Below are 72,089 nucleotides of genomic sequence, written 5' to 3'. Positions count from 1 at the left end.
TTTTGTATAAGTTACTCTGCTTTTCTTTATGATATAGGAATTGATTTGAGATATAGAAATAGAGTTTTCATATCAGCCACAGACAAACATCAAATAGGTGTGTGTATGTGTGCATGCGTGTGTGAGTATGTGATTAACCCTCTAATAAATTATAGATGGAAACATAAAGCAGAGGTTCTTACCTAATCTGATTCAGTGGTCAGAAAGGCTTGAGTTCTCAAAGATGAATAGAAAATAAGTAAATAGAAAAATATTTAGCAAAAGCATATTGGCAGGATAGTGTGTCCCCACAATTGATATTTAGAGTAGCTGGAGAAAGATTAGTGTGCTAAACCCAAAGAATGAATTTACTAGTAAGAAGCCTGAACTGCAGCCAGAGTGATGGGCAAATTCTCCAATATTTCTAACCCAGATGAATCATTTGGTCTGATTCTATGTTCAGAGGATTTCAAAAAGAGAGTGATATAATGAGATTGATAACATCACAGATGAAAGGTGATCAGGAAGAACTCTGTCCACAGTAATGATGACAAAGACACAGTTTGAGCCAAATGATAACTTTGATAATGAAGAAACTGGCAGGCTTCAGAGATTCATGCACTTCATGGCTGAATACAGAGAGATGAGAGTGAGTATGGTCCAGGTTTTATAGGACCTGAAACATGAAATTTGGGAGCTCTGTCAGAAACGGTTTTTGTACTCAGTAAGGTTCCTAGATGTCTGTCAAAGTCCTTGACATCCCATATAGACACAGGGTGATGGATATGAGGAAGAAGCAGTGTTTTCCTGTCTGTATCTGTCTATGAATAAGCAGCATCTCTCCCAAGTATAAGAAATTTGGTAAACATCAACTTTGTTGGTTCCCACTGCGGGGTGTCTTTTGGAGAAGATGGACCTTCCCAGAACCCCTGGGAGGATCTTGCCATGTTCAGAAGCATCCCCAACTGCACTATTTTCTATCCAAGCAATGCCATCTCTACAGAACACGCCATTTATCTAGCAGCCAACACCAAGGAGATGTGTTTCATTCATACCACCCGACCCAAAACAGCAGTTATTTACACATCCGAAGAGAACTTTGTGATTGGACAGGCCAAAGTGATCCACCACAGTGCAGTCGACAAGGTGACAGTTATTAGAGCAGGGGTTACTCTGCATGAAGTCTTAGTAGTGGCTGATGAGCTTTCTCAACAAGGGATTTCTATCCGTGCCATTGACCCGTTCACTATCAAACCTCTGGATGCTGCTACCATCATCCAAAGTGCCAAAGCCACAGGTTGCCAGATCATTACCATGGAAGATCACTACCGAGATGGTGGCATTGGGGAAGTTGTCTGTGCAGCCATCTCCAGAGAACCTACGTCGTCGTTCAGCAGCTTGCAGTAAGAGACATACCTCGAAGTAGGAAACCTAGCAAACTACTGGATATGTCTGGAATCAGTGCCAGACACATTATAGCTGCTGTGAAAAATGCCTTAATGAAATGAAATAGGCCACTTCTTCATGCGTCAAGGTTATTGACTTTGGTCTTAAACTCTGATAACTTTGTGTTATCATTTATGCTTGTTGTTATTATAAAAACCTCATATTAAAAAAACAGAAATTTGGTATAAAAATAGGCAATTCTTTCTAATTCTGAGTCTCAATGTTTGTAGTATTGACAAAATATTTCAAGAAATGCTTCATTATCTGCAAGACAAGAAAGCCTCTAATACTTGTTAACAGAACATAATTTTTGTCAGACCAGATACATATGAAATCATAATTATGCTAATATAATAACAATAAATCAAAAATCTCCAAAACAAATCAGTATAATACCTACTCTACAATGAATATGTGATCGGGTAGGCACTATATCTGTCTCTCTCTGACACACACACTCTTCTGAGTTCTCTCCCCTCAGAAAGTAGGTTCCTCTCTCTTTCTCACTCCTGGTGGAGCTCTGAGTCATGTTCCTTATTGATCACAGTTGGCACCTGCTTTCTGTCAGCTGGTGCTGCATCATTTCCTACTGAGGCAAGGGAATGGCATGGGCTGTAATAGCCCAAAAATGATCAGGCATGTAATGACTGTAAACCTTACTCACTCTTTAGAACGTAAACTCAAGCTTGGGAGTTATTATCTGAACATGGTTGGCTGGAAGATAATGTCTCAGATTGAGAGAATTCTAGCAGATGCTCCAAGAAAACTAATTTTGTTAGAGACTTGATGAGAAAGGCAGTTGCATCTTAAATATTCATAGTGAACACAGTTTATGAAATGGACTTCCGAGAACTCCTGCAATGAAATCAAAATAAACAAGCATAAGACATAAAACAACAATAACGACAAACCCAGCAACAACAAAAACAAAAACAAAACAAAGATATTTTCCCCCACAGGACAGTACCATAAAATGTTTTATAAGCTTAAGGAATCAGTATGACCTGGCAATCCTGTGTGTGAACTGCACCCAAACTGAAACAGAGTTAAGTTGTTCTGTGTGGGGAGCCGAATGCGAACACAATTACAAGATGGCGCTGGCTCCCTCACGGTTTTAGGTAAACAACTCCATATATAGTAATGCTCTTGTCAGCTAAGGCACTGCACCCTGCGCATGCGCAGTACATAACCTATCTCCGGCCAATCCCGAGGCCTCTGGTGTCAGCAGATTGGTGACAACCAATCATGGCAAGCCCTGTATGCGCTTCTCCCTATATAAGCGGACAGCTAGGGTAGTTCGGGGCCTTTTGCTTCCTGCTCTCTCCTTCAATCAAGAGGCTCCCATAAAGCATGATCTGAGAAGAATCATCTGGTGGTGGTCGTCTTTCCTCAATGGTCGAGGAGCGCACCGTAGTTCTGGTTGTTTTTGTTTTGTTTTGTTTTGTTTTTTTTTTTTTTTTTTTTGTTGCTATGACAAGCATTATGACCAAAAGCAACTTGGTAAGAAAAATATTTAGTTCAGCTTACATGTAATTATAGTCCATCACTAAGTGATATCAAGGCAGGATCACAAGGCCAGAGTTTGAAGCAGAAGCCAAGAGAAAACACAACTTACTGAATCATGACCACTAGTTTGCTCAGCAGCTTTTTATACATTCTAGGCACACCTGCCTAGAGATGTACTGTCCACAATGGGCTGAGTCCTCCTTTGCCAATTAGCAATTGAGAAAATGCTACAGAGGCCATTCTGATGGAGGTAACAGGACATTTGATTCTTTTTAATTTTACTAAAATTTATAACTTTTAAATTAATGAAACAAGATATGGTCTACATAGTTGTTTTTAAAATTGTGAAGTTATTTACTGAGACAAAAAAAGAGAAGTAAGTCTCAAAAGTAAAAGCACAGTCAGGGAGATCAGTTTAAATGTATCTGCTTAGCTGTATGCTAAGTGACTTAATCTTTCTCAGTTTCTGTATTTCAAAAACACTTGCAAGATAATACAAATGTTTCAAACACTATAACTTATTCTCAGGAAGTGATATGCAATCATTGTGAAAATGTGGAATTTGCATGCTTAGAACATGACAAATAGGTGGTTTAACTATTAGTTTCTACCACTTGAAATCATAATAAATTAGCTTTTACTATAGACTGATAATAACTTGACTCTCATCATATGAATATCTTCTAAAATACACATGTCCTCTGTGTCTTGCTATTGTGAGGCATATCCTGGGATTAGAACTACTGCAGATTAAAATCACAATTTAGCATCTGTGTGATCTTGTACCAGAATACCACCCCATAACTCACTTTTATAGTGTATAAACCAGAAATGATACTATATGTTTCATACTTGTCTTATGATTGTTTTGAGAATTCAATTAAATAATACGTTGTACTAAGAATGAAGTTAAGAACTCATTGCTTTCTATGATTATTAATTATTTGTGTTTTTTTATGTTTGAAATTGGCACCGTGACTCTATCAAAGAAGTTACTGAGCATAATACAAAATGATTATTTTCTTTCTTTATTATGTTATTTCTCCTCACTCAATGCCTCTGGCTCTCCTTAGTCTTAGGAAAGTATTTCTACATCCTACTCCCTGTCACTGAAATACAACTTACATTTACCTGTGATTAAACAGTTTTCAGAAATGACAATTTTCAATACAATATCATAGCTAGAGATATTTAACAGTATTTATATTTTTACATTGATTCTGACATTTTATACTTTGTTTAATTTAGAGAATAAAATTAGATAAACAAACAAAACAAAACATCTGTGAAAATTCCACAACAAATCTTATGTATTTGTGTGTTAACAACAACTACTAAAACAGGGAGCATTTTAAGCTTTTATTGATCAGTTTATTTTAATCCTCTGAACCCAGTTAGTGCTCCATACATGGACATGGGTTTGAGGTCATTGATGGGGCATAGGAGAATCTACCAGCAGTCTTAATACTAAATAAAAGTAACTGTCCCTTCCCGTCATTACCATAGCTCTTCATGCTTGGAGAGTTTAGAGCCCTGCCCTAATCCATGATGGAAGTTTTAACTGGCTTGATATTTTACTGATATTGTTTCAGAATGCTATCTGCTGGTTCATCTTTGCCACCCAACTTACATGATATTTTCTGAGTCTTCAGAAGAGGGAGTTGACATAGCTGTTCCATCCATGGATAAGCACTCACAGGCAAATCTTTTCAGCACTTTAGACATATCTCAATATTTTCATTATATACTATGATTAATCACTTCTCTGAGTGATGTTAGTAGGAGCACAAATTTATGCATATAATCATAACATGTAGAAGGCAGCTTGACAATATGATCATTTAGAAAAACAAAATCAATAATTACTGCCTTAACGTCTATGGCTTCCCTAGCTATGTGTTTTGACTATATTTGTAGTATGAGAAATGAATTACCCAGTGGAGTAGGCCTTAAAGCCAATCAAGAGAATAGTTGGCTACCCTATAAAGAGTTTTGCTGCATTTTTGCTGGCAGGTCATTATTGTATCATTCTGAGTCAAGTACTTGATATCTTTTCTTACTTAGTAGCCTACATAGTACCCCCCTAGCACTTGAAAAAGTAGAAATGAGGGGACTTTCCTGGTCAGTTCAACATAATATTTCTGTGACCTGTACTCAAAATATGTCGTGTCTTCAGAAGTAGAGTCTTCCCTTCTAGTTACAGTACAGAATGAAGAGCAAATGCAATAGCTTATATTGCTTCAGCCACCTCTGGGGACTCTCAGAAAAAGATCTCAAAGTAGGTGATCCAAGTCATACACTTAGATGTTTGTTTGATAACCCATGTTTTTTGAAGTAGCATGGTTCGACCATATGTTTTCTATGGTATCATCAGAACCTAATAGTCTCTCTTCTTTCTCTTGTATTATGTTGGGGATGCCTGTGTCTATGATTCCTGATTGCTTTCCTAGGTTTTATTTTTTCTTTTTTTAATTGAAGAACTTTATTTTAAAAAACAAAGATAAATGTACAGATTTTAAGCATTTTTGCATAAAAGTATACAAATACATTTTTGTCAGTACCTGGTTTTTTTGAAGGTTTGATAGTGTGCATTAAGATTCCACTAGTTACAATGAACCTAAAGTACATGTAAAACAAGAAGCAACCTAGAATTAGTCAAAGTTTTCTTGGTGTGTAAAGATTAAGCATAATGGTTTTTCACTTTCTTTTTTCTTTTTGGCCTTTGTTTTTTTCTTGAACTTCATATAGTCTGTGAGTTGTTTCTGGGGTGACTGAGCTTTCTGGGGTTAGTATCCAATTATCAGTGACTGCATATTATGTCTGTTCTTTTGTGACTGGGTTATCTCACTCAGGATGATATTCTCTAGATGCATCCATTTTCTTAAGAATTTCATAAAGTCATTGCTTCTGATAGCTGAGTAGTACTCCATGTGTAAATATACCACAATTTTTGTATCCATTCATCTTCTGAAAGACATCTGGGTTCTTTCCAGCTTCTGGCTATTATAAATAGGGCTTTGATGAACATTGTTGTGCATGTGTCTTTGTTGTATGTTGGAGCTTCCCTGGGGTATATGCCCAGAAGTAGAATAACTGGATCTTCAGGTAATACTATGTACAATTTTCTGAGGAATTGCCAGACTGATTTCCAGAGTGGTTCTACCAGTTTACAACCCAACCAACAGTGGAGAAGTATTCCTCATTTTCTTCATCCTTGCTAGCATCTGCTGTCATCTGAAAATTTGACCTTAGCCATTCTGACTGGTGTGAGCTGGAATCTCAGAGTTGTTTTGATTTGCATTTCCCTGATGGCCAATGATGTTGAGCACTTTCTTCGATGCTTCTCAGGCATTCAATATTCCTCAATTGAGAACTTTTTGCTTAGATCTGTACATCTTCTTGAGTTCTTTGTATACCTGAAATATTAGGCCTCTATCTGATCTGGGGTTGGTAAAGATTTTTTCCAATCAGTTGGCTGCCATTTTGTTTTCTTGACAGTGTCCTTAGCCTTACAGAAACATTGCAATCTCATTAATCCCATTTGTCCTTATTTGACCTTAGAGCACAAGCCATTGGTGTTCTGTTCAGGAAATTTTCTCCTGTGCCAATGTGCTCTAAGGTTTTCCCTAATTTCTCTTCTAATAATTTCAGTGTACCAGGTTTAATGTGGAGATCTTTGATCCACTTGCACTTGAGCTTTATACAAGGAGATAAGAAAGGATCTATTTTCATTCTTCTGCATGCTGAGTGCCAGTTGGACCAACAACATTTGTTGAATAGGCTATCCTTTTTCCATTGAATGTTTATAGCTCCTTTGTCAAAAATCAAGTCACCATATATGAGGGCTCATTTCTGGATCTTCTATTCTATTGATCCACACACCTATCTCTGCACCAGTACCATGCAGTTTTAAGCACAATTGTCTTGTGATATAGCTTGAGCACAGGGATAGTGATTCCTGCAGATGTTTTTTGTTGTTGAGGATGGATTTCGCTATTCTAGGTCTTTCGTTATTCCATATGAAATTGCACATTGCTCTTTCAAACTTTATGAAGAATTAGGTTGGAATTTTGATGGGGATTGAATTGAATCTGTAGATTGCTTTTGGTAGATGGCAGTTTTTACAATGTTGATCCTTCCAATACATGAGCATGGGCGATCTTTCCATTTACTGAGATTTTCCTCGATTTCCTTATTTAGAGATTTGAAGTTCTTGTCATACAGGTTCTTTGATTGCTTAATTAGAGTCACACCAAGGTATTTAATATTTTTGTGACTATTGTGAAGGGTATCTTTTCACTAATTTCTTTCTCTGCATGTTTGTCCTTTGAGTAGAAGAAGGCTACTGAATTGTTTGAGTTAATTTTATATCCAGCTACTTTGCTGAACTTGTTTATCAGCTGTAGAAGTTTTCTGGTGGAATTTTTGGGGTCACTTTCTTACATTATCATGTCATCTGAAAAGAGTGATGTTTTTACTTTTTCCTTTCTAATTTGTATTCCTTTGATTTCCTTTTTGCTGTCTAATTGCTCTGGCCAGGACTTCCAGTACTATGTTGAATAGGTAGGAGCAGAGTGGGCAGCCTTGTCTAGTCCCTAATTTTAGTGTAATTGCTTCAAGTTTTCCACCATTAAGTTTGTTGTTGGATACTGCCTGGCTGTATATTGGTTTTAGTATGTTTAGGTATGAGCCTTGGATTCCTGTTTTTTCCAAGACTTTTAACATGAAGGGGTGTTGAGTTTTGTCAAATGCTTTCTCAGCATCTAGTGAGATGACCATGTGGATTTTTTCTTTGAGTTTGTTTATGTGGTGGATTACATTGATGGATTTCCTTATATTAAACCATCCTTGCATCTCAGGGATGAAGCCTTCTTGATCATGGTTAATAATCTTTTTGATGTGTTCTTGGATTCGGTTTGCAAGAATTTTGTTGAGTATTTTTGCATCAATGTTCATAGTGAGATTGGTCTGAAGTTTTCTTTCCTTGTAGGGTCTTTGTGTGCTTTAGGAACAAGGGTTATTGTAGCCTCGAAAAATGAGTTAGGAAGTGTTCTATTTGATTCTATTTTGTGGAATAGTTTGGAGAATATTGGTATTATGTCGTCAGTAAATGTCTGATAAAATACTGCACTAAACCCATCTGGACCTGGGCTTTTTTGGTTGGGAGGCTTTTGATGACTGCTTGTATTTTTTTAGGTATTATGGGATTGTTTAGATGGTTACCTGGTCCTGGTTTAACTTTAGTATCAGGTATCTGTCTAGGAATTCATCCATTTCTTTGAGATTTTCCAGCTTTGTTGAGTATAGGCTTTTATAGTAGGATCTGATGATTTCTTTAATTTTCTCAGTTTCAGTTATTATGTCTCCACTTTTATTTCTGATTTTGTTTATTTGGATACTCTCTTCTTGCTCTCTAGTTAGTGTGGCTAAGGGTTTATCAATCTTGTTAATTTTCTCAAAGAACAAGCAGTTGGTTTTGTTGATTCTTTGGATGGTTCTTTTTGTTTCTATTTGATCAATTTTTGCCCTAGGTTTGACTAATTCCTCCCATCTACTCCTGTTTGGTGTATTTGCTTCATTTTGTTCTAGAGCTTTCATCTGTGCTGTCAAGTACGTTCTCTCCAGTTTCTTTTTGGAAGCACTCAATGCTATTTGTTTTCCTCTCAGTGCTGCTTTCACTGGATCCCAAAGGTTTAGGTATGTTGTGTTTGGTTTTCATTAAATTCTAGAAAATTCTTAATTTCTTTCTTTATTTCTCCTTTGATCATGCTATGATTTAATAAAGCATTGTTTAGTTTCCATGTGTTTATGGGCTTTTTGTTGTGTTCGTTGTTATTACAAACCAGCTTTAGACCATGGTGATCTGATAGGATGCATGGGAGTATTTCAATCTTCTTATATCTATTGAAGTTTGTGTTGTGGTCTCTTATATTGTCAATTTTGGACAAAGTGCCATGAGGTGCTGAGAAGATCTTGTATCCTTTTGTTTTAGGATGATATATTCTGTAGATATCTATTAATTCCAATTGGTTTATAACCTCTGCTAGTTTTACTGTGTCCCTGTACAGTCTGTTTCCATGATCTGTCCATTATGAGAGTGGGGTGTTGACGTCTCCCACTATTATTGTTTAGGGTGCAATGTATGTTTTGAGTTTTAGTTGGGTTTCTTTTATGAATAAGGGTGCTCTTGTATTTGGAGCTTATATGTTAAGGATTGAGAGTTCCTCCTGACAGATTTCCCTGTTATGACTAAAATGTGTTCTTCCTTATCTTTTTTGATAACTTTTGGTTGAAAATCTACTTCATTTGATATTAGAATGGCCATTCCAGCTTGCTTCTTGGGGCTGTTTTCTTGGAGGTTTTTTCCCAACCTTTTTACTCTGCGATAGTGTTCTTTGTCACTGAGATGGGTTTCCTGTATGCATCAAAATGCTGGATTTTGTTTACGTATCCAGTTTGATGATAGCCTATATCTTTTTATTGGGGAATTGAGTCCATTTATCTTAACAGATATTAAGGAATAGTGGTTTCTGTTTCCTGCTATTTTTGCTTTTGGAGGTAGAATTGTGTTTGTGTGTCTTTTTGTTTTTATTGCTTAGGTATTTTCTTGTTATTACTAGAATGTAGTTTCCCTCTTTGTATTGGGTTTTCCACCTATAATCCATTGTTGTGCTGGATTTTGGGTCAGACCCTGTGTAAATTTAGTTTTGTCTTGGAATATCTTAGTCTCTCCATCTATTGTGATTTAGTTTTGCTGGGTATCGCAGCCTGGGCTGGCACTTGTGCTCTCTTAGGGTCTGCATGATGTCTGTCCAGGCTCTTCTAACTTTCATAGTCTCTGTTGAGAAATCAGGTGTGATTCTGATTGGTCTGCTTTTGTATGTTACATGACCTTTTTCCCTTACTGCTTTTAGTATTCTTATTTATTTATTTATTTATTTTTGGGGCACCTGGAGTTTTGACTATTATGTGTCGGGAGGAATTTCTTTTCTGGTCCACTCTATTTGGAGTTCTGTCGGCTTCTTTTATGCTCATGGTCATCTCATTCTTAAGGGTAGGGAAGTTTTCTTCTACAATTTTGTTGAAGATATTTACTGTGCCTTTTAATTGATATTCTTTGCCCTCTTCTATTCCTATTATCTATAGGTTTGGTCTTCTCATTGTGTCCTGGATCTCCTGTACATTTTGGATTAGGAGCTTTTTGGTTTTTGCATTTTCTCTGACTGTTTTGTCTATGTTTTCAATGTTGTCTTTGGCCCCTGAGATTCTCTTTTCTGTCTCTTGTAGAATGTTGGAGATGCTTGTGTCTGTGACTCCTGATTTTTTTTTTTTAGGTCTTCAACCTCTTGGGTTGTCTCTTTTAGTGTTTTCTTTATTGTTTCCATTTTAAATTCCTTCTTCCTTTCCTTCTCTTGTTGTTTCTGTTTTTCTCTTGTTCTTTGATTTCTTTGAGTGTTTTTCTTGTTTCTTCTTTAAAAGCTTCTATTTCTTTATGCTTTTCCTCCTGTTCTTGTTTAAGGATCTCTATCATCATCTTGAGGTATAATTTTGTGTCTGAGTCTTCTTTATCTGGAGTATTTGGAATTCCGCCATTTGCTTTGATGGTATAGCTGGGTTCTGGTGTTGCCAGGTTGTTTTGGTTTTCCTATGGTACCTTTCTTTGCTTTCTTCTTGCCATCTTTTTGTCTGTGATTATACGTTGTCTTATTGTCAGTGATTGGTTCTTGTCTCTCCTGTCTACCTGGCCTGTGTCCCTGGATCTCTGCTGTTCCTGGTAGCAGATAGCCTGAGCGCCTGTTCTGTATGCAAGGGTCGCTGGGTCAAAACAGAGACCCCAACACAGGGTTCCTGCTCCCCTTAAGCAATGGGAGGGGGCGCAATTTTTGAGTGCTCATCACAGATCTCTCTTCTCCCTGACTATCAGAGTGCAGTCTCACCAGACCTGTGTCCCTGGATTGCCTTTCCTACGTTTTCTATTTTCAGGGTTGTTTTTCTTTGTGATTTCTTTATTTCTATTACAATTTTAGATCTTGGATGGTTTTGTTCGATTCCTTCACCTGTTTGGTTAATTTTCATGTTTCCTTTTTAAGGGCTTCTACCTGTTTACCTGTGTTCTCCTGTATTTCTTTAAGGGAGTTATTCATGTCCTTCTTAAGGTACTCTATCATCCTCATGAGGTATGAATTTAAGTCCATATTTTGCTTTCCTGGTATGTTGTGATATCCAGTACTTGCTGTGGTGGGAGAGCTTGGTTCTGATGATGCCAGGTTGCATTTGTTTCTGTTTCTTAGGTTTTTATGCTTTCCTCTGCCATCTTATTATCTATGCTGTTAGTTGGCCTTGCTGTCTCTGACTGAAGCTTGATTCTCTGGTGGGCCTGTGAGCTGTTGGCTTAGGGGTAAGAGTGCTCCTCAGACATCAGCTCTCTGCTGGCAGGCTTTTTGCTCTAATAGCAGTGGGACTAACCCTGTTCTGGGAGCATATGGCGACAGGAAAGTTTCAGTCCCAGGCAGTCGCAGAATTCGTGTGCTCTGTGTGCTCCTGGCACGTCTCTCTTTGGACAGTCAGTGTAGAGAAAAAGGGGTCTCACTTGTGGGCTTTGGAAAGAGAGCACTCCTGGGAGATCAGCTCTCTCTTGGTAGTTTTTGCATCCCGGTGGCAGTGGAGTGGTTCCTGCTCTTGGCACAGATGAAGACTAGAAGGGTCCAGAAAACTTTATACTTTTAATTACTTTACAAATTGGTGGAGTTTTATAAGGCTTCTTCAGACATCATTAGTTTTGGTTAACTCATGCCTTATCCTTTTCATCCCCATCCTCTGTCCCCGTCACTGCTTTCATTTATCCTCAGTATTCTTCCGTGTTTTTCTATATCAATCTCTTCTACTCTCCATTTTATTGTATTTTTAAACTGGCTTATAAGAGCATGGTCCCCAGTATCTTCTCCACATACACTTCATTTATCTAAAGATTTGTTTATGCTTTTTTAACTCTCTGTGTATCCACACATGTGTATATAGGTGTCCTGTGAGTTCATAAGGGATATCGGATTTCTTAGAGATTTGTGAGCTACCTGATATAGGTGCTGGGTCAAATTCTGGTCCTCCTATACAACAGTAAAAACTCTTAAATGCTGAGTACTCTCTTCACATCCATACTTCATTCTTTTAAGCCTTCACCTAACCCCTCAGTTTCTCATCACTGTTACTACTCTGTTAGACCCCCCCTTGCCCATATTTCCAGTCTCTAGTTTCATTTCACTTATATTTTACATATAATACAAAGCCTATTTGATTTCACTCAGTATAATTTTTCTACTTCTATCTCTATCCACATGAAAATTTTATGACTTCAGCTTTCAAGCTGATCAATATCCTATTGTTTATAAATATTTTCACTATCCATTTATCAGTTGATAGGCCTCTGAGTTAATGGGTAATACATATCTAAAGAGTAAGGAGCATGTTTACATTCCTTATTACATTTATACACAGAATTTTGTACACTGCAATTTTATTGTATTACTTACCACAAGGAAATATTATTTAAAGTACTAGCTATAGCTGGAAAGTGTCTTGAACAGTTGGGTGGCTGTTATCTGTCAAAGAACTGTCAGTTTTTATTTTGCATACTTTCATATTTTAAATTTTATATGACAATGATGTATTCATTCATTATTTGTTTAGCTTTATACAATTAAATCATTATATAAAATCACAAAATATCCTCTTGGGCATAAAAGTGGCATAAGTATTGTAGGTATAACTAAGCACTTTAAGATAGATTAAGCCTGCCTCATTGAAAATATATTTATTTGGTACTACAGATATGGTTAAAAAAAACCCAAGGTTGGGAGCCACAAATGAAGTGCCTATATCATACCCCTCTCCATAAGATTTAGAGCCATTATGGAAAATGGGGTAGAAAGATTGTAAGAGTCAGATGTTCTGAGGAACTAGAGTAAAACACTGTCTTTTAGAGATGACAGTAACATTGCACTTATAAACTCACAGCTTTATGGGTAAACTTATTACTATTGTTTTGCTAAATAGACATAGTTGTATAAAACTCCCTTTAAATTAATATTCCCATGCCCATATGTAGTACAACACTTAGACCTCATTAGAGAAGTGTCTTTGTGTAGTAGATGGTGGTTAACACAGAAACTCACAACTGACTGAGATGCAGAGAGTAAGTGCTGTGGAGTGCTTGATCATAAATGGAACATCTATGCCACAACTTTTTTCTTCAAGGGTTAGGAACAATAAATAAAAAGGTTGTAATAAGTAAAAGTTAGACAAGACTGTTGTGAAACAGTGTCTCCTAGACATGAGGGGCCTGAGCAACTATGGTGGCCTGCTCAGGACCTGCACAAATTGAAGATAGCATTATGGCATGGAAGAAGAAGAAATAGAAGAAAAGGAGAGGAGGAGGAGGAAGGGAAGGAGAGGGAGGGGAAGGGGAGGAGAAGGGAAAAAGAATAGAAGAAGAAGAAGAAGAAGAAGAAGAAGAAGAAGAAGAAGAAGAAGAAGAAGAAGAAGAAGAAGAAGAAGAAGAAGAAGAAGGAAGAAGAAGAAGAAGAAGAAGAAGAAAGAATCCTTATTACTACTTAAGGAACTATAGCTTCAGGGGGAGTCCATTTTCTTTTTCCTTTTTTTTTTGCACAACTTTATTTTAAAAAACAAAAAACAAAGGTAAATGTACAAATGTTAAGCATTTTTGCATAAAAGTATACGAATATATTTTTGTCAGTGATTGACTTTTTAAAAAAAAAAATGTTTGATAGTGTGCACTAAGATCTTACTAGGTCCAATGAGCATAAAGTACTTGTAAAACAGGATGTAACCCGGAATTAGTCAAAGTTTTCTTGGTGTGTAAGGATTAAGAATGATAGTTTTTTCTTTACTTTTTTTTTTCTTGAACTTCACACAGTCTGTGAGTTGTTTCTGGGGTCTTTGGAGCTTGCTGAGGTTAGTATCCAATTATCAGTACTGCATATTATGTCTGTTCTTTTGTGACTGGGTTATCTCACTCAGGATGATATATTCTAGATGCATCCATTCTCTTAAGAATTTAATAAGGTCATTTTTTTTTTTTCTGATAGCTGAGTAGTACTCCATGTGTAAATGTACCATAATTTTTGTATCCATTTATCTACTGAAGGACATCTGGGTTCTTTCCAGCTTCTGGATATTATATATAGAGCTGCCATGAACATTGTAGCGCATGTGTCTTTGTTATATATTGGAGCATCTCTGGGGTATACGCCCAGAAGTAGAATAACTGGATCTTCAGGTAGTACTGGGTCCAATTTTCTGAGGAACTGCCCGACTGACTTCCAGAGTGGTAATACCAGTTTACAACCCCACCAACAGTGGAGAAGTGTTCCTCTTTCTCCACATCCTTGCCAGCATCTGCTGTCATCTGAATTTTTGGTCTTGGCCAATCTGGCTGGTGTGAAGGGGAATCTCCAGGTTGTTTGGATTTGCATTTCCCTGATGGCTAATGATGTTGAGCACTTCCTTAGATGCTTCTCAGCTATTCTATGTTCCTCAATTGAGAAATTTTTGTTTAGTTCTGTACCCCATTTTAATAGGGTTGTTTGATTCTCTGGTGTCTCACTTTTTGAGTTCTTTGTATACCTTGGATATTAGGCCTCTATTTAATGGGGGCTTGGTAAAGATATTTTCCCACTCTGTTTCCTGCCATTTTGTTTTCTTGACAGTGTCCTTAGCCTTACAAAAACTTTACAATCTCATTAAGTCCCATTTGTCAATCTTTGTCCTTAGAGCATGAGCCATTGGTGTTCTGTTCAGGAAATTTTCTCCTATGCCTATGTGTTCTAAGGTTTTCCCTGCTTTCTCATCTAATAGTTTCAGTGTAGGTTTAATGTGGAGACCTTTGATCCACTTGCACTGGAACTTTTTACAAGGAGATAAGAGAGGGTCTATTTTCATTCTTCTGCATGCAGAGTGACAGTTGGACCAACACCATTTGTTGAATAGGCTGTCCTTGTTCCATTGAATGTTTACAGCTCCTTTGTCAAAAATCAGGTGACTATATATGTGAGGGCTCATTTCTGGATATTCTATTCTATTCCATTGACTCATGCGCCTATTTCTGTACCCGTACCACGGAGTTTTTAGTACAGTTTTCTTGTAATATAGCTTGAGGTCAGGGATAGTGATTACTTCAGATGTTTTCTTGTTGTTGAGGATGAATTTTGCTATTCAGGTCTTTTGTTATGAAATTGCACATTGCTCTTTCAAACTCTATGAAGAATTTGGTTGGTATTTTGATAGGGATTGTGTTGAGTCTGTAGATTGCTTTTGGAAAGATGGCCATTTTTACAACGTTGATCCTTCCAATCCATGAGCATGGGAGATCTTTCCATTTTCTGAGATCTTTCCTGATTTCCTTCTTTAGAGGTTTGAAGTTCTTGTCATACAGATCCTTTACTTGCTTAGTTAGAGTCCCAACAAGGTATTTCATTTTTTTTTTTTTGTGACCATTGATAAGGGTATCTTTTCCCTAATTTCTTTCTCCACATGTTTGTCCTTTGAGTAGAAGAAGGCTATTGATTTGTTTGAGTTAATTTTATATCCAGTCACTTTTCTGAACTTTTTTATGAGCTCTAGGTGTTCTCTGGTGAAATTTGTGGGTTCACTTAAGTACACTATCATGTCATCTTCAAAGAGTGATGTTTTTACCTCCTCCTTTCCGATTTGTATCCCCTTGATCTCCTTTTGCTGTCTAATTGCTCCAGCCAGGACTTCCAGTACTATGTTGAATAGGTAGGGGGAGAGTGGGCAGCCTTGTCGAGTCCCTGATTTTAGTGGGATTGCTTCAAGTTTCCCACCGTTAAGTTTGATGTTGGCTGTTGGTTTGCTGTATATTGCTTTCATTATGTTTAGGTATGGACCTTGGATTCCTGTACTTTCCAGGACTTTTAACATGAAGGGGTGTTGAATTTTGTCAAATGCTTTCTCAGCATCTAGTGAGATGACCATGTGATTTTGTTCTTTGAGTTTGTTTATATGGTGGATTACATTGATGGATTTTCAAATAGTAAACCATCCCTTCATCCCCGGGATGAAGCCTACTTGATCATGGTTAATAATCTTTTTGATGTGTTCTTGGATTCGGTTTGCAAGGATTTTGTTGAGTACTTTTGCATCAGTGTTCATAAGTGAGATTGGTCTGAAGTTCTCTTTCCTTGTAGGGTCTTTGTGTGGTTTAGGAAGGAGTGTTATTGTAGCCTCATAAAATTAGGTAGTGTTCTATCTGATTCTATTTTGTGGAATAGTTTGGAGAGTATAGGTATTAGGTTGTCAGTAAATGTCTGATAAAAGTCTGCAATGAACCCAGCTGGACCTGGCCTTTTTTGGTTGGGAGGCTTTTGATGACTGCTTGTATTTCTTTAGGTGTTATGAGATTGTTTAGATGGTTTACCTGGTCCTGGTTTAACTTTAGTATCAGGTATCTGTCTAGGAATTCATCCATTTCTTTGAGATTTTCCAGCTTTGTTGAGTATAGGCTTTTATAATAGGATCTGATGATTTCTTGAATTTCCTCAGTTTCAGTTATTATATCTCCACTTTCATTTCTGATTTTGTTAATTTGGATACTCTCTCCTTACCCTCTAGTTAGTGTAGCTAAGGGTTTATCAATCTTGTTAATTTTCTCAAAGAACAAGCTGTTGGTTTTGTTGATTTTTGAATCGTTCTTTTTGTTTCTATTTGATATATTTCTGCCCTAAGTTTGATTAATTCTTACCCTCTACTCCTTTTTGGTGTATCTGCTTCCTTTTTTTCTAGAGCTTTCATCTGTGCTGTCAAGTTGCTGATGTATGCTCTCTCCAGTTTCTTTTTGGAAGCACTCAGAGCTATGAGTTTTCCTCTCAGCACTGCTTTCATTGCATCCCATATTATTGGGAATCCATTTTCTATGAAGGTGTGACTCCTAGGTCAATCCCACTTCAGTGGATGTCTCTACACTAAGAAGTTTGTGAACAATACAAACTGAAGTTAATGAATTATTATATTAAAAATGATGATGGTGCAAAGTTTTGGGATTAGAGGTAGAATAATTAATAAAAATATTTTAAAATATATTAAGTGTACCTAAGTGAACTTACTACTTTTATTTAGTGAAATTGGCATAATGTCAAACTGTCTTTCTAAGTATCTAAATTTATACCCATAAATAAATACTACTATCAGCCTTAATGAGAAGCTTCTTCTTCTTCTTCTTCTTCTTCTTCTTCTTCTTCTTCTTTTTTGCAGTGAACTGTAGTGAATACAACTCAATCCTTGTGCTGAGAATAACTGACAGTTCTTAGTCACAAGTAAGAAATCTGTACCACCCAATCTAAGGCTTAGGTAGTAATAAATAATGCATGAGCTTAAAAATAGGGAGAAAGGCTAAGAAATGTCAACCCTCAGACATAGGCATTGAGATCTTGAGATTCTATTGTTACATGCATTGTGTCTGCGCAATACTGGCCCTACCAGCAATCAGTTATTGGCTAATGAGGTCCTATTCTTCTGTGATAGTGTGCAAATACGCAGCCAAATGAGTGGCACTATTAAAAGGTGTGTCCCTGTTTGAGAATGTGTGGCCTTTTTGGATTAGGCATTTTATTGTTGGTATGGGCTTTAAGAATCTCACCCTAGGTGTCTTATAGCCAGTATTCTGCTAGCAGCCTTCAAATGATGATTAAGAACTCAACTCTTCCTCCACCATGCCTGGCTGGAAGCTGCCATGCTCCCACCCTTGATGATAATGGACTGAAACTCTGAACCTGTAAGTGAGCCTCAATTAAATGTCCTTATAAGAGTTGACTTTGTCATGGTATCTGGTCACAGCAGTAAAACCCTAACTAAGACATCATCCCTGGTGAATTACTGGCTACTAAAAAATCTCTAGAGAAGGGAAGTCATTACCTTCACCATGTTCCAATGGATAATTTCAAACAAATGATCACCAACCAGAGAGCTCTGGTTAAATTCAGTAGATCATGAAACAAAACAAAAATTTATGAATGTCAAAACTGTAGAAAGAGTAGGGGGACTACGATAGGAATGAGAAGTAAATATCAAATAAATAATTCAATCAATAAAATAAAACCCAAAAATTACTTTCTAGACATCATTTGTTTTCAGGTACTTTATCACTAGGGATACACAACTGAGCATGTGAGGGCAAACAAAACGTTTTGTGTTTTCAAGGTATTGTCTGGGAGTTATATACATGGTAGAGAAACCAGGAATGGAGTCTCTCTTTGTCTGGAAAATGGTATGGACAAGTGATGCACATAAAATGTCAATAGTTATTTCCTTGTCTATGCAATGTTCAAGAGTAATGCTTGCAAAATGAGTTTATATAACAACATATAGGAAATATGCACAAATTTCAGTTAAAAGCTCAAGGTGAACTCAAATTACTTGATTTTTTTCCACACCAGAATTTTTCCTTTGATCATGGTTTCCTTTCTTGTAAATGTTGAAAACTTAGTTGCTGTCAATCACTTTTATCCCTCTTCCCTAAGAGTATAGTAAAGTTCTGACAGAAACTAATGGAAAGGCCAACATGGGGATATTGGTTTAGTGAATCTGTTTTGAATTTGGCCAATGCCAACATCAGCTGAGATATCTGTTTTAGTCTTCTGTAAGTTTTATGTGTTTACATGCCTATTAATCACATTACTGCATTACTTTGAAGTATGTGTGAGTCACTTTTACTATGTGATATTACATTATAAGTAATATATGCCATTGCCTGAGATTCTATTTCAAGAAAAATTTAGCTTGAGTCTTTCTTTTTCTAATGAAAAACTTAAAGTAATCTTGAAGTCTATGATTAGCCATGATATTAGCATGGAAGGACAGGCCTTTTCATATCTTGGGGGTATAGATTCAGCTTGACATAGCTGCAGCCTTCTGTTTGCCAATAATTGTGCCAGAGGAAGTTTGGCCTGTTTTCTCAAATTATAAATATCTGAAGCCACTAAAATAATATGTTCACTTTAGGGATGTGCTTTCATATTGATCTAAGATAAATTAGGTATATTCCAGCTATGGCAAAGCCACATTTCTCTTAACCTCAACAATCTTTACAAGGTTAATCCAATGTTTATAAAATGAACATTCAAAAAGAAACAAATATCATTAAGATGAATAGATAAAAATAACAGTATATAAGTTACATATTATATATATAATATTGTGGTATACCAATGTAATTATGTATATATTTAAAATGAAATATTATGGAAAGACAAAAATGAAATATTAAAGACATTAATGCCTGTAAAAGCAGTATGTAGGAGGCTAAGGCAACAGGATTATGATTTTCAGGCCAGAATGAAGTATGTAAAAAGTATGTCCCTCTGGAGAAAGAGACAGGGTAACTTGATATTTGAAACAACATATTTCTAAATAAAGAACATTACAGTAAGTGAAACAACTGAAACAGAAATTTGTGCAATGACCTCATCTGTAAGGACAATGTTTACAAAGAGTGGAACAACAGCAGTTATAGAGAAGAAGGGAAATTTGAAATAGGGAGATGGAAATAGGAGATGAAACTATAGAACTGTAGCCATGTATGATAAACAAGGGAACCATGGTAGTTGTGTAATGTCTGGTGTGAGAGCTACAGCCAGTTCCATCTTATTGCCTAAAGTTAAATTAATCCTGTAATAAATCAAGAGAGGGTGATGAATAACTGATGGGGCTGAGACTTAATTTACTTCACCTTAGTAATAATTTTGTCTCTATTATATACATTAGAACATTATGTTACTATCACATACAGGCTTCTGGCCCATACTAATGGGATGAATTTGAGTATGTCGAAAATGAGAGGACAAAACCCAATTAGAAAATCTCTGGAATACTTAGATTATTATTTTAGTTTACATGAATGACCTCTCATAAGAAAATTGGCTGTCAGGGAAAACCCACTCTCAGGGACATTGGAATCGGTTTCTAAACTGGTAGTAGGTAGCTTGTGTGGTAGTAAAGTATCCTGAGGACGGAAACTGGAAGTTCAATAAAGGGATGACATAGAAGGGGTCACAGCTTTCTGCTGTACATTGGCTATAGACTGAACTGTTATAAATAATTTCTCTGAGACAGTGAGTCCTTTTCATTTTTTTTTCTGTCTTTTCATCTCCTCCACACCTCAGTTAAGGCACAGTCAGATAGTTTCTTTGTGTTGTCATGACCATGAAAGCCTGGATTGGATGGTCAAATAAAACATGCCTGTTTAAGTAGGTACTTAATTTGCCTCTAGAAAAGCTTGGCTTTCTGAAAATGAGTTACTCAACATTTTAACATAAACATTCTGCTTTTAGAAAGTCGATTGGAAAACGTGTTGGTTGGAAACATGAGGTTTTTCTTTTTGACTTAGTGAGGAACCATTTATTCTTCTGATTTATTTACATATTCTAGTTAATACATCAAGTGTGTAGGAGTTTCATTAAGAATTCTAAGACCATGTTAAACTCAGTTGTGTTTGGATATTATATAAACATAACTTTTAGCATATATATATATATATATATATATATATATATATATATATATATATATATATATATGAAACTTTTTTCAGTCACGGGGGACATGCCTAGGAAAACTATTTTATTGGATGAAACATTATTATTCTGATGAAAGCTTTTGGCTCTTTAATATAATTTATTATGCCTTTTAAATTTCCGTTTGATAAAAGCATTGGTACATTATAAATACCTGTAAAGAAAATATAGCTTAAAATTTCAAGGGAAATATTATATAATTATCATTTTTTAACATTTTCACAAAAATCCACATAGGCACTAAGAAAACTGACAAAAATATTTTTTATGTCTAGATAATATATACTCCAGGTTGGAAACATTCAAGCATGGCATTATTTATATATTAAAGCTTGTCCAAGTGAACCTTTGGCTATAGCCCATGAGCTGGTTGGGGTTCTTAGAGGGGACATATACTATTAGAAAGTGCTGAAGAAATCTCCATAATTTATTATAAGGACCAGGAAAGAATGGGATTAACCTCTAACTCTTTCATTTTTTTAAAATCACATATTAATTGTCAGTGATATCATTCTTTAGGCCTTTTCTAAGTAGCTGAGATTTAATGGTATAACTCTTAAGTCCTTTTCAGTTGTAATGTGCTATAATGGTAAACATTTAATTTAAACCTTATAGTAAACACAATGCAAGACCTTCAAGGACTGGGGATAAAAGGCAAGGCTCTGGAGAGGGCATTGTTATGTACAAATGCAAGCAATGAAACAGGAGGTGAACATTTGTGCTACTATCACTGTCAAAGCAAAGGCAAATGAGCTGTCTTTCTGAGCTAGTTCAATGTTAGGAGTGGATGTAGACTTTGTAGGAAAATTTGCAAACAGAAACTCAGTTGGAGAACACAGGCATAGAGTCAACTAGAGTGTATTTTGGCATATTAAGAGAAGGAAGGTGTACTAAGAGAAGAGGTCTCTTGTTAATGAATAGTACAAATGAACATCCAAGTGAGATAAGATCAAGTGTTCATATTAAAGGAGACTTCAGAGGTATTTTTTACGGTCTGAAGTACTCTTTTTACTTCTAAATGCAACAATTTAATTAGTTCATATCAAACTCAATTATTAATAGCAAAGACTGCTTGGAAATAATTGCAGGAAATATTTTTCCTAATGTATTTACACCATATATAGAGTCACTTAGTATACAAGTGGGCAAAGTTACATGCATTGAAAGACAAACATCACATTTTCTCTTATATATGGAATCGGGACTAGACAAAGACATGGAGATGGAAATGGGAATATTTATGAAGAGCAAGAGGACTAGCCAGGAGAGACAGAAGAGATGGTAATGCGAGATGGACATTGTACAAGTACATGAAACACGTGTATGAGAATGTCAAAATGAAATCATCCTGCAACTAACATGATAATTAAAAAGGGATAAATGGCTATTGGATGCTGAGTAGTAACAAATAAAGTAGCTATTGTAAAACAAAAAGTGGGCCAGGGAAGGGAACTTTGAATCTTACTTGGATGTTGTTACCTCTAGATAGCTATTGCTGTGATGAAAGATGGATCTGAGAATTGGGTTTTCTATGAGATCTCACACTTTCTTCAGTCCTTCAAACTTCTGAAATATTCTGCATAACTTACAAAAAGTAAAAATAAGACCTAAGTGTTGCCCATTTGTTTTCTGATTTGAAACATGAAAGCAGTTTGGTAAGAATTTGAATACTGTCCTCTGAGACTAGAAAAGAACCTGTTGTGTCTAGAAATGACCACTCATATAGAGAAGCAGAAGAACCTGTCCTAGGAACACAGCTTGCAAAAGGCATCTTGTTGCTTCTCTGCGTTATGAACATTTCCCCTGTTATTATATTGGTTCTTTGTATTTTTGAGTGGCTCTTTGTTATTAAGCAAAACTTTGACTAGGGATTTACCAAAGTTGAAGCATATTTTTGTTCTGAGAAAATGGTAAGAATTAGTTCTTTGAGTTTATAATTTGTCGCTCAAAAAGGAAGCATGTAAGGCACAATGGGGAAAGTAAAAGGCCAGGTCTCACATAGTATGGGTCACAGCCACTTTTCAACCCACAGAGACCTTACATGGTACACCAATCAAGAGGAACATTGCATGACTATTCTAGCATTATATTATAACTATTATAAATGTTAAAATCTGTTTCTGAATTTAAATAATACATTTTATTCCAACTCCTCCAAAATGGTCAGGTTATCAGCTTCAGCATAAGTAATACATGTTGTAGAAAGACTTAGGGTCTGAACCTACTACTAAACTTTCTCATTAGATACTTTATAAATTCTTGCTTGTTGTCAAATTTCAAAGAAACCTATTGCAAAAATAGGGAACAAGATAAACTGTAGCCCCCAAACTACCTTTGTCAATTAGTTTTCTAAATTAAAATAGATCTCCCACTCTTTTTCTATTCTTGTGAGATATAAAATGGGGAGGCTTTAGGAACCGTTCTACTGCAGCAAAGGGCTGTGTTCCAACAGTGACTTTAGAAAGAAGTTGCTTCACTTGTTTAGACAGGGAAGACATTCTTAAACACTGAACCAAATGATGAAGTTGGCTTTCATTTTCAAACCCACTCAAAAGTGCAGTTTGAGGAGAAAAAGTAAAATTACAACGAAGGACATTATAAGCATAGGAACCAGGGACACAACAACTCCAGACCCAGTAACATCTAAGGGAAAGAAGGGTGCATGAAGATTTCCAACTCAGGCCATATACTTATTTTAATTCTCCTCATTCAGAATGTCCATGAGAGCTTGCAGCAGTCTGTCATCTCTATGCTTATAAGGTTTTGAGTTATAGAAAACATCAACATAGTCACTATAGAGATTGTCTTCAGAGTCTTCAAGCTGGGGGGGCTTGTTGAGCTTTTCCAGGGCTTCATAGAGACTCTCATAAGGTATGCTGAGCTTTTCACTTGGAGACTTCTTTGGTGATTGCTTTGAAGATGGGTTCTTATTAAAAGCACTTTGTAGAAGCCATAGCATGGCCTTTGAAGGAGTTCCTTGTACCTGCTCATCCCTTCTGCCCTCCACACTGCTGTTGCTGGAGCTTTTGGGCACCAGGAGACTGCTATTCGGGCTCTTGCGTGTGGGCTGCTCCTGAAATACAAAATGCCATCAACAAAGGCAAAAATCTCATTGTTTACAGCTAGAAAAGCTAGCAGTAGCCCTAACACAATTCCACTACATGTCCCTTGAGAGGTAATTTGGAGAGTGGAGAAAAAGCAAAGCCTAGAGTTATATTGGTTTGTATTTCAACATTTATTTTTCTACTTCTGGATTCAGTTTTGGCATCTTATTTGGTCTCCTAGAATTCTAGCTATAAAGTAGAAACCAGAACACTTTCATTTCTGATGTTTTTAAAGATTGTTATGCAGCTGTATATTCAGTGTATTGTTTTCCTTCATTTTTAAGCCTACCATAATAGAATCCATTTAGAAAAATGTCATTAAATATTAACCACTTAATTGTAAGGTACCAGTTGGTTGTTGTATATAAAAAGCAGCTGACTAGAAAACTCTTGCCCTTGCTCTTGTTAGAATCTTTTGAATTCTGAAAATCTCCTAGAGGAGAGAGGTCATGGGGAAGGAACTGGGAGATCTGAGAAGTAGCTATTTGTCAACCATTATGGAAATACAGCTGTACTCTATGACTTTCCATGATACTAAAATCTATGGATGTTCAAGCCATTTGCATAGATTGGAAGATATTGTTAAATGATCTATACATATCCTCCAATATATAGTATCATCTCTAAGACATCTGTTAATACTTAACACAATATAAATACTACATATTTAAGGGAAATAATATATTTATATATTAATTACAGAAAATACATTCTAGATACAGGGAAGTCTATACATGTTCAGGCAGTTGTTTCAAATACTTTTGACCCATACTTGACTTGGTGGACTGCAAGGATTTAGAACCTATCATATGAAGAGATAATGATATTTTAATACTTAAACAAGAGAAAGTCCTATTAATACTTAGACAGGAAGCTTGAAGAAACACAATGTGAAATTTCCTCAAGCACTATGGAGAAACTGCACCTGTATTCTGCCTAGTATAATACAAATAGTACCTAAACCCTAGCTGAATCTTTCTCAGATCTAGTTTATACATCCTTCATGTAGATGTCTTGTCTTGAAACCTCCTCAGATATCTAGTTTAGAGATCTCCCGTTTAGGACAGATCATTCCAGAGATCCTATAATCCTTCCTACAATAGAAGCACTGTGGTAAATGCTTGTGTGTGGGGAGACAGATGCTGCTGTTTCTTTATGGCCCCTGAGAAGGACAAAGACAGTAGTTCCTGAGCCCAGGAACACAATTGGTCTATGTTGACTACCCTCTGAAATTTTCCAAGAGAAAAATGGCAAGGCATGTCAGCTAAGTGGCAATTACTAAGCAGAAATTAGTAATTAGTAATAATCTTACATGATGTGACTCTAACCTTAGTTTCTTTATTTTATATGTCCCTTCTGTCTTAGTGACAAAGATTACAGTTAAAACAAGCTAAGATTGAACATTCTTAAATTGCACTGCATTATAATAACACACAATATATTATAAAAGGTATATATGGCCATCTAAATAACAGCTTGATTTGCAATATGCTGTCATACACAGATATAATTCAAGTTAGGGAATTTATCCACTATAGTTGATAAACTCAAGATTTAAATATGAAAGAAAAAGCAATGACTCATTCAATTCGATACTAACAGTTTTTCTTTTCTAATGCTTTTCTCTTTATATGCATATGTGAATTATTCCTTCCTAAAAATTAGATGCATCTCTCCTCACTTATTGCCCACTAGTATCTAAAAAAGAACATGCTACACAGACCTCCACAACATTCACCATCTTTTCCACTCCTCTCCTGTCATTCTGGACAGTATTGTAGGACGTGTACACACGAGGCTGCTTCATGTGCTCTGGCTGAGAAGATGTTCCATGCAAAATCAACTTCCAGTTCACAATCCTTCCTTCATTTTGCATTCTTCCAGACTGGTTAAAACAAGCATACATGTATTTACTTTAGTTTGTATTTCAAACATAAAATTCTCATTCACATTGACAAAACAATCTCATAGTTAAAATTTTGTCCAGGCTGCAGCAGGGTTTCCATGGAGACCACACTTCTCATCTGAGCTGTGGTTAGTACAGTTGTGTTGAGGTGGTCTGGGGGAAGATCTCAGTTCCCACAGCTCTACCCTGCTGCCAAGTGGTACTTGTGTAGTGGTGACCTGGTTAGTGTGACAGTCCCACTGTCTCCAAGACACACTGCCAACTGTGTGCAGGCCCCGGTTTATCCTGTGAGCCTGCTGCATTTCTGCGCTGCACACCCTCACCAAACATGCCTAGGCCACTGAGTTCCCAGTATGTAAGTCTACTAGGCATATCTTGTGCATACATGTTCGACAGGATATTTTGTGTATTATGTGTATGTAGTATACATTGCAACATTATATGAAATGTAAGATCTGCATATGGATGATGTAACCAACCACTCAAGTGTCATGCCAATGAGAACACCAAATAAACCTTGAACAGTGAAAAAAAAATTTAATTTTAAGGCATTGTGTATTCCATTTTCAAAGATTTATTTAAAAAAAAAACAACTGTATAGATCCACTCTTTTCATAAAAACCAATACTATATAAGTCAAACAATTTTTAAAAACTGATTTATTACCTCACAGCCAAGAATCTAGTTTTTAAAAAGCAGAGTTTTCTATGTAAATCTATTTTGTCACATTGAGTCTGTTCTTGTAAAGCTGATTGTCTCTTAAACATCTATAAGTCAAAGTTCTATAGGAGTAGAGTCAAATTTGTAGATTTGATATGAAGTGGCTCTGTTTTGGCAAGTAGAATTATTTAGATTATTGCAGCTGAAATTGAGCTAAAAAGTTAAGGAGAGTCTGGGGAGGTGGCTCAGTGGTTAACAGTGATGGCTACCCCTGGAGAGGATCCCAGTTCAATTCCCAACAGTTAAAACCCTCTGTAACTTCATTTCCAGAGGATCCAGTGTCCTCTCTGGACTCCTTTGGGTACCAGCACAAATGTGGTATACATACATACATGCATGCATGCATATATACATACAGGCAGAACACCCAACTACAAGCAATATCTATTTTTTTATGAACTAAGGAAAGTTCAAGAATAGCACCAATAAGTAACAATACTCTCTTCTTGTAACGGCACTTGCTTCAGTCTTCATTTTCTAATAAGTTCATTCCAAGGATGAAAGGTCATATTGTTGGCTGCATTTAGACTTGCGAATTTTATTAGTGTATTATTTCTTCTCCCTTACAGTATGACTGAGTTTAGTAGTCTCTTAAAATTATTGCCTATATAACCAAGTGTCTGGATAATAATACTCTTTTATCGTCTGCTAAAAAATGATCAGGTCAGATTCATTAGGATCTAACTTGTGATGCCATCCACATTTTAAAGTACTTTAAAGTGTTTGAAAATGATCTTTGGTTTTTTTTTTTTTTTTTTTTTTTGTCTTTTTATTTATGCTTACCATGTCTGTAATTTTCAATGTCCAGGTGCCCACAGGATTCTCTCCCCATGTATGAACAGACATGAAGTCCCAATTCTTAAAGCCATTGGGTGATGTATCCCTTTCCCTTTCAGCCAACAGCACAGTGCTGGTTCCTATTTTCATACAACAAATATAAGTTAGTGATTATCTTAACATGACAATCTGGTCATTGGATTTACTCTAATATCTAATAACTGGGAATGAAAGGTGAAATTAAGTCTGTCAATGTGAGGGGGTGAAAAATCTCAGGAGTATTTCATAAAAACTCTAGGGCATCTAGAAAGTATAACTCTGTAATCAGTAGAGCGTACTCTAAAACTTCAAGATTTCATATGCTAAATAGATATCATAAAGATAGACAGCCCATCTTTTCCTGTCTATTATCTATAGAAACTTAAATTACTCTACTTAGCCACTAAAATATTTCATAAAAAGTTTTAAACTATATTTTTATTTATTCATTTATATGTGCTCACACTCTCATATGCAAGCATATGTGTGTCCCATGGCACATATGTGGAGTTAAGAGGATAACTTGTGGAAGTCAGTTATTTCCTTCTGTCACTTGGTCATGGATAAGGAACCCAGGCCATTAGGCTTAGTAGCAGGTGTCTTTATCTGTTGCTTATCTTACTGGACCATTAACATATTTACATATAGTATGACAACTTCTGATTGGGCTTTAGTTTATGGCTCAATATTCCTTAACTCATCTTACTAGAAATCAGGAAAATGGCAAAATCTATATTATCATATATCCTTATTCATATGGCTGTGAAGATTTAGTCACTATTCTCTGCTTTATGGATCACAATTCCTAACTTTTCTATTGATTTCTTCAGTGTTCCAGACATATCTATAAGTTTTGAGAATTATTCAAAAGATTTTTACAGTCACTAAAGAGAAGAAAATGTTTAGCCTTTTATCTTGGGAAATGAACAAAGGTTGAAAATATGTGATTTTAGAAAAGCCTATTAATTAGCATCATTTAAGCAAAGACCCCTTTGACTAAGAGATAAGTAGGAATGAACAGAAAGAAGAAATATACCATCAACAAAAGGATCATGTTTTAAATACATGTAAATGCCTATGAGGATACTTAATTCTATGATCACTGAGTAGTTGCTAAAGTTTACCAGCAGCAGAAGTGAGTGTGACATGAAGGTCTCCTCTACGAGAATATTCTATTGTTGCTTCAAATTGCACATGTTCCAGGGACTTGATAGAATTTTCTTGTCCTTCACAAGCTCTTGTTGGGATTTCAACAATCACTTCTCCATTAGCTTTCAGGGCTCTACATACATTAAAGAAGCAGAATTTTTAAAAGGGAATTTCTTCTGCCATCCTTTTGTTTGTAACAGTTGAATATGGATGTCTTGGCCAGATAATCAGAAAGGCTTGGTATCAGTAGAGTTCAATTCATAATTATTTATAGATGAATTTAATTCATAAGAAATTAAAAATAAGAAACACAAAGAAACATGAATATATAAGTATGATGCTATTTTCTGTAGAATCAGATTCAGACATCTTTGTCTTCAATCCAACAAAAGTGGTTCATGACAAAGATATCAATAAGATGCTCATGAAAAAATTAATTTTGTGTATAAGGCCTTCCTGAGGCATGTTCCTGGGCTTTCCTGGGTTGTATGGGAGTGTGTTTTTATCATCATTATGGTTGCCTTGATAGAAACTATATAATAGTTATAGCAGATTCTGCTTCTGTGACTAACTATGATGAGCCAGAAGTAATCCATTAAGAGTCCTACTTAAAAGAAAATTCATCCTGACTACCTACAGAGAGATAGCCACAGAGAAGTGTTAAACTCTGTACTCATCTATCTTCAGAAAAGCAGCTATATGAGAAAAATATGGGTGACATCACTTTAGTAGTGCTTTGGGCATAAAGTGGTTTAAAAATCTGGGAGATACTTACCTAGGCTCAAAGTTATTATCTTTTACAACACATTCTTTCTTTTCAGGCACATTCTTCCAGGTTCTAGGATCAGCCAAATCCACCAGAGCTTTGGCATTTAGTAAGCCAAATCCAAATCGGCTGTTCACCATCAAGCCTGCCCCATTCTTTTTCCAACCTGGGTTATTGGCCAATGGGTCGTACTCAGAGGTCCAGACAACCAGATGCTGCATATCTCGCCAAGTGAGATTTGGACTAGAGGGAAAGTGACCCAAAGTATCTTTTAGGAACAAAATGAAGTATTCTTGTAAAATCAAGTGAAAAAGCATCTTCTTTCAGGAGTGATTAAGTGCATTTTGTAATATATACTCTATTGCTTAATGTTATGTTCTTTTATTTCGAACTCACAATACAATATTCAAATTTCTCACCTATATCATGTAAGTTAAACTCTCATTATCAGTAATATCCAACCTCAGCACTGTTGTGTGAAATTTTGTCAGTGACTCTAATTATTTATATTTTCCTAAAGCCAGTTTTTTAAAACATAGTAACACTTCTTTTGTGTCTCTAGTTCTGCTCATAGAATGCTTTAGCATCTTTTATAAAGCTTCACTGAAGCCTTGCTTTTATCATAGGAAGTATCAGATATGAAAGACAAGGGTTTGCAACCTACTCAACACATCTTACCTCTTTTTAAAAATGTAGTAAGAGCTCTATATTCATAGGTTTCACATACTTAGGATTTAACCAAATACAAATAAAAAATATTTGAAAAGAAAAATTGGCATCTGTACTAGTGTGCATATACTTTTTCTTGTTACCATTTTTTAAACAGTAAAATGTAACAAAATTTACATTGCATTAGGCATTTTAAGTAATTTGTAAATTACTACACCATTTCAGAACCTGGTTCTAGACCTGAAATTGGCAGATATTGAGAAATGACAATAAAACCAAAACTCTCAAGAAATTCTTGGCTTTTTGGAATTACTCTTGAAAGACACTATGCTAAATATTATTAGAATATTCAAGGAGGTGGTTCTGGTTCTTAAGGAACTATTTTTATATAAAAGTTATATAAAAAAACTTTTATATAACTATGTATGCTGAGTGTTGCATTTATAACTTATATACCATGGAAGTTTTTACTGGGAATATCTTTACTGGGAAGATATATATGAGGTAAAATTTGAAGGGTTAATAGAACTTCTAAAAGGAAGTACATAGCAACTAGAGCAGCAGAAGCATGGTGTGGAAGAACAGTTGGGAATACTTTATGTTATGCTAGGGCAGGAAAGAGACAATGAACAGAACTGAGCTATAAATCTGAGGTTGCTGAATGTCACAAAGTGAGCTTGACCTGAACCATTTGGGCAGTAGAAATTTTTCTGGATTTTTGAACCAGAAAAAGGCCTGAACCAGTTTTTCCCAACATGCTTCTGAGCTTACATCCTGCTTTGATGATTCTATTTTCTCCACCTTATTAAATAACAGACAGTGTGTGTGTGTTCAGGTGTGCATGTGTGTGTGCTACTGTTTGCTTCTTAAGCTAGAATTCAGCTACAAGGAGTGAAAACTTATCTTATTTCCTGATGCTTAGCAAATATACAAAAGTGTGCCAGGCACAAAATTATACAAGTAAGGGCACCTTACATCAAGCCTGATGATCTGACTGCTATCTACAGCATCTACTTGGTAGAAGGAGAGAACCGACTTTTGAAAGGTGTCCTCTAACATCTACATGTGCACCCTCTGTGACACAACACGTACATACACACACAAATGCCTTTTAAATGAGTATAATATAAATATTGCCCAAGTATACCCATAAAGTCTCACCAACATGACTACCTACGCCTGAGTTGGACAAGGACAATAGACATGTGAAAGTGGTCCAAAGAAAGTTTCTAAGGCTTCAGGCCTGTATGAAGAATGGCAGGCAACTAAGGAATATTGAAAGTGGGAGAAATAGTCTTCCCCAGGAAAGAGGACACCAATTAGTTATGTAATAGTAAATTGTCAACCTTAAAAACATGTACAAGTAACATTATACAGACTGAACAGCTTATATTTAGGAAAGGTACATGTAAATAATTCTGATAAATGGTTGAAGATGCCTATGTTAAATATTCTGATATTTTGAAGCATACTATTACTAGTCACTAGATTAATAATCAATTAAGTAAATTTGTGATCCACTAATTTGTATAAACAAATCATTAAATTTATAACAAAGACCTTAAACTTTTTATTGCTTTTTGTGATCTTCATTATTTTCCTCTAGTCAAATCAAGAATTACTTAATAAACAATGCATATTTCTCAAATTTTCTACCTTACAATAAGGCTGCAGAACCATGGAAATATGGCTTAATTTGGTGCCATCTCCCCAGAGCCCAAAATATATCAGCCAATCAATTCCTTAAGCACTTGTTAAAGACCTGTGTGACATTTTTGGCATAACCACAAAGGTTTCCATTGATGAGACTTCTGCTAATTGTGTTTGAATCAGCTCTGATACAGCTGCAGTCAAGTCTTCAGCACCCTCAGCCCCTCCCACACTTTTCATTTGTACATTCCTAGCCCCTGAAGGCAAGTGCTTTTACTCCCAAGTTTCTCTGTTGGAAACCTTGTTCAGAAGTTTTTTTCAGGCACTTCTGGCAAGATTTCCTCTGGAAGAAGCAAGTAGAAAAGCCTGAAGGTACTGTCCTCATTTTATTTTTATCAAGCTCCCAGTATACATCTGTAACTGCAAGGTTCATAAAATTGCTGGGTCTTATTGTTTGAGCCTTCCCAGAAATGTTACAAGCCCATTTCTCTGCTGGTCCACCTGACTGCTGAAGTTCAAAAAACACAAACATTAAAAACACATTAGAGGCATAACGCTTCTTTTTGACTTGTTGCTATAATGGACTACTCCAAGAACACCTAAAAGTTTCGTTTACTATCACTCTGCTTGCCTGAGTTCTTGCCAGATGTACTATTAAACACCAGAGTGACTGATGAAGGCTTAAACAGAAGTCTAGTCTAGTGACTCCCAGTGGATCCAGGACTAGGTGCATTATAATCACTCACTAAACTTATAAATAATGATTTCTGAGAAATATCCAACTCTGCCAATATAAGTAGGGCAAGATATTTATATTTTTAAGTTTATCCAGTTTCCTATTTTACCAAAATAACAGGAACTGGTAGGAAGTTTATAAGCATATGTACAGTTAAGCCAATTATAAGACACTTTGTAACATGGCATCAAAGAGGGATCAATAGAAAACACATTATATACTTTTATGTTCCAGTAAATGTTTGACCTACTTGACTACTTTCTTTCTTTGAGGCCTGAATTGTCTTATGTGTCAAATGAGAATGTTGCATGTGGCAATTTCCAGAATGCCTTGCTACTCAGATCTTTTGTCAGTTTAACATTAAAAATGGCTCTTTGTGCCTTTTGTCTTTTGTTTGTTTTTGTGGCCATCACGTATTCAGGAATCATTAGCCACTTGAACAAAATTGAGTGTATTCTCAAGGACAAACTTCTTCTTTCCTTAAAGCTTATTATTAAAATATCTGCTTCATTCTGGTCTTCAAAATAAAGTATCTTAAAGTAAAGACCTCCTATCAACGTGGCCAAGGGACAATGGACAAATTTTCTGTTTGGGTGATCAGTGTTTGAAGCTGTGAGTAAGGGAGATGTAAACAGAGTGTAAGGTGCATAAAGAATGATGGTCTGGTGGTCACATTCAAAATATACATTGTTTACATTTATTTTAAATATAATTGTAGTGTTGTCTGTGTTTTCAAATTTATATATAATGTTTAGGAAATATTTAAAGAGTTTCATAGTTAAGCAAATAAGAAAATTAAGTCTTGATTTTTAACAATTATTCCTTGGTTGTGTGCTCATATTTTATAAATGAAAAGGAGCTGCTAACTATAAAACTAGTTCTGGATACCCTTCCTTTTTCCCTTCCTTTATTAATTAGTGCACAGCAGCATCTGCACTAATTTAAAATATTAAACTTCATTGTGTTACTAACCAGAGATATGGTGTTGAAAATAAGAGCTACAGAACTAATCATTGAAATTAAGCATTATTTAATTAGAAAAGATAAAAAAGTCTGGGTACAAAATTATATAATGAAAAATTTTGGAGTCTAAATGGTTTAGTTTCTAACTGTATCTATTTGAATTTACATGTTGAAAAGTTTCTAATTTACAAAAAATTTACAAAAAATTTTTTTCTAAGAATCTTGTGGGGGATTGTTCCCCTGAAGACTTGCTGGTTTATCTGCACTTTATTATTATTTATTAGAAAGCCCAAGGTTCATCTGTTTGTTGAATATGTCCACAGGTGTGATTGCATCTAATGCTTCACTTCAGAATTTTTCTTATATTTTTATAACAACTTTATTTTTAAAAAAACAAAGATAAATGTAAAAATTTTAAGCATTTTTGCATAAAAGTATACAAATGCATTTTTGTCAGTGCTTGGTTTTTTTTTTTTTTAAAGGTTTGATAGTGTGCATTAAGATCTTACTAGTTACAATGAGCATAAAGTACATGTAAAACAAGATGTGACCTGGAATTAGTCAAAGTTTTCTTGGTGTGTAAGGATTAAGCATAATGGTTTTTTCTTGAACAGAACACCAATGGCTTGTGCTCTAAGGTCAAAGATTGACAAATGGGACTTAATGAGATTGCAAAGTTTCTGTAAGGCTAAGGACACTGTCAAGAAAACAAAATGGCAGCCAACAGAATGGGAGAAGATCTTTACAAACCCAATATCAGATAGAGGCCTAATGTCCAAGATATACAAAGAACTCAAGAAGCTAGACACCAGAGAATCAAACAACCCTATTAAAAATGGGGTACAGAGCTAAACAAAAAGTTCTTAATTGAGGAATATCGGATAGCTGAGAAACATCTAAGGAAGTGCTCAACATCATTCCCCATCAGGGAAATGCAAATCAAATCAACCCTGAGATTCCACCTCACACCAGCCAGATTGGCCAAGACCAAAAATTCAGATGACAGCAGATGCTGGTGAGGATGTGGAGAAGAAGAACATGTCTCCACTGTTGGTGGGGTTGTAAACTGGTACAAGCACTCTGGAAATCAGTCTGGTAATTCTTTGAGTTCTTTGAGTGTTTTTCTTGTTTCCTCTTTAAAAGCTTCTGAATCTTTTTGCTTTTCCTCCTGTTCTTGTTCAAGTATCTCTATCAGCATCTTGAGGTATGATTTCAGGTCTGTGTCTTTTTTTTCTGGAGTGTTTGGCATTCTAATGTTTGCTGTTATGGGAGAGCTGGGTTCTGGTGTTGCCAGGTTGTCTTGTTTTCCTTGGGATATACTCTTTCCCTTTCCTCTTGCCATTTTGTTGTCAGTGATATGTTCTTGCCTTTCCCTTGTATCTGGTCTGTGTCCCTGGATCTCCACTGGTCTAGGTGGCAGATGGGCCGAGCCCTGTTCTACGCCTCAGAGTTGCCGGGTGGGAACAGAAGTTCTAAAGTTGTGTTCCTGGTCCCTGGATCAGGCAGGGCAGGGCAGGGGGTGTGCTTTCTGTGTGCACTCTGCAGAGATCTCTCTGCTCCCTGGCTGCCTAGATCTCCTACTCACCAGTTTTTCAACCTTCAGGAGCTGCCAGTCCGGGTGGCAGATGGGCCGAGCTCTGTTCTGCGCCCTGAAGTCCTACATCCTGTTTTACATGTACTTTTTGCTTATTGTAACTAGTAAGACCTTAATGCAGAGTATCAAACCTTAAAAAAAAAATTAAAAAAATAAATAAAAAAAGCCAAGCACTGACAAAAATGTATTTGTATACATTTATGCAAAAATGTTTAGTTTTTTCTTTTATCTTTGTTTTTTTAAAATAAAGTTAAAAAAAAGAATATGGGGACTTTGGAAGATGGACAAAATGTACTTTTTATTATGCTATGGATAGAAATAACCCCCATAGACTCATGTGTTTGAACAAACCTATGGGGGTCAGGGAGTGGAATGTGATGGTTTTTATATGCTTGGCCCAGGGTGTGGCACTATTAGGAGGTATGGCTTTGTTAAAATAGGTGTGTCATTGTGGTCATGGGCTTAAAACCTTCTATAAGGATTAGAATTAATGTTGTATGTGAACATTTAGTACACTGTCTGGTCCACAGTAAGAACATAACACTGACACAGTAAGATTTATAAGACACTGAATGTCATTCTTGACAACTTTAGTAAAAAATCCTTCAGTTTTCATAGTTCTTCCTTAGAGAGGAGTGAATGATTCATTCTGGAGTGACTAGGAATGTGGCTTGGGCTCAGGAAGAATTTGTGCATTTGATTGCTAGCACCCTGATCAGGCAGTTCATAATTGACAATAACTCTAGTTCCAGGGGATTTGAAGTTCTTCTGGCCCTTGGAAGCATTGCAGGCATGGAATGTACATACAACCAGGTACACATGAATACATATAAATAAAAATAAAAATTTCAGTTCTTAGATAACATTAGCATTATAAGTACTCATCTTAGTGGATACCTCTGATGTATTTGGTCACCAAACCAAATTGGCCTTGGCATGATTTCTTATGTTTATATGCATCTGACAAATATTGAGAAGAGGAAAAAATAAGCCCAACTTATTCAAACGTCTCTCTAGTTTTTCTCAATATGTAGACACTAGGTGAGAGCCTGGACAGGGGTTTTGCAGGTTCTCATTACTGATTCTCAAAAATTTTACCCACCATCTTTTCAGGGTGTGCTTGGAATCCTAGAACTTCACTGGACAAAGAGGTTTAGCTTCCCAGGACTTTTCCATATGGGACAAAGAACAACATGTTCTGTTCTATTCTGTTCTTTTCTGGTTTGTTCTGTTCTGTTCCAGTGAGTCTAGTCTGCCATATATTTGGGAGGCCCTTATGCTGTCTTCTAGCTAGGTTAGACTCTTGTCAGCAAACATCAAAAGATAGGCATAAAGAAAAGGGAGCTATAAAAGCAGATGTGGGTGGGTTACATGTTTTTATTTTCCTTCTGTGTTGAGTGTTAAAATGTTTAACAACTATTATGAAGTAAAAATGTTGCTAAATCCATTTTTTAACACCATACACTAAAATAAAGGCCAAAGGTATTCAGTACTTAAGCATAGTAAAGAAGCTACAGAAAAAACAAGCAAACAAAACAAAACAGAACCCCTCAAAATTTAATCAAAATTGGTTTGAGAGTATTTTAAAGAAAGAAACTCTAGAGAAACAGAGTGGTAAACATTGTTATATACTTATTAGCTTCATTATACTAAAGTTACCTGTGAATAAAACTAAAGGTAGTCAAACTGATCAAGCAATAATGGATCTTTGAAGTCAAAATTATAAAACAAAACCAGGACCATAAAGTTAGCATATCAGAGGGCAGCTTGCAAAAGGACATACATTCTGAGCTTCACCAGTAATGATCCCAAGTATTAACAAGATGCCATTTCTTTCACACAGCAAAGGTAAACAGTGTCAGTACTTATTTTAGAAACTGGAGCTTTCACACTTATACTCCTGGTGAGAATATAACTTGATGTGGCCTTCAAGAAAACAACTTGTCAATATGCATCAAAATCACTAAAACACACCTTCTTTTTGACCCAATTCTGCGTGTTTATCCTGTGAAAGATGTAAGAGATGTCGATATTTATAAACAACATGATTAAATGACTTTTTCAAAATTTGGATTTATAATTTGAAATTATGTGAAAAGATAAAACTTCTGTTTTCAATGATTATGTCTTGTCTAGTTATATTAGCTCCAGAATGAAGTTTTTATTTTTTGAAGAAAGCCCATTTGTTCTCAGAATCACTCTAATGAAATGATTTAGATAGAATTCTGGCTGATGGGGCAGATGGTACCCAGGAAGAGGACTAGGGAAGAACATGAAGTTAGAAAGCCAAGAAGCATTTACTGAGATGTGAGACAGTAGTTTTAATATATTCAAAGATATTAGAAAATAATGTGCAATAAGATCTGTTTCTTAAATCTACATTGAGGCATCAAAAATAATAATTTCAGAGTGGCAGGATTTATTTAAATTGTGTTGGTTTTGTTCTTATTTTTGAAGTTGTTTAAAATTTCTCCTAAAATCACATATTTAGACAACAATGTGTGGTGCTGTCTCAGTCAAGCTGACAGATATTTTAGGCCTTACTTTGCTTCCAAGGCCAGAGCGAAGATACCAGCAGCCAGGGGCGCGGAGGCTGAGGTGCCTGTGTGGGTCTCTGTGCAGTCATTGTGCAGGTCAGCACTTGTCTGAAACAAAGGAGAGAAAGGTAGGGACATAAGGAACATGGTAGGGGTAACCAGACCAAAGTCTGCATCTGTTATTACCAGGAAGCACAAGATTTGATTTTCTACTTCCTTTTCTCAAGCACCGACAAGCGGATATTTGCCATCTGCTGATACTTTAGTTTGCTCTCCTCTATGTGCAACTTGTCTATAATTCTGGCATCAAGCTGCCTTTTCTGGGGATGAAGTACTCCCACTATGAATATTTTCTCTTCTGAGATTCCCAAATGAAATGTGTCTATAAAAAAAGGAACTGTTTCTAAGTCACTGTGAATCATGCCAGCCCATTAATCATCAGGTCCATTGTGCATGGTTGAGCATATTTAGAAATTCTAACTCAAAAAGCATTCCCTTTGGTCTTCAGATTGATGTCTGTCTGCCTTTGTAATAGGGGAATATGGTGACATCTTGATCAGAGACATTTGAACAAAACTTAGAATAGATTTCATTTTAACTGTTGACTTGATTGAAAAGCTACAAGTTTATGTCTTCTGCCCTTAGATGAGATTGTTCAGGTTTAAAAAATTAACCCACACTTAGTTCTGGGTTCAGATTATAAAACTACTGTGTATTAGATGTGACCCATGGTCACATTATGTAGTCTTCACATTAGCAGAATGGGATTTATATTTTCTGATTGATTTCAGGCATAAGTGAGAGCCTGCCTTGTGAAAGTAGTTGTGCATAGTATTAGTGCATGCAAGGAACTATGTAGGCTACCTTTAGCATAAAGAGGCTATGAAGATAACTCATATGTAGATATGCAATATGCAGAAATACCATAAAGACTTCCAGTCAGCCCACAGGCTGAATAAGCAGCAGGGCCAAAGATTTCTAACCATACGCCCACCCAGGCTGCAGTGCCTCAGTTTTAGCTGGAGATTTCAATGTGTGGGAGAGAGGTGTAAAAAAATAATTTGTTCTATTATCACCTCCTTTGGTTTCCCACTTAGTGTCCTTGAATTTCTCAAGTTATGGGTAGCTCTGCTTCTCAGAGTGCTGTGCAAGTCAAGCTGCCCTTTATACCCTTTGACGCAAATAAGCCTCTAGAGATGACTATGTTAAGGAAAAGGTTTACGTAAGAAAAAGCATGTCATTGCAACTGTCTCAAATAGAATTCACCAGCTGTCTCTCCCAGGACTACTTTACTTAAGGATGAATCTCTACAAAGGTGAAAAATCTCTTCCCTACTTTATTTCAAGGGGTTCCAGATTAGGGGGAGTCTATGCAGTAGCCATGTTAAAATGCTTAACACCTAAAGAAATGCTGAACATCCCTAGTCATTAGGGAAATGCAAATCAAAATAACCCTAAGATTCTACCTCACACTAGTCAGAATGGCTAAGATTAAAAACTCACATGACAGGGGATGCTGGTGAGGATGTAGAGAAAGAAGAACACTCCTCCACGGTTGGTAAGGTTGTAAACTGGTACAACCACTCTGGAAATCAGTCTGGCAGTTTCTCAGAATATTGGACATGGTACTACCTGAGGACCCAGCTATACCACTCCTGGGAAAATACCCAAAAGAAGCTCCAACATCTAACAAGGACATATGCTCCACTATGTTCACAGCAGCTTATTTACAATAACCAGAAGCTGGAAAGAACTCAGATGTCTTTTAACAGAAGAATAGATACAGAAATTGTGGTACATTTATACAATGGAGTACTATTCAGCTATTAAAAACAATGAGTTCATAAAATTCCTAGGGAAATGGATGGAACTTGAAGCTATCATTCTGAGTGAGGCAACCCAGTCACAAAAGCTGGGTTATGTACTCACTGATAGGCAGATACTAGCCCCAAAACCTCGGAATACCCAAGAAACAATTCACAGAAATTATGAAGCTCAAAGAACAGAAAGGACAAAAGGTGGATGCCTCAGTCCTTCTTAAAAAGGAGAACAAAACACTCATGGGAGGAAATAAAGGGACAAATAGAGGAGCAAGGATTGGAGAAAAGATCATTTACAGACTGCCTCACCTGGGGATTGATTCCATATGCAGCCACTAAACCCACATACCATTGCTGATGCCAAGTCGGGCTTACTGGCTAGAACCTGAAATGGATGCCTCCTCTACCAGAGCTATATTTATACAAAGGAAGATGTTTGTAGCTAATCATCGAGCTGAACACAGGGACCCCAATGAAGGAGCTAGAGAAAGGACTGAAAGAGCTGAAAGGGTCTGCAACCCCATGGGAAGAACAAAATTATCAACTAATCAAACCCACCGCAGCTCCCAGGGACTAAATCACCAACCAATGAGTTTTCATGAAGAGGCTCATGGCTCCAGAAGCCTTTTCAGCAGAGGACAGCATTTTCTGGCGTCAATGGGAGGAGAAGCCTTTGGTCCAGCAAAGGCTCTTTTTCCCATTGTAGGGGAATGCCAAAGGGCTGAGGTAGAGAGTGTGGTTTGGAGAGGGAGCACCTTCATGGAGGCAATGGGAGGGGGAGGGGAGTTGGGAAGTTAGGAAAGGAGATAACATCTGAAATGTAAATACAGAGAATATCTAACAAATAAAATAAAATGCTTAACAGGTCATTTTATAAAGTCAGCTCTGGATGCCACAGGAATAGAAATAGCCAGGAGCTCTGACACCCATGTAGAGATGCTGCTGTGTTTCTTTCTAAAGCTATAGTGTGCCTAATAAAAAGAACCCTTGACTAGAATGCCACAGACTGTTATTCAAGTAACTTAACATATGGCATGAGAGGGAGGCTGACACCTTCCAGTGGAAACTACACAGTTCTGCTGTCTAAAGAAAGTAGAAAAGGAACTATAAGCACTGATACTGTGCAAAGCACATATTGGTGCTGCTTAGTTTTTAGGGTTGTTAGTAAGAATTATGCCTATATTCCAGAACCCACATTCCCAGAAGAAAAGATGATGATGAAGCCCTTTCTCACCACAAAATGAAAAAAAAAACAAACAAAAAAAAAAACAAAATGTTTAACATTCTATCATAATCTATTGGGGTTACTGGCAACCCCCAAAGCCTGGTAATTATTAACTGTGTCACAGCTACTATTTGAGATTAGGATATACATAGATTCTATGAACAGAGTTAAATTTGCGACTTTAAAAGTTTGAAAGTACCCATCTCTGTTCTCTAAGCCTCCAAACAATTTTTCATTATGCCCTTGAAGGGAAATCCAATAATTGTTCATGACTCATGGAAGTGAAGGCACAGGCAGGCGTGGGTTGGAGGAGATCGGAGCATATAACTCTTTGAGCTGCTTTCCCCAGAGGCTGAGGAGTTCACCCCAGGCAAAATTGAGACTGTTATTTTTTTATGTAGGTTATCTGTTCTTAGGAGATATTACTGGTGTAGAGTCTATACTTTTATTATTTGCTAATGGTTGAGTCAGACTACATCCCTGTTATTAGAGGATCAGTAAGCACAGGGTGATGAAGCCCTATGACCCTGAAATCTCCTTCCAGGCAGTTTCCACGGAGGCATGAGACAAGCAGAAAAGGCATTTGGAGTGTTTGCTGCATTTAATGACAGGTTTTGTGGCTTCTCAGAGCTGAGTTAAAAAAATGACAGGGAAGATCATCCTGGCAGAAGTGCCATCATCCTGAGAGAAACTTTCCAATATATGCCAGTCATTTAAGAGACTAAGCAGGAGACTCTCGAACTGATACATCAAGCTAAAACACATCACTTTCCCCAAAGGTCATGGAAGCTGATCATTCTGAAAGTGTGCCTTGCTCTTCTCTCCCTCAGCAGAGACACAGAAACAAAGAAACCTACTATTCGCTGGTCTGTGTAATCACCACTGCTGTAGGAGGTGGCCAGGGTGGAGGAACACTTCTCTGCATACCAGGGTGACAGGCCCTGCTGAGATGCACTGCTGATAGAGATGGTGTAAATGCTGTCTGTGTAGCCATCACAGTCACAGTTATCTCCCTGACGACCCCCATTCCCTGAAGCCCAGACAAAGATGGAGCCTTTCCCTTGTCTCCCCTGAAAGACAGAATGTATAATAATCAATTGCAGTTACCAGCAAGCCCCCACCCCCAAACTATCAAAAAATATATGCACAGTATTCTCAAAGACAATCCTTTGGAATTTCTTTAAGTTCAAGGTTTCAAATGTTGTCAGATTGTATATCACAGACCAGAAGCAGAATATCCCTGCCTGCCTTCTGTTTTCCGGGCCCTCTCCGCAGCAGGGTTCAGCTAGGTTTTTTCTTTCTTCTTTATTCCTAGGTTCATAATCCAGCCTTTAGCACATGAATTATAATTTTTCACTCTTCTCTTCATTATGTCACTAGACTTGAATCTTTGAACTTCCTCTGTTTCTGCTTGAATCATCTGGCTGACTGATAGAATGACAAAATCAGGCATTATTCAGATCTGCCTTGCAGCTGCATAAAAAAGACTCTTGGTTTGAATGGAATACCTCAAGGTCACTCTTTCTGTGATATTTCAATTGGTGCTTTCCAAAGTGTCTACTTTTGTCTCATCCAGCATAGTTCAAGGTCTTAGAATCTGTCCAACAACGCAGTTAGCTCAAGGGAAAGAACAACATATGAGGGTGAAAGAATTCAAGGTACTCATGTAATGTAGAGGGCAGGGTGTGGCTATATTCAAGAATGAACTCTCACAGCAAATGGTAGAAGGCTATGTGGTAGATTACTTACTAAAAAACTCAGAAGAAAAACTATAAATATGTCCAAAAGCAGTGTGTGTGTATGTGTGTGTGTTGTGTGTGTTGTATGTGTTGTGTCTGTGTTCATCTGCATGTTTCCATGTTTGCATGTGTGTGTACATGTGTGTGTATACATGCTTAGATACATGTATGTGCAAGTGTATATATATATATATATATATATATATATATATATATATATATATATATATATGTTTGTGTGTGTGTGTGTAGTCTTGAGGTCAGCCTTGACTGTCATTCCTGAGGCACTATGTACTTAGTCTTTTAAAAAATCTATCTTGTTTATTTGAGGCTAAGTCTCTCATCAAAGGCTAGTTAGCCAGAGAACTTCAGGGATCTTTGTCTGCTTCTACTGCCCTAGCACTGGGAATGTAAACATTTTCATTCCTGGTTTTATACTAAGATGCTGAGGCTCAAACTCAAGTTTTCATGATATGCAACCAGGACATTTCAACTGAGCTATCTCCTTAGCCTCAAGAAAGATATTAAATATAACTATTCTAAAAGTAGTGAATCTTAGCACTATGCTTGACCCATATATGGAAATGTTCTTAATTTTAAATATTTATTTCTCTGAAGAATAATTTAGTTGTTTAAGTGCATTAAAGTTCTGAATGGCATTTCCACAGCTAATCATATTTTTTTCCTGTACCCTAAGTGTTCTCCCCTCCTCACTGTTTCATGTGAATCTGTGTTAAGCATCTCACCTGTTTGACACCATATTCAAATGCCTTCTGAGCTAATCTTCCAGGCCCCTCCACAGTTTTCCCATCATCATTAGGGCCCCAGCTTGCACTGTAAATATCCACATGGCCAGGGTTGAATCCAATTGAACTAGCCTCAATGGCATCAGTTACAATGCCGTCTAGCATTCTTATGCCTAAGCAAAACAAAGAAACAACACAACGAGAATATAACAGGAATGTCAGTTTGTCAGAGAAAAATAAAATACTCTTACCAATCACAGTCTTAACAGATTTTCTGAAACAACAAAACAAAACAACGACAACAGCAATACCCAAAGTAGTCATCAGATGTTTACCACTTGTCTTTAAGTGGTTCCTAATAGCACCAAAAGAATAAAAATCCTGTCTCTGAATTTTTTCTGCCTGAATTTTAGAGCTAATATTATGTACTATAAAGCAGCTGTAATTTGTTGATATTTGGAAGCTGTTGCTGTTGGGATTCTGTAAACCCGACCCTTCAATTACCTGGCAGTAGCCAGGTATGCTCCGCCCCAGTGACCTGACACTATAACAGGGGCTGCTTGCCCCCCCCACCCCTCTTGACCTCTCTTGCCTCCTGGCTCTCTTGCTTTCCCACTCCTATTCCTCCTCTTCCCTTCCCCTCTTTCACTCCACATGCTCATGGCCAGCCTCTCTCTACTTCTCTCTCTCTCTCTCTCTCTCTCTCTCTCTCTCTCTCTCTCTCTCTCTCTCTCTCTCTCTTGGATTGGATTCCAAACATGGACCCTCCAGAGGCATCTCCCTTGCCCCCAGGCCTCACTGCACCTCCATGGGCCACATACCCTCCACTTTCTTCATTCTTCCCCTAACACTGGTGTTGGAACCTGCAACGTCATCTTTTCACAACATTGGTGCCCTGTGACTTTTCCTATCAGTTGCCAGTTGAGATCCAAAGTGATATACCACCAGAGGAAATGCCAGAACTTCTATTATAATTATAATATATACTATAATATTATGAATGTTATAGTAGTTCTATAACATTAGAATTGTCTCCTTTCTTTCTATCGTCTGAACAAAGTGACAGATGATAAGCTTTTAGAAGGAAAAATAAAACCAAAAAGACCCCTGTCAACACACCTGCTCCTGGCTGTGCCACGATGTTTGTGACCCAACCTGTCATAGAGGAACCCTGATCAGAAATTGTATTCCTGATCAGGAAAGATCCATCTACAGTAGAAAACCAACAAAGAGGAGAAATTATGGTTTCTATGCTTGGATTAAATGTAACTCAGGCTATTTCTTATATGCTTGCTGAGAAATATTTTCAAGGAACATGCTTTCTTTTCTTCTAAATAATCTCAAGGATGAAATCTTTACTACAGATTTCCCTGCTCAGGAGATCCTTTTTCACCAAGAGAGAGCTCTCTGTTCCTTTCAACACCCTGTCACTCATCATCAGACTCATAAGTCTAAGAGCCAAAAAGGAAAAAGCAATTTGAACAAGACAGACAGATACTTGGTTATTCCCAGGTTTGGGTTAATAATCAATGGTTAATAATTCAGTGAGTTAATAATGCAGCTTTATGATTTCACTCTATTATTTACTAGGAAACAGAGGGGGGTGAATACATAATTTATATGATCAGAGAAAGTCATGTAGGTTTTTTGAGAACTGCTTTGCTAAATGAAGTAGTATCTACAAGCCCAGCAGCTAGATGGTGAGGCAAGCAGGAATCCAGAATCCAAGATCTCTCTTAGCTACACAGTGAGTTCAAGGACAGCCTGGACTACATACTCTGTTTGAAAACAACCAAAACAACAAAACTAAAATCATTTGAAGTGTGTTTAGAAGAAAACCTTTCCGGTTTCCTTTTTATAACTGTATTGACACTGAAGTAACTATGTCATTCCTCCAAACCTCATTTTCATCAACTATAAAATGGAGGTGATGATAACAGCACACTTGAATTATATGTAGTCATTATTCCATATATATTACACACAGAAACATATCTCTTCATAACTACTATTTCAGATGGGTGCTGTAATTCTTATATTTTATAGGTGGACAGCTATAATGCCTGAGAAACATAGTAGTTTGTTTAAGACCACACAGCTTGAAAGCAGGAAGCCAGGATTTAAACTCCACAATTATAGCACCCAAATCTACCTTGCCTACTGCAGGGATATATTCTATTATATACTGTATGATATTTGATTGGTTTACAGTGGATACTTAATACATTAAATTGTTCTTCAAATGGGGTCTGGACCACCAAAGGCTGGAGTGATGCATCATAAGTTTTATATTTTAGTTTGATGTTGCCACTGCCTGCCATTGTTTACCTTAAGAACCTGATTTTAATTCTTCTCCAAAACATGAAGATCAAATCAGTTCTTCACAATCTATAGCTGTTTGGTTTACAGCAGGCACTTAAAAAGTAAATTCTGTTCTTCTTCTCTTTTTTTTTTTAGTTGATTACATCTGAACCTGCATTTATTTCTTTAAATTAGGATAACATGATAGTAGCAAACAAAGAAAAAATCAGGCGCGATGCATGAAAATCTGAGTGTCTTCTATTGGTGAGAAATGAACACATATCCATGTCCCAATGTGTATTTACTTGGTTTCTAAGACGAAATCCACAGCCAAATTTAAACTGTAACCATTTAGAGTATTGTAATGGCATGGTATACAAATATTCTTTTTGTTTAAAACCAAATTAAGCTCAACATTTACTACATAGCTATGAAAGCCCAAGGTAGGGAGTGTAATGAAGGAGACAATATTTGGTTTTCTTTCTACATCGTAACAGATCTGCTCTCCACTGGTCTTCATTGAAACATAAATCTGCTTGTGGGCTCTCTTGCCTTCCCTGTGACTTCTGTTTAATGCAGCCTCAGTAGGAAGGTGGTCATGGAAGCTGAGTTAAGTGCTTAAAGTGCTATTCATTCTCCCCCCTCACCTCAATTCTACTTGTGACTCCTTTCACACTTGTGAAGCCAGAGCTCCTGCCCAGGAATTCTCTCTGTTTATGGATTCCTCTCTTTACTTTCTACTGACCTCTCTTTTCCTTTGCTACTTTGAATCTAGAGGTGGTAACCTGTTTATTCTAATTACCCCCTATTTGTTACTTCTAATTTATATACTGGCCTTTTTATTAAAATGTCCTCTACCCTACACCAAACAAAGCAACTAATGATTCTCTTTTTTTTGTCATTTAAGGTAGCATTGCCTACTTTATATAACAAGAACATGTTTTTTTAATCATTTTAAAAACTATCCTTTGCTTATAAGCAAAGCATAGCTATAGAATGAGAAGCAGAGAAAGTCTGCTAAATTTGTCTATTTCTTCTTAGCAAAAGCTTAAGAGCATCCCTTCTAAAGCAGAGCACAGGGAATATTAGATTTCATTCAAGTGCCATTCACCATTTCCATTACTTTTCCTGCAAGGATGTCTAGATTATATTCAGCTATCCATTTTCAAGGAATCCAGGCCCACTGGTTCACTTGCAAGTCACACTCAAGTTCTGCAGCAAATTTGGTAAGGAACTCATTTTCTCCTTGGTTGGAGAAAGTCCCCTCCCCCCATTTTATAGCAGGGAACACAAGCCTCCAATTAAAGTGCTAAAATTACAGAAAAAGACTGCCTTACCTCCGACTTTGGAATTGTATGCAACCCCAACTCCACACTTGTGATTATTTGCTTGCATGGCAATTTCTCCTGCACATCTTGTTCCATGTCTAAAGATTAAAGGAGCAAAGCTTATAAAACAGAAATAAAGATTTGTGTTTTCACATAATGTCATGGTATTAATTTTTTATTAGCTTTCTTTCTTATAGCCACTAAGCCAATGTAACTTCTGATGTTATTGTGAGTATGTCAACACCCAAGGACAGTGTCACTAATATATCTTCTGATCCTTATATACTGACCATGAAATTGTTCTTTACTTTCTGTTCTCAGAATGGCCTTGGATTAAGTTTTCGTCAGCTCTCATAAGTAAAGTAGACTAGAGTTCCTTGTTAACTCTTCTCTGTTCTTATTACCATGTGCCACACTATGATAGCCAAAGACTTCTTGTTACTAAGAGTGTATGATTTTCTGGGGATACTACTGACCAACTGAGATATGAGATGTTCTCATAACCTGGTTGAGGCCTGAACAAGACTGCTTTCCAATCAGCCAAAGAGAGGAATTGATTATATCAGAGTACTTGATGGGATTGATCCACCCTTGAGCACACTAATTTCTCCACTGAAAAACAAATTCTAAAATTCTGGAGGAAATAATTGTCTTTATTTTCCACTACCCTGACTCAGGAAGGCTCATCACTGATGATAATGCTGAGGTGGAACCATTGCAGGAACATGTGGCTATATAGTACAGAAGCTGCTAGTGACTTACAGGAGCCACTGACTGATATGCGAAAATGAAGAGGGAAAAAGGGGGTTTACTTTTAGTACCAACACTAGCCAGCTACCTCTAGAAAGTAATGCACTGGCTATAGAGTAATTCTTCCCAGTGTAGAATATAAAATCCCTTAAGTTACTAGGCCAACAAAGACAGATCTGCTTACTCTTTTCTCTGAAGTACTGCATCTCCCTCAGCCACCTTTCAAGCACTGATGCAGATTTGGGGAAAGAAATATTGCCTTTTTGTGTAAACCTTAAACATGAGGGAGCAGGTAAGTTAGGTGCATTTTGCTGCCACTCAGACCCCATGAAGAATGAAGCTATGTGGGCGAGCAGCACTAACAGTGGAGGGTGTTGTGGCTGCACAGTACACACCTTCCAAGGTCTTATAACATCTGCTGGAGATTCTTAAATACCCATTTTCATTTTACCTTTTGAGTTAGGATTATCTCAAATGCAAGTGAAGCTATCCTGAAATGTTCTAGAGTGTACAAATCAGAACATATAAAAGATGCATCATAATAGCCTATGTTGGAACCCTTTGGTCAAGAGTCAAACAGAACTTACATTATTGTGCAAGTTCAAGCTCAACAAGATTCAACTTATGCTTGTCACTGGAGATTTTACTTAGTAGTATAAGATGTCTAGTTGAGGTATTTTTCTCCCCTATTATATGGTAACTCCGTTTAAATTTATTTCACAGAGTATATACTTAAGGAAGCTTCCACAGTAATAGGTTTCCAAATGGTTCTTCACAAAAACTTAAATGTTTAATGTCCCTCCACATATTCCCTATTTTACTTGTTTCCCTCACCTTCTTATTTAATACCATTTTAGTCCCCCCTTTATCTCTTTATAGTATGATATTCTATTTCCCCTTCTCTGGAATATCTGTGCCTCCCAGATGGTCTCTAGTTAGCTTCCTAACATTTGTGGTTATTTGGATTGAAGTATATATATTGAAAGTGTAAAGGCTAGCATCCACAGATAACAGAAAAAAATGCAGTATTTTCCCCCTAGGGGGTCTAGATTACCAGAGGATGATTGTTTCTAGCTTCACCCATTTACCTGAAATTTTCATTTTTTAAATTTTTCTTAATAGCTGAATAATGTTCCATTGTGTAAATGTACCATATTGCCATTATCCATTTGCCAGTTGGTGGATATCTAGGCTGTTCCTAATTACTGGCTATTATGAATAAAGCAGCAATAAACATGGACATACAGTAAGTAACTCTGCTGCTACAGTAGTAAAATGTTGAGATCTTGGGTATATGCCTAAGAGTGATACAAGCTGACCTTGAGATACCTCTATTTTCAGCTTTTGAGGAAACCTCCACACTAATTTTCATAATGGCTATACCAGTTTTCTCCCTCACCAGCAATGAGTAAGTGCTCCCTATCCTCAATATTCTCATCAACATGTGTTGGCATTTGCTTAATTTATTTTAGGTCATTCTGATTAGGGTAAGATAAAAATCTTAAAGTACTTTTAACTGCCATTTTCCTGGTGATTAAGGATATTGAACATTTTTCTGAGTGTTTCTCAGTTTTCTGTTGGTTACTTCCCACAACGTGATTGCAAGGCCTTATAATTGTTGAAGATACCTCTTACTTATGTCATCAAACACATAATCAGACTGCTGCCCAACTAGAAAATTCACCCATTTGCTGATGAGTATTCATGGTACTGTTAGGTGCTCTGCACATCACCAAAGAAGAAAAGTAATCATTTATATCATTGAACTACAAACTCTGCAGCCCACACAGAAATCTGCCTACAATATATACTAGAGAAGTATTGGCACTCATGTACTATAAGAAGCTTCTCTGATGAGGGCTGAGTAATTTATTATGGGCACAGCAATATGCAATTAGGAATAATTTTATTGTTATGTACCTTTAGCAGAAAAATAGTATTAGATCTTTTCCTAGGCTCATAATCTATCTAGTCTTGGGGTCATGGCCACTTTAGAAGTGTCAGGTCTGAGTTCCATATCAGAACTGGCCTTAAATGTAATTAAAATGTGGTTGGTTTCCTCAAACAAACAAACAAACAACTTATACTAACTTAGAATAGTAGCAGTAACTGGCATTTTTAAAACTCATTTAGAAATTCAAAAGGTAATGAGTATTATTTTGCTTAAGACATTCTTGTCACAATAATTATTTGACTAGAAAAAATTATTTGTAACTTGTTGAAATAGTGAATACAGATTCATGCTATTTTGATTGTAAGTGTTGCTGCAATTTTATAATTTATTATTTGGTGATTCTTCTTTTGATTGGCAGAAGGACATCCATCTGTGCCTATATTTGGTTCCTTATATAGTGATGATGAAGAGCACTGATAGGGATAATTTAGAGAAATATTGCTCATAGAATTGATGACTAATAGGTCTCCTGTTGCTGAATAGGCTAACAGAATGTTATGTCTGGCAATGTGCTAGCAGGTATTTCTTTTTATTGCAGCTTCTAAGAAAGAATCAGGATACTATCTTTCTGGCTGATAGTCAAGACTGATCTAAGAAATATTTTCATTGTTTCATTTGAAAATACAGTTTCTGAATTGACTGAGAAAATCAAAATGTGTTTCTCCTTCTGCTTCTATCAAACAATGCCATTCTTGTCATGCTGATTTCTTAATGGATTACAGTCCATCTCACTTGCTAAGTAAGAAACCTTGATGACCATCACTGTCAATATCACTGCCATTGTTCTTATTTTCAAAATCATTTCAGTGAACACTTATTTACATTTTTGTATTAATGTCCACAAATATATGCATATTTGTGCAATCTCCATAAAAATGCAGTTATATAAAATATTTCAAACATGCTGAGCCCTAAACACACACGCACTAGAACAGCTAAGGTTTAATCTAAACCTTTCTCTAAGCCTGCTTTTAACTGTTGAACTGATGACATGTTAACTCCACACCAAATGGAAGGCCCATGAAGGTCAAGGCTCTGGAAACCCAGGGTTTCCAGGATAATCATAAACAATACTATTACATGGGTTTTTGGAACTTACTGTGAGGGTAACATAGTTACCCCTTAGAACAAGAAAGAAGATCATTTTGGGTATTAAATGTTTCCCAAAGGTCATTATCTTGGTCCTATTGGAAGAGGTTGGGGCATTTAAAAGGTAGATTTTCTGTAACTAGAGACATAGACTAAAAAGTTGATTGTGAGATATTGGTCTTTCCCTCTCTGGTTGTTTCCTGCTGCTGTAAGATGAGCAGTGTGTTCCACCATAGTGATGAAACATCTCACCACAAATTCAAGTAGCAGAAGAGACAACTGACAGTGGAATTACTATTCTGATACTATAAGTTAATGGAAGCATTTTCTTTTCGTGAGTTGAATTAATTTTACTTGTTACAGTAATACAAATGTGGTTCATATTAGGACTGAGTCCTCATAACCAGAGAAATGGCACAATATCATTATACAAGTTACCACTCGGGTTAACTATAGTTATTCTATAGCAAGACTCTAAGATCTATATAGGATGGATGTGCACTGCCCGCTCTTACTATGTCTCCCCAGACTCACAATTTGGTTACAGGCCAATTGTTCTAGTCTTAATGAGAGGTACAATGAATGGTGTTTTATAGCATTTAAATAATGTAACATCTATTCCAAGTACCTACTGTTCCTATTCTCAGGAACTTTCAGAAATATGGACAGCCAAATTTAGGTGATAAGTAGAAAAAAAGGAGAAGTGTTGAGAAGTAGGTGATTATAGAGTATTGGAAGTACCAGCCAGAGCAATCAGACAGCAAAAAGAGGTCAAAGGGATACAAATAGAAAGAAAGAAGTCAAAATATTACTATTTGTAGATGATATGATAGTGTACTTAAGTGTTCCCAAAATTTCTACACCAGAGAACTTTTACAGCTGATAAATGACTTCAGCAAAGTGGCTAGATATAAAATTAACTCAAATAAATCAGTAGCCTTCCTCTACTCAAAGGAAAAATGGGTTGAAAAAGAAATTAGAGAATAAACACCCTTCTCAATAGTCACAAAGAATATAAAATATGTTGATATGACCCTAACAAAGAAAGTGAAGTATCTGTATGACAAGAACTTCAAGTCTCTGAAGAAAAAAATTGAAGAAGACCTCAGAATATGGAAAGATCTCCCATGCTCATGGATTGAAAGCATAAACATAGTAAAAATGGCCATCTTGCCTAAGGCAATCAACAGATTCAATGCAATCCCCATCAATATTCCAACTCAATTCTTCAGAGAGTTAGAATGAGCAATTTGCAGGTTCATTTGGGATAATAAAAAAATCCAGGATAACAAATACCATTTTCAAAAGTAAAAAGAAAAAAAAAAAACTTCTGGGGAAATCATTATTCCTGACCTCAAGCTGTATTACAGATAAATTGTGGTAAAAACTTTATGGTACTGGAACAGAAACAGGCAGGTAGATCAATGAAATAGAATTAAAGACACAGAAATGAGCCCACACAATAGGTGCTGAGGTAGGCACTGAACATCTTGGATCTTTACCTGAAGAGAAGTTGTTGGATTAGAAGACATGTCAAGGGTAAGTGTAACTGCTAGGTTGGGGTCAAGTGCTCCTGAGGGGTAGTCCTTGTTTGTGGTTTACTACCTGAATCTGACATCTATCTTCCTAGAGAAGGGACCGGGTACCCAAATACAATTAACGAGAATGGGTAGAGCTAGTTGGAATGAGTGGAGTAGAGTTGGGTAGAAGGTCTGTTTTTGAGATAAGGCTGGGGCAAGTAAGAGTTTTCATTAAAAGTAAGGTTGAGGTAGAAAGGTATATGATGTGAGTTGGGGCTCCTTTATATGAAAGAAGTGTGCTAGACAGGTCACAAAAAGACATACATGTGTTCCTTAGGCAGGTCAAAGAAAAATATCCTTTAATTAACCTTACTACACGATACATATGGGCCCCAGAGGAAAGAGAATCACTTCATGTTTCATGTGGATAGTATAAAACACCAAGATCTTTCAATATTGTTTCTACTCTCACAGCAACAAGCCCCAATTTTGACTCCAATTTCATCTCTTTTGATGAAAATCTCTTCTAGGTGGAGAAAATGTAAAGTGAGTGTCTCCTTGAAGCTTGGAAGAAATATCAATCTGAGATAAAAGACAATGCTCAAATGGTTATGGCCACTTTGAGACTAAGTCTCTAGAGGAACAGTTTTCTAGGTTTAGGAGAGGAGATTGAAGGTCTTTGGTTTCTAGCATTCTCAGACCTCTAGCTTTGAAAGGACAGACTAGTTTTTATCTTCCCTTATACTGTGAGATACTCTAAGATAGAAGCTGTTATCTTAAGAGTCAAGGGCTCTCCCATTTTTCTCCCCTGGAAGATTCCTAACTGCTTCAACACCTTAACAACTGAGGTAGATGCAGAAAGCAAGACTCAGCTGAATCTTCTTGTCTGCTGTCTGGCCATGACCTTCTGGTGAACCAGATTACAAAGCACATTTGCTACACCCGTGGAGACTTGTTAGGGGTTAGATTGAGTTTTTGACTTCTTTTGTTTCTTTTTCATGAAAAAGGAGAAAGAGAGGAATACAATTTATATCTATTGCCTTTCTACTATTTTCTCTAAAGCTACAAATACTCAGTTACACTTGAGGAGCTAAGTTTATAATATAAGGACAACTTTTTATTTCTTATAAAATAAGAAATTTAACTAAATATCTTTCTACGAATTAAGAGAAATATGAAAACAGGTTTTTGTTCCTGCCTTAAAAAGCAATGAAATATGGTACAGAGAGTGGGTTTACATTTACCAAGACTTGAAATTGGACCAAATTTATAGCATAAGTCTTCAAAACAAGATGAAAGCATTGTACATATTATTATTTCTCCAGAACACACATTTACTCACTTGTTTTCATTTGTGGGATCATATCGGGGAAATGGATCATGATCATTATCATTAAAATCATAGCTAGCCTCTGGATCCTAAGAAAACGACAAAAAAAAAAAAAGCATAGTGTCATAAAAAGAAACACTTTTAGAGACTGTCCCATCCTGAAAGACAGCTCTAAAGAGTGGACTTTAGAGCTCCTAGCCCACTGAACATTGATTATATCCACAAGCCAGCAGCAATGATTAACAAAGCACCCAACGCTCAATTATTATCAGACTCATATTTCATAGATGCTCATAAAGCTGAAAAAGTCAGCATTTCACAGGTTCAGCTGTCTAATTTTTCAGAAACAAATAGACTAAGAGACACTGAATGACTTTTAAGGCCACAGGGCTAATTATTGATATGTGATATACATCCCTTCATAACCAAGATTCAAAGAGGTGGCTATGGGGTGGATTAACTTCTGTAATGCTTTAACCTTCTTAGGCATGGTAAAAAGCCATGAAATTTAATTACTGAAAACTTACTTGAAATTCAAGACAGTGTTCTTTGCTCATCTTTTCAGTCTTATTGCTACATAGAAGCACCTCTGACTTAGATACCCCATTACCACTGTTAGCATTCCCTTATATTTTAATCTTCATTTCTTCTCTGGGCTAATTTTTAATCTCTTTCCTACTGTCCCCTTTTCTTTGCTGTTTAGCTTTGAATTATGGATTGGGAACTTTGAATGGGTGAAAAGCACAAGAGAAAGAAAAAAGATAATTTGATAGATGAAATATTTAACATCTTGCTATGACAAAAGATCCATTATGGAGTCTGTGTTCTATTAGGAACTTCATAGACAATCTTCTCCCTTCTAGTAAACTCTCTCATTCTTAGCTTGGCATTTTGCTGTATTGCTCAACTTAATTTTGCATAGTGGGAATTACATTTGTGCAACTTCAGGATGAAGGAATACTAAGCCATAAAGAATTTGAGAAAGTAACCAATAAAATAATTTCAAGCATAAAGCTTGGTCTGACCGATTTCAGTTCTATATAGTGTGGCTCCTGGTCTGAAGGATTTTTAACAGTTTCACTAGTGTAAGAACCCCTCATCCCACCTTGTAATACACATTGTCATGTGTAATATTTGAGTTTGCAGGACTCTTCTTATGCCTACTAATACAAAACAAGTTTAGACAGATTGATAGCAGGCCCAGAGACTGATTCTTGGGCAGCCTATCTCTTTTCAAGGAAAGAAAGTCCCTGCATGTCTGCAGAGATAGCTCCTGAAGTGACATAAAACAGCTCAGACTCACATAATTTGCATAAATGTCTGTGTGATTCCACTCCAAGCCATCGTCCAGTACAGTAATAACAACTCCTTTGCCAGTAATACCCTTTTGCCAAACAGGTATTACATGAAGGTCCAGCTTGGGCAGAGCTGCAGTCATTCTGGTATCTTGCTAGTGAAGAAAAACAAGAAACATTGAGAAAAATTATGATCTTGCTTAATCATGAACTTAACGCCATTTTTTTCTTTTTCTTTGGGTAATAAGAAGGGAATTGGGTAAAGTGAAAGCACAAAGTTGAGGGTATAAGCCCAATAATCCAGTTTACTCTAGTTTTCTAGTTATCCTAAGGAAAAATCATGAGCCATGAATTATCCTTGTATCTTAACTACACATATTCTTTTTTTCTAGTTGTTTTAACAAGCTTGAGCTTTCCTTGTACTAAAGATTTATTTGATGCTCTATGTTTTCATCTCCCTGAAGATCTAAGTCTTCATTGCCACACTAAGAACTCAACATTTAGGGTTCTTAGAGAATTATTTTCCTGAGAAAAATAAGCATGTGGAATGGCTAGGAGATTATAGTTTACTAGAAATTAAAATTTAATAGTCTGACCCAGCGACTTTGGATCGCAGAACAGGGCTCAGCACATCTGCCACCTGGACAAGCAGTTCCTAAAGTTTTAAAGACTGGTAAGTAGGAGATCTGGGCAGCCAGGGAGCAGAGAGATCTCTGCAGAGTGTGCACGGAAAGCGCGCCCCCGCCCTGCCTGATCCAGGGACCAGGAACACAGCATTGGAACCTCTGCTTCAACCCAGCTACTTTGGGGCACATAACAGGGCTTGACCCATCTGCGTCCTGGACCAGTGGAGATCCAGGGACACAGACCAGATACAAGGGAAAGGCAAGAACTTATTACTGACAACAAGATGGCAAGAGGAAAGCGAAAGAGTATATCCCAAGGAAACCAAGACAACCTGGCAACACCAGAACCCAGCTCTCCCATAACAGCAAACACTAGAATGCCAAACACTCCAGAAAAAGAAGACACAGACCTGAAATCATACCTAAAGACGCTGATAGAGATACTTAAACAAGAACGGGAGGAAAAGCAAAAAGATTCAGAAGCTTTTAAAGAGGAAACAAGAAAAACACTCAAAGAACTCAAAGAACTAGAGGAAAACAGAACCAAAGAGATGAAGGAATGGAAGAGAAAATTTAAAACGGAAATTGACAAAATAAAGAAAACACTAAAAGAGATAACCCTACAGGTAGAACACCTAAAAAAGAAATCGGAGTCACAGAAGCAAGCATTTCCAACAGACTACAAAAGATGAAAGAGACAATCTCGGGGGCAAAAGACAACATTGTAAACATAGAAAAAACAGCCAGAGAAGATGCAAAAAACAAAAAGCTCCTAACCCAAAATATCCAGGAAAACCAGGACACAATGAGAAGATGGAACCTAAGGATAATAGGAACAGAAGAGGGAGAAAAGTATCAAGTAAAAGGCACAGTAAATATCTTCAACAAAATCGTAGAAGAAAACTTCCCTACCCTTAAGAATGAGATGAACACAAGAATAAAAGTAGCCTTCAGAACTCCAAATAGGTTGGACCAGAAAAGAAATACCTCCCGACACATAATAGTCCAAACACCAAGTGCCCAAAGCAAAGAAAGAATACTAAAAGCAGTAAGGGAAAAAGGTCAGGTAACATATAAAGGCAGACCAATCAGAATCACACCCGATTTCTCAACAGAGACTATGAAAGATAGAAGAGTCTGGACAGACATCATGCATACCCTAAGAGAGCACAAGTGCCAGCCCAAGCTGCTATACCCAGCAAAATTATCAATCACCATAGATGGAGAGATAAAGATATTTCAAGACAAATCTAAATTTACACAATATCTGACCACTAGCCCAGCACTACAATGAATTATAGGTGGAAAACCCATTACAATGAGGTGAACTACATCCTAGTAAAAACAAGAAAATTCCTAAGCAAGAAAACCAAAAGAAAAAAGAGACAGACACAACTCAACCTACAAAAGCAAAAATAGCAGGAAACAGAAACAACTATTCCCTGATATCTATTAACATAAATGGACTCTACTCCCCAATAAAGAGACATATGGTATAAGACTGGATATATAAACAAAATCCAGCATTTTACTGCATACAGGAAACTCATCTCAGAGACAAAGACAGACACTATCTCAGAGTAAAAGGGTGGGAAAAAAACTTCCAAGCAAACAGCTCCAAGAAGCAAGCTGGAGTGGCTATTCTAATATCGAATAAAGTAAATTTCCAACCAAAACTTAGCAAAAAATATAAGGAAGGACACTTTTTACTCATTACCGGAGAAATCTGTCAGGAGGAACTCTCAATCCTTAACATATATGCTCCAAATAAAAAAGCACCCACATTCATAAAAGAAACCTTACTAAAGCTCAAAAAATACATTTCACCACACACAATAATAGTGGGAGACTTTAACACCCCACTCTCTCCAATGGACAGATCATGGAAACAGAAACTGAACAAGGACACTGTAAAACTAGCAGACTTTGAACCAACTAGAATTAATAGGTATCTACAGAACATATCATCCTAAAGTAAAAGAATACACCTTCTTCTCAGCACGCCATGGCACCTTCTCGAAAATTGACCACATAATTGGACACAGAACGAGCCTCAATCGATACAAGAAGATTGAAATACTCCCATGCATCCTCTCAGATCACCATGGTCTACGGCTGGTCTTTAACAAAAACAAAGACAACAAAAAGCCAACATACACATGGAAACTATACAATGCTCTGTTAAACAATAGCAGGGTCAAAGAAGAAATAAAGAAACAAATTAAGGATTTTCTAGAATTCAATGAAAATAAAAACAAAACATACCCAAAATATGGAATGCAATGAAAGCAGTATTGAGAGGAAAACTCATAGCCTAAGTGCTTCCAAAACAAAACTGGAGAGAGCATACATCAGCAACTTGACAGCACAGCTAAAAGCTCTAGAACAAAAGGAAGCAGATACACCCAAGAAGAGTAGACTGCAAGAAATAATCAAAATTAGGGCAGAAATAGACCAAATAGAAACAAAAGGAACCATAGAAAAAAATCAACAAAACCAAGAGGTGGTTCTTTGAGAAAATCAACAATATTGATATACCCCTATCCAGACTAACTAGAGGGCAAAGAAAGGGTATACGAATTAACAAAATCAGAAAGGAAAGTGGAGAAATATCAACTGAAACTGAGGAAATTCAAGAATCACCAGATCCTACTACAAAAAACTATATCCACATAGTTGGAAAATCTGGAGGAAATGGATGAATTCTTAAACAGATAAAAGATCCTAAAGTTCAACCATGACCAAGTAAACCATCTAAATAATCCCATAATACCTAAAGAAATAGAAGAAGTCATCAAAAGCCTCCCAACCAAAAAAAGCCCAGGTCCAGACGGGTTCAGTGCAGAATTTTATCAGACATTTATTGTGGACATAACACCAATACTCTCCAAACTATTCCACAAGATAAAATCAGATGGAATACTACCTAAATCATTTTTTGAGGCTACAATAACCCTTGTTCCTAAAGCACACAAACCCTACAAGGAAATAGAACTTCGGACCAATCTCACTTATGAACTTTGATTCAAAAATACTCAACAAAATACTTGCAAACCGAATCCAAGAACACATCAAAACGATCATTCACCATGACCAAGTAGGCTTCATCCCGGGGATGCAGAAATGGTTTAATGTAAGGAAATCCATCAATGTAATCCACCATATAAACAAACTCAAAGAACAAAATCACATGGTCATCTCACTAGATGCTGAGAAAGCATTAGACAAAATTCAACACCCCTTCATGTTAAAAGTCCTGGAAAGAACAGGAATCCAAGGTCCATACCTAAACATAATAAAAGCAATATACAGCAAACCAACAGCCAACATCAAACTTAACAGTGGGAAACTTGAAGCAATCCCACTAAAATCAGGGACTCGACAAGGCTGCCCACGCTCCCCCTACCTATTCAACACAGTACTGGAAGTCCTGGCTGGAGCAATTAGACAGCAAAAGGAGATCAAGGGGATACAAATCGAAAAGGAAGAGGTAAAAACATCACTCTTTGCAGATGACATGATAGTGTACTTAAGTGAACCCACAAATTCCACCAGAGAACTCCTACAGCTGATAAAAAAAGTTCAGCAAAGTGGCTGGATACAAAATTAACTCAAACAAATCAGTAGTCTTCCTATACTCAAAGGAAAAACATGTGGAGAAAGAAATTAGGGAAAAGATACCCTTCACAATAGTCACAAACAATATGAAATACCTTGGTGTGACTCTAAGTAAGCAAGTGAAGGACCTGTATGACAAGAACTTCAAACCTCTAACGACGAAAATCGAGGAAGATCTCAGAAAATGGAAATATCTCCCATGCTCATGGACTGGAAGGATCAACATTTTAAAAATGGCCATCCTACCAAAAGCAATATACAGATTCAAAGCAATCCCCATCAAAATGCCACCTAGTACTTCACTGAGTTGGAAAGATCAATGTGCAATTTCATATGGAATAACAAAAGACCTAGAATAGCGAAATCCATCCTCAACAACAAGAAAACATCTGCGGGAATCACTATCCCTGACCTCAAGCTATATTAAAAGGCAATTGTGCTGAAAACTGCATGGTACTGGTACAGAAATAGGCACGTGGATCAATGGAATAGAATAGAAGATCCAGAAGTGACCCCTCACGTATATGATTTTTGACAAAGGAGCTGTAAACATTCAATAAAAAAATGACAGCCTATTCAACAAATGGTACTCGTTCAACTGGCACTCAGCATGCAAAAGAATAAAAATAGACCCTTTCTTATCTCCTTGTATAAAGCTCAAGTGTAAGTGGATCAAAGATCTCCACATTAAACCAGGTACACTGTAACTATTAGATGAGAAAGTAGGGAAAACCTTAGAACACATAGGCACAGGAGAAAATTTTCTGAACAAAACACCAATGGCTCAAGGTCTAAGGTCAAAGATTAACAAATGGGACTTAATGAGATTGCAAAGTTTCTGTAAGGCTAAGGACACTGTCAAGAAAACAAAAGGGCAGCCAACATAATGGGAAAAGATCTTTTCCATCCATCCACCAACTCCACTTCAGATAGAGGCCTAATATCCAAAGTATCCAAAGAACTCAAAAAGCTAGACACCATAGAATCAAAGAACCCTATTTAAAAATGGCGTACAGAGCTAAACAAAACATTCTTAATTGAGGAATATCGAATGGCTGAGAAACATCTGAGGAAGTGCTCGACATCCTTAGCCATCAGGGAAATGCAAGTCAAAACAACCCTGAGATTCTACCTCACACCAGTTATATTGGCCAAGATCCAAAACTCAGATGACAGCAGATGCTGGTAAGGATGTGGAGAAAGAGGAACACTTCTCCACTGTTCGTGGGGTTGTAAACTGATACAACCACTCTGGAAATCAGTGTGGTGATACCTCAGAAAATTGGACATAGTACTACCTGAAGACCCAGCTATTCCACTTCTGGGCATATACCCCAGAGACACTTTAATATACAACAAAGATACATGCACCACAATGTTCATAGCAGCTCTATTTATTATAGCCAGGAGCTGGGAACAACCCAGATGTCCTTCAGTAGATGAATGGATACAAAAATTGTGGTACATTTACACAATGGAATACTACTCAGCCACCAGAAACAATGACTTCACCAAATTCTTAAGAAAATGGCTGTATCTAGGGAATATAATCCTGAGTGAGATAACCCAGTCACAAAAGAACAGACATAATATGCAGTCACTGATAGTGGGATGCTAACCCCAGAAGCTCGAACTGCCCCAGAAACAGCTCACGGACAGTGTGATGTCCAAGAAAAAAAAAGAAAACATAACAAAACAAGAAGAAAAAGTCATGATCAATCCTTACACACCAAGAACACATTGACAAATTCCGGGTTACACCCTGTATTACATATACTTTTTGCTCATTGTAAATAAAGAAAAAAAGAAAAAAAAAGCCAAGCACTGAAAAAAAAATTGTATTGATTGATATTTTCTACAACATTCTTTTCTTTCTTTTAAACTCTCTAAAATGTTTTTCTAAAGTCTTGGACAACCAGGGGACTATTGCCTGCAAATTTTTCACTGCCTTATTTACCATGTGGAAAGAGTTTGATTAAATTCTGTGTATTAGAAACACTCTGCTTCTCCTTTAGATGTTTTGTGTACTATTGTTTTTTCTAGCAAACGCCATTGTGGTTTTTATTGTTTCTATGTGCCCTTTTACCAATAAAAGACGGTCTATAAAAAAAAAATTTAATAGTCTTTTCAACATGTATACCATTCAAGTAATTTTTTTCCTTTTCTGGTAATTTTTCTGATAGTGTATGGAATTATATACAGAAGAGCTCGGCAACAGAATAACATATTTCTAAGCATGTGAGACAAGTAGTAAGGGAGTACTGGTTAAAAGCAGTATTTAAATAACTAAAATAAAAGTCGCATAAATGGGCTGTCACCTTGTCAGTGTTATGCATAAAAATGTAGTAATGAGAAAGATTTATTAGGTGATTGTGAGGCTGCCTCAAGAGACTTAGAGATATATAACATTTTGATGGCCAATGGTAGAGAAGAAGGCCCCCATGTAAGTTGCAAGAATAGTTATAATGTATAGTTCTTAAGTATATGGCCCCTGAAATCATGAATTATGCCCTACCAATATTGCCCACAAGATTGAAGTAAATTATTCAACTTGGCAATGCCTTGTTTCTTCATTGCTGAAATGGTTAAAATTCGTAGTTCTGTTTAACTTAGTAATATAAGATAGTTGTAAGAGAAAATAATTTAGTGATATCAAAAACTTAGAATGCAACTTAGATTTTTCTTTTAGGCAATATACAAAATCCATCAGTGGTCCCATCTTCTGCTGGGGTGAGCAAGTGTTGCTTAATTTAAAAGAACAGCACAAGAAACTCATGACCTTCCATATCTAATATAGAAGCTAAAACCTTAGTTTGTGTTTGTGAAATTTATCTTTTACTCTATTCCTAGCATCAAATATGTTTTCTAGTAGTCTATGCATCTACTATAGAGGCTTGACATTACAACATCAGAGAACAGATTGAAGGCATGTTCATCCATCAGTCAAGGCCTCGTAAACACCTTAAAGGAACAATGATTTGCAAGGGTAAGTATTTGTAAGTAAAGTTTCATAGCATATCTTCTTTTTGCCCAATTTAAAGATTGTTTGAATTATGTCCAAGAACTGTTGGTTTTGGACTATGTATTGTTTTGACTATTGTCTTTGAGTGATCTAGAGAATTCTCTGGTATAAATTCTACCACCATAGTGGCCTTAATGTGAGTGATATATCTGAAAATTCTTTTTGACTAGGGCATAATTTCTTTGCACTTACACCAGCTTTACACTTCAGAAGACATACAGACAAGGAACATTAACAGATGAATTTGTTTTAGCCACTCATTCAGCAAAACAAAAGATTTATTTCATGAAACTTCCATCAGCTTTTTAGACAGTATTGCCTTCTGCCAAATTCTATATTGTAATGAATATTCTTGTTTGTCAACTAAATTAGATTTGGAATTAATTAAAATGCAAATGGCTGGGCACACCTGTAACAGATTTTCTTCTTAATTAAATAATTTGAAACAAGAAGATCTACTTCTAATCCAGATCTTTTGAAGTAGGAAGATACACCTTTAATCTGGGCCACACCCTTGGCAAATACCCTAAATGAAGGACATGGAAGAAAGAAGCTAGTTCTTTCTTTGCCTTCTTGCTTTCGTTAGTAAGTCTTCTCCTTACCTGGCATTAATGATTTTAATATATACAGAAAAGCAGCTGAGACTTCCAGACTCAAGGACTGAACAACTACTGGGTTCTTGGATCTTTCATTGGTAGATGGCCATTGTTGGAATAGTTGGAGCAGAGCCCATAAGCCATTCTAATAAATCCCCTTTATATATGATAAATATAGACAAATGTAGATGATACATATTTTTCTATAAATTCTGTTCTCTAGAAACTAATACTGACTCACAGATAGACAGACAACTCTACCATCAAGATGATGTAGCAGTATAAGGAGCATAAATCTTAAATGGTCCTTTCTGTACTTACCAAGTACCACTGCTGATTCCACATTGGGTCATTGAAGAGATCCAATGCTGAGTCTCTTTGAACTGAACGTTTACTTCTCTCTTTTCCATACTGTTGTTCAGCCCATATCACCTACAAATATTTTTATAGTAAGAAAATTAAAATCATACTTCTAACTAGATATAACCATCTCTCATCTATCTTCAAGATTGTCCTCCCCAAAACCCACATATCATAGTGATGTTTTTGCCTGACCATATCTCAAACTCCCAGCCCAGGGAGAAGAAACTGAGGAGACAAGTGTTTCCTCCATTACAGTAAAAGTACACTCTTAACAGGAGGAGAAGCAGTAAGCACATCAGTGAAGCTTTTGGATTATTCTCACATCCTTACAGTGGGAATAGACCTGCAGACTAGTGTCATCAGAAACCAGGCCATAATGCAAATTTGTCTATTTTCATATGTCAACAAGCTGGGGGGTCCTCAGAAACTGTTGTTAGAGCACTCTTGCTGCTTCATTTCTCTCTCCACAGCCAAAGGTAAAAATTACAAGTGTTATACAAGAATGGTGCAGTGTGTGCAAATTTAAAACTTTGGCTCCTCCATGTTTTTGCCACCTGCCTAGGAATATTTAATATGAGAAACACATTGAAGACCTGAGGTGATAAATGAGCATTACAGACCAGACACACCTGTCATTAATTCAGCCTCATACATTATTCAAGCAGATCTGACAATACAAAAATTACCTGGCCCACATCTAGCATAATCTTATACTTGTGGCCTGGAGAGAATACAGGACTATCTTGTAATTATTATCATTATGAGATGATACTATATTCCTTTTCTTAACATTGTTTTTTATTTTTTTCTTACAACTTTATTTAAAGAGGAGAGATACATGTACAGATTTTGAAAGGCATTTTGGCAATTCTTTTAGAGGTTTGATAGCATGAACTGAAATCCTACTAGTTACCATAAGCATAAAAGTACATGTAGAACAGAATGATACTATATTCTTATTTTGCATGGAAACATGACTCCTTCTCCAAAGACAGTTTTTCTGTTATGAATGTGGTGACAGTCTACTGTGAGACAGGGTATGTTTAATATGAGAATTTCCATGAGTCAAATTCAAAAATAACAACTGAAAAACAATTTTCAGCTGAAGGCCAATGATATCCACTAGGAATGTCTTGAATTTTCAATTAGAAAGTATATTATAACACTGATTATAAATACTAGGAGGGACTGGAGAGCCAGCAATTCATCACTATAATTTATTTTAAAGTGCCTGTATTTTCACACTTAATTGTTTTGGCTTAAAATAACACACTACTTGAAATACATTTCCTGTTTTCTAGCTTGGTCTTTGGAAGCTGGCTACTAGGAAACACATATAAATCTTTGTGGGAGGGGACGACTTAAAGTTGGAAATTTTATCAGCTTGTAAAGATGGACTTTTGGTACATTTCATGGAATATATTTGAAAAAATATTTTCCTCCATTATAAAAGTGCAGCAAAGCAAAAATCAAGAGCAGGTTTTTAAAATGACATAAAAAGGGACACCGCTATTTGATCAGATAAGCATCCAATTGTAGCAAACCACACTGTGATTAATGTCATTAACCAGAATTGTATATTAATCTCTACATGAGCAAACTAAATGGAATCGAGAAAATTATCAGTGTCTTTTGATTCTGTGCATAATGAGTACTATGCGTTTTGCTGTAAATCATACTTCAGATCTGCAAAAAGTACTAAATGTCATCTTGTCCAATGCAAGCTTTTAGGACTCCAAGGTATTTCCTAAAGTAAAATTGTCCTGAGGTAAAATTTTCATAAGATTATATAACTTATGTGCAATAAATTTTTGTTGGTAAGTAATTATTATCCTTTTGTTGTATCTTGGATTTTCTCCAAAATTTACTGAAATAACTGAAGAGGAGAATTAAACCATATGTTCATTTGCATGAGACATTGTGAATAAGAATAGCTATTACACTACTCTGTGCAGGCAGGTTCTTCCTTGAAAATGAGAAGGGATTTCAGTTTGAATTCCTCTTACATTAACATTGGGCATCTATTTAGGCAGAGAAGGAATTCTTCCTGCCTAGTCAGGTTACTGGAAGCTGGCCTGCTTTTTAGAGCCCTCATACAAGAAATCATCTACTTTGGTCGGGGACATAAGAGATCTCACTAGACAAAAGAACTTTTTGAATAAGGTTGCAGGTTTCCAGTTTGGTCTGCTACATCTAGTCATATGTTGACACAAGGAGCTAGCAATAGACCAACAGGAGCTGCAGGATTCTCCTTGATCCTGGTAAGGTAACATCAAAGTGGTAGGTTCGACTACTTTTGAACTCTGCAGCCCAAGTCCAATTTTCTCTCCTCACAATTTTTTTTCTTATTAAAAATAAAATCAATGAGCAAGCCAAACCATGATGTAATTCATAAGCTTCCTATATTCTATGTACTTTCAACTGTTATGTCGCCATCTCCTTTCTGTACATTCTCTCTCCCAAAGTTGAGACTATACTTTGTATTTCTCACTGTTATTCTTTAGCTGTCCTAAGCAACAGTAGTCTTGTACATAGACATTTGTTCAAGCAGCATGCATTTCTCCAGGAATGCCATAGTCAGAAGAGAATACAGCATTGTCATACAGTATTCCAACACTTCTCATTCTTTTCTAGTAGCATAGCTGCTGATCTTGAAATTAGACCCCCAAATCAATAGGTATATTAAATATGTATTCAAATTTTCTTTACCCTGTTTATTCATATTACCATAGACATTTCTTGCTGTTGCCAAATAATTACAACTTGGTTTACAAACCAGGATGAGATAGAGCTGATACGAACATCAATGGCGTATGCTCTAAGATCAAGAGTAGACAAATAGAATCTGATAAAATTGCAAAGCTTCTGTAAGGCAAAGGACACTGTCACTAGGATAAACAGCAACCAACAGGATGGGAAAATATCTTTGCCATCCTACATCTGATAGAAGGCTGATATTCAATATATACAAAGAACTCAAGAAGTTAGACTCCAGAGAACCAAATAGCCCTATTAAAAATGGGGGAGAGAGCCAAAGAAAGAGTTCTCAGTTGAGGAATATCAAATGGCTGAGAAGCATCTAAAGAAATGATCAACATCCTTAGTGATCAGGAAAATGCAAATCAAAATAACCCTGAGATTCCACCTCACACAAGTCAGAATAGCTAAGATCAAAAACTCAGAGAGAGTCAGGATGTGGAGAAAGAAGAACATTCCTTCATTGGTGGGTTTGCAAGCTGGTACAACCAATCTGGAAATCAGTCTGGAGGTTCCTCAGAAAATTGGACACAGTACTACCTGAAGACCCAGCTATACCACTCCTGGGCATATACCCAAAAGATGTTCCAACATTTAACAAGGACACATGCTCCACTATGTTCATAGCAGCCTTGTTTATAATAGCCAGAAACTGGAAAGAACCTAGATGTCCTTCAACAGAGAAATGGATATAGAAAATGTGGTAGAGAAGCCCTAGGTCCTGCCAAGGCTGGATGTCCCTGTGTAGGGGAATGTCAGGGCAGGGAGGCATAATGGAGTAGGTGGGTAGGGGGACACTCCCATAGAGGCAGAGGTAGGGGGATAGGGTAGGGGATTTGTGGAGGGGAAACAGGGAGAGGGAATAACATTTAAAATGTAAATTAACACAATGGAGTTCTACTCAGCTTTGAAAACAGTGACTTCATGAAATTCTTAGGTAAATGGATGAACCTAGAAAATATTCTGAGGGAGGCAACCCAGTCACATCACACATGGTATGCACTCACTGATAAGTGGATATTAGCCACAAAGCTTAGAATATCCAAGATACAATTCACAGATGACATGAAGCTCAAGAAGAAGGAAGACCAAAGTGCAAATGCTTCAGTCTTTCTTAGAAGTGGGAACAAAAATATTTACAGCAGGGTAGGGGGATAAGGTAGGGGATTTGGGGAGGGGAAACCAGGAGAGGGGATAACATTTAAAATGTAAATAAAACTTATCCAATAAATAAATAAATAAAAACATGAAAAAAAAAGAAAGAGCTGATACTGACACAACATAACATGTATTGAAACACTTACCTCATGAAGTGGAGAAGCTTTCTTATAAACACTAATATTTTCTTATCAGTGCAAATGATATAAAGCTTTTAAGATACTTAGAAGTATTATTACAACCAGGGCTGCACAATTTTTAGGCATTATTGAATAAATATTGAATGATATTTACATAGTCTGAGTTCAAGGGTTATAAGAAGGAACACTTTATTGCCACATAACATATAAAAGGCTGTTGTCTGACTATAGTCAATTATTTTATCAATGCCTCTCTCTGATTTTCTGCACTCAAAACTCAACGTCAGACATGTAAATATATACCACACATAACTAACCATATATATCAAATTAACATTTGTTAGCTTAATTTATTCCAAACATATTATGAGCTCAATTGCACAGAAAGAAATAATAAGCAATTATAGATCAGTAACCATGGTCACAATTAAAAGATCAAATGCTTCTGTTGGGAGTCATATAGAAAATAGTTGGTTAGATGTAGTTAAGAATTTGAGAAGAAATGCACACTTACACGATCATCATCAGATAACCTCTTAGTGATATGAAGAGCACTTCTTCGAGACCTTCGAGGATGATTTTTGTGTTTGAATAAATAGTGATTTTCAAGTGATCCAATCTATTAAAAAAATCAAAATAACAATCCGCTTTCTTTAGAATGTATACATAGACTATTTTAAAAAACCAACTAACAGTTAGTTGTCTTTTATTAATAAAAGTATCATCCATTAAATCCACTGAAAATTTCTTTATTAACTTTATTGTTTTCTTTATGAGGAAGGCACAGAAGTTTCGAGATGACCTTTGGTAAATATCTTACTTTGGCTTCACTCTCTAGAATAGTGATGCTTCTGTTTCATATATTTTAGAGGAAGTACCTTGTATTTTCTTGCATGACAAAATATTTCTCAATGCCTATTTAAACAAACATATCCTGCCAGAAAACAATTATTTATGGAATACATGAAAATCCTTCAGGCTTATTAATTAAATAAATTTAGCATTCAGTTAAAACAAGATATTGTAGGTATAAAGTGTTTGAATCAATTGTGATAAATGTTATCAGCCATTATTGGTGATTCTGTTTATATAAATTCAATGTTTTCAGGAAGTGTACTGTATTTAAGACAGGCCTCACCTCAGGATATGTATACTTCTTTGGTGGCTATCAATACCCTCCAGTTCATTTAGAAATATTGTTTAATATTTTTTACATAAAACCATACAACAATGTGAGTAGACTAAATCCTTGAATGCCTATTTTTTGTAAATTAAGAGATAAATGATTGTGCTGTTTAAAAAAATGGATGTTCTTTAAATTGTTAGCTCTCATCACTGAGAAAATTTCGGTGGAAATGATAAGGCTTGTATTCAAAGCAGCCTTGGGCAAAGACTTGCCTGAGAGCTGTAAATGGGACTGGGAAGACATGTCAAAAGCTATGAGACTGGGTTAGGGTTGCAGAGCTCTGTTTCTACCATCCACCCCTTGTCCCTACCCTCTTCCTAGCTTTGTCGTGAAGCTGTCATGTTAGGATGCTTGTCTTAGTGTGGTTTTAGAGATGCTGGACAAAATGGGAAGTAAGAAGAGCCAGGAAAGCATCATTAGTCTTTTACAAGTTATTATTTTTGAAACTTATGTTATTGAATATGTCATTTTAACAAAAAATTACTAGAGGGAAGCAAGTTTATTTTAAAAAAATAATTTTTATATATAGTGGTCTAGGTTTAGATGTGTGTATGATGCTAATCTGACATGTGGAGGAGGAGAATGTTTTCTTTCTTTTTCAAGCTGCTGACTAAATATCACCTCTCCCACTCAGGACATACAAATTTCCATTGTGCTTATAATACCCACCAGGATAATTCCATCAGCTACTCTCTTTCATCCCCAGATATTCAAGAGTTGCACACAATAACTAAACAACACGAAGCGGCTTTTTGTCTCCCCTGTAACCTATTTTCTATGCCTAAAGTGCCTTCTCCAATCTCATTCACTGCGTTCTTCTGGCAGCCACAGACTTTTCTCCTCAACTCTTAGATATTTTCAGTAGCTTTCTTCTTTCTTTCTTGCCTCCCAAATTCCCTTTTACCCCTTTCCCTTTCTAAAAAAAAAAAAAAAAAAAAACTGACTTAAACCACCAACTACAACATCTGTTATGCAAATTTCGTCCAGGTGCAATTATTTATTTCTAATCTACTGTCCTTAGCATGTTTTTTCCTCCTTTTATTCTTCAGTCCCTAAGGCACAGCCTGGAACTGTTCAGAAAGGCTCTGGGAATTTTACTGAGTTTCATGCTGGGCCTTTCAAGACCATTTAGCTCATGAAATTAGAAAATGAAGCTTCTGGCTAGAAAAGGGATATTTCCTAGTGGATTTGATGTATGGAATAGACACCGCCTACGCTGATTACTCATCCATGACTTCAGAGTCTCAATCACCACCTCCAGAATAGAAAACGCGCCAAAATGTTTTACAACTCTCTTCCCCACCCCCTCCTGCTTGTCTCCCTGGCAAGGGTCAGGAATTTGACTCCATTTCAAGGGAAAGAAAAGCTCAGATTAGAAATCACACCCTCTGTGATTTCCTTTTGGGACTGCTCTGCCAAGCAGGCTCCCACTTAATGCTTTTGCGCACCCCTCCCCACCTGTCTGTTAATTCAGCATACACTTGAACAAATATCAGTTTATCTCATAACCCGAAAACCCCAGGAAATGTTCGTACACTTGGTGGAGGAACGAAACGGAAAGAGAGCCTTTCCTCACAGTCATTTCTGCAACCAGACCCTGCCTAAGACACTGGCCATGCAAAGTTAGGAAGCTCGGACTTCCCAAGTTAGCAGGGAAAACCCTGAACTCCCCCACTGAAGATGATCGGACATCTTTCCCTAACCTAATCCTCTTCCTGTTTCCCCCACAGACTCTGAACTACTACCACCACCACCTGACCTCAGAGTCACTAGTCCCAGCAGCTGGGCGCGCCCTTACACACAGGCATCTCTAAGCCTGCCTGGCTGGCCCCTGCTTTCAGAACCCGGAGCTGGTGCTGCCATATTGAAAAGAAAGAAAGCGTTGCCGGCTCTGGACACAAGCTGCCTGCGTCCCAGGGGGACCGAGCGCACTGCCTTTCCCAAGGTAGGCGAGAGCCCGTGTGCACCTCAAGTTCCCCCAAACAAACGCAGAGGGTTTTTTTGTTTTGTTTTGTTTTTTGTTTGTTTTATTTTATTTTATTTATTTTATTTATTTTCCAAACCTCGGGGAAGCGAATTTCAAATCTAGAACCGACAACAGAGAAAGAGCAGGGTCGGCTGATCTGGGGCAGCTTCCCCTTGTTTAGTGGCGCCCAGTCCAAACAATAAATAGTGAAACATTTCCCTTCTAAAAGCGCACGGGGCGGGGTTGAGGGGGATTCTCCTAGGTGCTTGCGACACTGAGTGCCCGGTAGTGCAAATCTGCTGCTCCTAATTTGGAGTCTGTACTTCATCCCTACCAGCGTCCTCAAGCCCCAGAAAGTTTCTCGAAAGCGGAAACTCTTACCTGACCCAAGAGGTCATAGCCCAGCTCTTCGGCGATGGCAGAAGCAGCTTCTGGCCCTCCATGTATCTCCGCCGCCCATTCATTGACAAACTGCCTTTTCGCTTTTACACTGTTCAGTGCACACCAAACGCAAAAGAGGGCGAAAGCAGTCCACTGCAGAGTCCAACCTCTTTTTTCCATGGCTCAAACCTTGCTCTCACAGAAGTAGGAAAGGCGAGAGAAAAGAAGTAAGATCAGAAACACACCAGCTAGACTAGACCTTTCCACTCTGCACGCCGCTCCTGGCTCTGGGTTGCTCTAGTAGAGCTCTGAGGCTCGCTGGGAGAGGCTAGGCGGCTGTGAGCGAGCGCTCACTGAAGCGCTTCAGTCTCCTGGCTGAGTGGAGCCCCAGCCTTCTCAGCCAGAATAGAAATGAGTGTTTACACGTCAAATCGACGAAAGCCATCTCTTGACGTCAGATCTACCTGGACTGAGAACTGGATGGTATTCCCAGCGGGGTGGAGACGTGACTAAAATAGGCAGGGAAAGATTAAGGGGGGGGGGGGTCAGTCAGTTCTGCTGTCTGTTCTCAAATACTCTAGCTATGAGAAACATCTCCATTCTCCAAAGAGAATCGCCTCATTTGAATATAACTACCAAGATCCCAAGGCAGGAAGCTCTTACCCCTCACCCCCTACCTCCTACCTCGCCTTCGATCTATTTTCTCTGTTACTTTATATCTCCTATGAATGTGCCTGGTGGTAATGAATGAGTATAGGATTCTTATAATGGCCCTTGAGTATCAGCATTTGCTATAAAACAGACAAAATCTAGAACTCGTGCTTTGATCTTCCAATCTGACAGAAGCTGGGATTAGAGGAGGGAAGCTACCTGATGCATTGTTTCAAATCACCTAAAAAAAAAAATAAGCACTTCCTCAAGACAGTGTTGAAACGTTTTCATAATGTGTTTTAAATCACTCATAATTCCTTCTCTCTTGCTTCTGAACCCCACTAAAGCGATTTCTAAAATTTGACTCCAGACCATTTAGAACCCAGCACCACCATTACAGTGTTTACATTAAAAAAGAGAAAGGGAAGATTGATTGACTGACTGACTGATTGACTGATTAATTAGCAACGTGAGTTTTTAAAATAGGAACATGTTTTAAGTTTTCAAAGAGAAGGTTCAGAGCCCCAAAAGCTTTTATACTGACTCAGGGAAGGAAGGGGCAAGTTTTGTTAACCCAGAACTTTTTATTTTTTCCCTCACTGGAGATTTCAGTTTTGGTGCTGACTTGAAGCTGTGCCAATACTTTCACATTAAAAAATACAACATGTATTTTTTTGGAATACAGATTGCCCGTAGAGGGAGAATAAGATAACGTCCCTATGCCCACCTTCAACACAGCATTCACACTGCCTTGATAGACTCTATATGGATTTGGAGAGATTGAACAGGCTAGAGCAAACCCCAGTCTTTAGTATTCAGCACCGAGGTCTGGACAGCGACACTCTCAGTGCCTCTGCTGCCCGGGCCAGCTCTGAGCTGCTTTCTGTTTGACCTAGGTCTTTCCCACCTTTGAACAGTAAAATAAGAAGCCTTAGTGGGAGTCTGATGAGGTTCACGATAGTTACTATATGCATCTTGTTCACCGAACATCTTTTTCAAGGAAAATAAATTGAGAGATGTATTTTTTTTCTGAAAAAAAAAAAAAAGTTTCATTAACCTCCTAAGGGGGGGGGGGTGAAGGATGGGGGAGGGTGTATGGCATGAAGCAAGCAAAAGAAGGCTACTAAGAAAGGGCACTAGAACAAACAGAGAAAAGAAGCAAGAGATGTTCTCCATCAAGGCAAGACTTGATGGAGGGTTCAGTAGTGCTAAGGTGTAAGTGTGTGGGGGAAGGGTATGCCCATGTGTGTCTGTGTATACCTGTGTGTATGCTCAGAAGCAAGAACTCAATGCTGAATGTCCTGTTCTATCACTTTTTGCTTTATTTCCCTTGAGACAAGGTCTCTCACTCAACCTGAGCTAGGCCGTCAGTAAGCAAGCTCCAGCAA

General features: G+C 37.0%; 1 protein-coding gene across 2 annotated transcripts; it reads right to left on the bottom strand.

Annotated features, from left to right (window-relative positions):
* Positions 1 to 23,226: 23,226 nt before the first annotated feature.
* PCSK1 (proprotein convertase subtilisin/kexin type 1) lies at positions 23,227 to 70,230 on the bottom strand (the record flags this gene model as incomplete). Of its 2 annotated transcripts, none has more annotated exons than XM_080925704.1 (14): positions 23,227 to 23,598; positions 25,353 to 25,520; positions 27,045 to 27,178; positions 28,202 to 28,359; positions 29,002 to 29,235; positions 37,149 to 37,249; positions 41,043 to 41,255; positions 42,671 to 42,843; positions 46,309 to 46,397; positions 52,955 to 53,031; positions 54,246 to 54,392; positions 62,421 to 62,531; positions 67,032 to 67,136; positions 70,051 to 70,230. In XM_080925704.1, the coding sequence occupies 14 exons, from the start codon at positions 70,228 to 70,230 to the stop codon at positions 23,227 to 23,229; spliced, it is 2,262 nt and encodes a 753-aa protein (XP_080781830.1). The 2 variants fall into 2 exon arrangements, with proteins under 2 accessions (XP_080781830.1, XP_080781829.1); XM_080925703.1 differs by having other exon boundaries at positions 23,227 to 23,604; positions 25,359 to 25,520.
* Positions 70,231 to 72,089: the final 1,859 nt, after the last annotated feature.

The sequence above is a fragment of the Micromys minutus genome (genome assembly GCF_963924665.1).
Source record: "Micromys minutus genome assembly, chromosome: 11".
NCBI classification, from domain to species: domain Eukaryota; kingdom Metazoa; phylum Chordata; class Mammalia; order Rodentia; family Muridae; genus Micromys; species Micromys minutus.
The sequence above is the reverse complement of the archived record's forward strand: the minus strand, read 5'-3'. Positions and strand labels throughout refer to the sequence as shown.